Source organism: Heteronotia binoei, chromosome 3 (assembly GCF_032191835.1).
Source record: "Heteronotia binoei isolate CCM8104 ecotype False Entrance Well chromosome 3, APGP_CSIRO_Hbin_v1, whole genome shotgun sequence".
Taxonomy (NCBI): domain Eukaryota; kingdom Metazoa; phylum Chordata; class Lepidosauria; order Squamata; family Gekkonidae; genus Heteronotia; species Heteronotia binoei.
In genome coordinates, this window is record NC_083225.1 from 34396506 (window position 1) to 34468594 (window position 72089).

General features: G+C 41.4%; 1 long non-coding RNA gene across 1 annotated transcript; it reads left to right on the forward strand.

The window, feature by feature from the left end:
• Positions 1-18237: 18237 nt before the first annotated feature.
• LOC132568892 (uncharacterized) lies at positions 18238-52255 on the forward strand. Its single transcript, XR_009555221.1, has 4 exons — positions 18238-18316; positions 50039-50135; positions 51297-51366; positions 52089-52255. It is a non-coding gene; the product is annotated as an uncharacterized LOC132568892 (long non-coding RNA).
• Positions 52256-72089: the final 19834 nt, after the last annotated feature.

Here is a 72089-nt window from a genome sequence, read left to right on the forward strand (position 1 = left end):
TCAGGGTTAAAAGTGAATTTTTCAAAATCTTCAATGATGTGTGTTAATGTAAAACCAGGGTTACAATTAGTAGCTTCAAAAATTTTGGGTATTCCCATAGCAAATAAAATGGTGAAATATTTAGGGGTTAATATTCCTAGGAATATTAAAAAAATATTTGAGTATAATTATAAAAAAATCTGGAGTGGAATTCAAGTTAAAATGAGAGACTGGAGGAAGAGGAAGGAGTCAATTAGTACAAGGAATGCCATGGTTAAAATGTTTCTAGTTCCTAGGTTGACTTATTTATTTTATGTATTGCCTTGGCATATACCAGAATACGTACTGAAGAGATGGCAAGGAGATATAGATAGATTTGTTTTTGCATCAAAGAAACCAAGGACAGCCAATAGGTATAGATATTATGGTATTAAAGATGGGGGATGGGGGATTCCCAATATAATTTACTATTATGATGCATATCAATTAAGGCACTTAATGATTTGGTTGGAGGGAGAGTTAGGAGAAGAGCTGAACGGGATAGAAAAGGAAAATTTAGAGGTAGTAGGAGGAAAGGAAAGTTTATTTGATAGAACGAAAAGGAGGAAGAAGATAGGTGATAAATTATCAACCTTTATAGGGCCCAGTAGGGTATGGGAGAAGTGGAAGAAAGAACTCGCTCCGGAGATATCATCTATTATTAAAATGTGGTACTATGATAAATTTGCTCCATTAAGGGGATCACTGTCAAAGGAAGTAGGAGATAAACTGAAGAGGATTACGATTCAAGAATTGAAAGAGGTTTGGGGTACTGATGGGGTGAAGAAAGAGGAGTATAATATTTTGAATAATATTAATTGGTTGTTAAAAAGTCAAATCTCCTCATTGCTGAAGGAGGAAGAACTTAAAAATATTGGTAAAAGAATTAATACTCCCTTTGAAAAATTGGTGAAAGAGTATAGAGAAGATAAGTCAAAAATAGTCTCAAAATTGTATAAGATTTTATTAGGTACAGGGAAATCCCCGAGAGAATTTTTGAAGGAACATTGGGAAACAGATATTGGAGATAAAATTTTAGATGAAGATTGGGAGAGGATGTTTAGATTACCTCCCTTTGTTACAACATCTAGGTTAGTGCAGGAGCAGGGATTGAAGATGATACAGAAATGGTATTATACACCCATTAAGATGTATTATATTTCTAAATCAGGGAGTAAAAATTGTTGGAGGAAATGTGGAGAAATTGGAACTTTCAGTCACATGTGGTGGGATTGTCCCTTAGTGAAAAAATTCTGGATGCAGGTTGGCATAGAGATGACAAAGATTATGGGATGGAAAATAAGTATATCCAAAGCAATGGCAATTATTAATTTGGATGGTGTGGGATTAAGATCAAAAGAGGATAGTAAATGGATTAATTTGATGTTAGTAGCAGCAAGACAAGTGATAGCAAGGAATTGGAAAGAAGCTGAGGAATTGACAATTAATCACTGGAGGGATAGAATGAATAGTATAATTATTTTGGAGTATTTAACGATGAAGATACGAAGAATGAATGGATTAAAGGTTAGGGAACAGGAGGAGGGATGGTTTAGGAAGATGGTGAGATATTTGGAAAAGTTTAAACAATTTAAGACGATTGGTTGGTTAATAAGAAAATGAATGGATAAGATGTTTAAATAGAGTGACGGAGTTGTATTTGGACGGAATGTTAATAGTTATAAATTTATGGAATATTATAATGTATCTATGGCCTGGGACTCTCACAGAGGTGGATTGGTGGTGAAATACATAACAATAAAAATTTTTATAAAAAAAAAAATGAATATGTTGGTTCTAGATGACATTTAAACATATTTTTGAGCAATGTTTCCTCTAAGCTGAGTTAGTGTGAGCTAGTTCAGTTTTTAGTCTCCAGCTCACACATTTTTGTCTTAGCTCAGGAAAAATGGCCCCACATGAAACTAATTTATGCAGGAGCTCATGACTTCAATGCCAGTAGCTCACAAAGTAGATTTTTTGCTCACATGACCCCACAGCTTAGAGGGAACATTGCTTCTGAGTCTCAGGTGTTCTAAATGCAGTACTGCAGATATTGCTTCGATATTGTGTTCTTTTCTAATCCCACTAAATGGAAAGACGAATAACTGATACTTGAAAGTATTTCCTGGAATTATGGCATATCTCCAGATTACAAAGTCAATTTCTACTGGAGAAAATGGATGCTTTGGAGGGTGGCCTTTGGGAGCATTGTAATCCCCTGAGTTCTGTGTCCTCCCCAGGCTCCACCTCCAAGTCTCCAGGAATACCCCAACCTGGAGCTGGCAACCCTACTCCTGCCTCTGGTCAGTGACAGGTCCTGGCAACCCTAGAGCTATTCTATTACATGATGGTAACCAGAGCTGCTTATTAGGATTTTTGGTAGGGGTGATATATGCAAACCTCCACTCCCAATTGCTAGACATAGAGGAGGACATAATATGCTCTAGTGTGCATATAAGAATTTTCTCTGGTGTGAATTATCTTAAGCTTCCAAATTGCCAAGTTCCTGAAGCATAAAGAGCTACAAATTCTTTTTTGTGGCAAAGGGAATGCAACTGAGAAATACCTGACCACAGAATTACCAGAGGTATGATAGAGCTACTTAGCCTTGTAATTGTGTTTGACCTGAGAAGACAGCAGTAACTAAGTCTTACTAGGTTGGGAATGGCTTCCACTGTTTAAGGGGGAAGCCCATATCTGTTTTGAATTAAGTGACATTATTTAGCAAGCTTTCATCCAAATTTGTCAATTAGAATCTTATCATTTGAATTGAGTCTAGCACTAAAGTCTCTCTCCCCCCCCCCCTTTAGAATCAGGTGTGCTGGAGTATCTAATAAAAGTTCTTCAATAAAAAATTCAGATTAATTACAGCACCTTGCTATATCTGATCATTTTTGCTGGGGAGGGATATATACATTTAGTATTAGAAGAGACCCCATTTTGAAGTGTAGGAGGATAGCCATTGCCCATGGGTTTGAATTTTTTAGATGGACACATTCAATTTAAGTGATGTAGAAATTAGGATTCCTAAACCCCCGTGAAGGGTTTTAGAGGTGGGGTTTGATGCAGTGTGCTGGAAGTGATATAGAGGAGTGAAGCTCAGGAAGTGACATCACTTGACCTTTGACTTGGAAGTGATGTCACTTCCTTGCTCCTGGCTCCACCCCCAAAGTCTCCTGGCTCCACCCCCAAAGTCTCCTGGCTCCACCCCCAAAGTCCCCAGATATTTCTTAAATTGGACTTGGCAACCCTAATCATGATACTGATGCTTGCTTTGGGAAAGCTGGATTTCTTTGCCCAAATGCACTGGTTAAATCACATCAAAATAAAAAAAAAGGTCTAATGATGTAATGGTATGATTTCATCAACATTCTGTTTTGTCTGGCATTTTTATCAATGTGCACATGTGCTGGGGGGGCAGGTCTAAAAGTGTGGCAAACCACACACGAGCCAATTCTGAAATTAATTTTAGAACTTCTTCCAGTTAAAACAAATGTCAGGCGGAGTAAAACATGGGAGCAGAGCCCATCCACTGTATAATAATGAAACGGAATGGATGACATCTGCTCATCCTTACCTCTCTGTTCTTCTGTAGGGAAGCTAGATTTAGAACCTTTGCAAGTTAAAAGGCGGCATATAAATGTCTCCCTCTGGCTACTGCCACCATGCTGAAAAGGGAGTTAGATGTACTGTTTTATTGGTGCTACTAATTTGCTTGTTTTTGTGGTTACTGATTTCAATTGTGTTCTCTGAATATCAATGAGAGGCCCCAAACCCATCCAAAACAATGGACTGTATCCAACTAACCACAGTGAAGTATCTGGAACAGGGTTCCCGAACACAGTCCATTCAGCTGCCTGAAATTCTGCTCCTTGCGCTCATGCATTTCATAGAGGCAAAGAGGGGAGAGGTTGCTATTAAGAAGGTGAATCAGCAAAAGATCCCCCGCCAACAGTTCATTCACTCATCATTTTATTTGTATCCCGCCCTCCCCGCCGAAGCAGGCTCAGGGCGGCTAACAACATTAAATCAATACATTAAGTACAATAATATTCGAAACAATAACTAATTTAACAATTTAATTAAAATTCTAAAATTAATAAAATTAATAAAATCGACATCCTGGTGCTATTAAAACAGATGTTAATTTTTTTTTCCCTTAGCAGTCTCTCTCTTTAATCGGTGTAGGCCATCCTAAAAAGGATGGTCTTGCAGGCCCTGCGGAACTGTTCAAAGTCCCGCAGGGCCCGCATTTCTTCCGGGAGTTGGTTCCATAGGTGTGGAGCCACTACAGAGAAAGCCCAAGTGCGGGTACTCTGTAGTTTTACCTCTTTCGGCCCGGGGATAGTCAGCAGGTTCTTCCCTGCTGACCTCAGTGCTCTCTGGGGTTCATATGGGGAAAGATGGTCCCTCAGGTAGGCAGGTCCTCGGCCATATAGGGCTTTAAAGGTAATAACCAGCACTTTGTAACAAATCCGGTATGTAACTGGCAGCCAGTGCAGTCCACGCAGCCCCGGCTGTATGTGCTCCCACTTTGGGAGCCCCAATAGCAGTCTAGCAGCCGCGTTCTTGTAGTTTATTGTACGTGGCCATCGGCCGTTACAATATAAACGCACATTATGAAAACACAATATAGAATTTACATTCAAAATACCAAGCTTAAAAACTAAGTCTTCCAGTTAAAACTGTATGGCGCTTCTAAAATTTCAAGAATACAATGTTTAAAATAGTTCAATAATAATTATAAAATAGTTCAAGCCGCCCTGAGCCCGCCTCGGTGGGGTAGGGCGGGATATAAATCGAATAAAATAAAAATAAAATAAATATTAGCTATGCTGAACTATAGAGCTCAGTGTGATGCATTACTAGGAGCCACCTTGGATCTAACTTTTCTAGCTGCAAGTGCAAAGAGTGCTACCCTATGCGAGACCAAAGGATTCATATCTGACAACAGTGGAAATGCCCTTCAGTTGTTGGATATAACCTATGAGAGGGGCAATGGCTCAAGAGGTAGAGCATCTGCTTGCTATGCAGAAGGCCAAGGTTCAATCCCTGGTATCTCCGGTTAAAAAGAACCTGGCAAAAGGTGGTGTGAAAGACTTCTCCCAGTCCGAGTAGACAATATTGACTGTGGTGGACCGATGGTCTGATTCAGTATATAGCAGAGTCTTGCGTTCAAGTGTCCTAGGATAATGTAACCTTTTTAATACAAAACTGCCTGAAATGTAAAATGACAAGGCTTTTTTTTGTAGAAAAAGCCCTGCATGAACTCATTTGCATATTAGGCCACACCCCTGGTGTCACTATTGTTCCACACAAAAAAGCCCAGCCAGAACTAATTTGCATATTAGGCCATACCCCTGACACCAAGCCAGCCAGAACTGTGTTCCTGTGCTTTCTTTCTCAAATAATTTTTAAAAAGCCATGTAAAACAGTGTTTGTGAAACAGAATCTCATGACCCCTTTGCTTGTGATCTTCCAAGATATATCTGGATATGGCTGGGCAGTGAAGTGGGACCCACCCAGCTTTTTCACTCAGTCCCACCCCATTTTCTTTTTTATGACAGCCCTCACCCCACATGGCTTTTGCCCATGCAGATCCCATAATCCGCAGCATAGCCTTTTTGGGTAGTCAAAGTCTAGTCTGCTCCCCTCAGATCTCAGAAAGGAAGCAGGGTCAGCCCTGATTAGTACTTGGATGGAGGCCACCAGAGAAGTCCAGGGCTGTTACTTAGAGGCAGTCAATGGCAACCTCATGGGTTTCCCATAAGTCAGATGTGATTTGACAACACTTTCCACCACCCAACGGTGGCTCTCCCTTCTTCATCATGGAAAATCTGTTAGATCTCACCCAGTATGCAGAATTAGATGGACTTTATCCAATACACTATTCTGTTCACTAGAAAAGGTGTGTGTGGGGGGACCACTGGCAAGAATCATCACCAAATGTAAATAATCACAGAAATACAAACCTACGGTCTTTCACATCTATAAAAAATAACTTTCTTAACTTTCTTAAAACAAGGATAGTTGGGTGGAGGGAGAAAACTGGTGCAAATTAAATATTCATTACGAGCATCTGTGTCTCTGGACAGATCATTGACTGAATGAAATATGCTTTTAAAATAAATCTGTTCCATCCATTGTGAATGCATATTAAACAAATCCATTTCCTTCCAAACGTTTGTGTTGATAGCGCTGCTGCGTCTATCACATTTCTATCTCAACTTAGCTCTATGGCAGGGGTCTGCAAAACATGGCTCGAGAGCCAAATGTGGCCCGGTAGGGAATCAACTATTGCTTTAAAAAAAGAAAAGAGAAGAAAATGGAATCTTCAAGTTAAGATATATTAGATGGATATATGGGATGCTAGAGCAGCCAATCTACGAAGGGAATACCATAAAGATTTCTATGGAATGAAAGGGTTTCTTAGAGATGCTTTGCAGTAATTATAGAGGTAAACAATTCCCAGTAATCTAAGCACAAACCATGTGCAGGTTTGACAGTGTGGTGAAATAATTGCATAGGGTGTGCCATGAACTTTTATTACTTACTGGGAGACCCAGTGAAAGCTGCTTCTGAGAGAGAGAGAGGGGTGGGGTGGGAGAGAGGGGGAGTGGGAAAGGGAGAGAGAGAGACTCACAATAACCACTGTTAAGTTGCCTATTTTCAGTAATGCAAATGGGCTTTCTTATATTGACTGCTTGACTTGCTCTGAATTTTGATGTACTTTGACTGAAAGGGATGCTGAACTTGCTCTAACGGTGGCACAGGGGTTTTCCTTCCCTGTTTTATTTTCACAACAATTCTGTGATGCAGATGCAGCTGAGAGAGAATCAAGGTTTGAGTGTTGATTTAGTGGTTTGAATCCAAGATCTCCACAGTCTTAGGCTGTGGTCAGACGAGCAGTTTGGCTTGTTATGGCTGCTGTTCCCTTATAGATTAAATGGGCTCCTTCACATCTGACACCTGTTCTCCAGTCATACCCCATCATATGGTGAGTTGGATGCAAAGCAAACATCTAGTGTGAATAGATGTCTGTACATTTGTCCTATGTTTCCCAGTGTCTAAACCTCCATTGCAAAGTCAAGCCATTTGGGAAGTCTAAACCTTCCCTTCTGTTTCCACCTCCTTTGGTACTTTTTGTTTGTTTATTTGTTTGTTCTTGGATCAGGTAGCTATGAGCTCATAAACACATAATTGCCCCTTGCATTTATCACTGTGGCCATGTAGTCATTTTGGATTGGGAGTCCTGGGGGAGTTGTTTTTGAGTAACCCTCTCTCCTGTTTCTCCATCAGAGTTGCTGTTGGAGAGCATCCCATGATTGACACAAAGGGATTACTCTCATGTAAATCTGCACTTTACGCCCCATGTATTCCAAGAAAGAGAGGTGAAATGAAGGAAGCTGAGACGGGCCAGAGTACTTGGCTGAGGGATTGTGAAGCTGTCAAAAAGGAGTCAGAGCTTCACACACATGCTTATGTGCATGGGAGAAAGAAAGAAAGAAAGAAAGAAAGAAAGAAAGAAAGAAAGAAAGAAAGAAAGAAAGAAAGAAAGAAAGAAAGAAAGAGAAAGAAAGAAAGAAAGAAAGAAAGAAAGAAAGAAAGAAAGAAAGAAAGAAAGAAAGAAAGAAAGAAAGAAAGAAAGAAAGAAAGAAAGAAAGAAAGAAAGAAAGAAAGAAAGAAAGAAAGAAAAGAATTCTGCAAATATTCTGAATGACAAAGTGTGTGGTGACCAAGTGTGTGGTGAAGCCGGTTCAGGGTAGGATGTTTGAACAAAACTTCCTGCAACTGATTAAACCACCACAAATAAAGGCTGCCGTAGTCCAAAATATTATACTACTCTGGCTCTGGAAAGATACTGCAGTACTCAGTTTATCTTTGAACGTACAAAGGACAAGAGAAAAAGAAATCTGTGTTCTGAATGCATAGGACTGGCCTTAGAGCAATTAGAGTGAATTCTATGTCATTGTAGCCGGCTGAGGTCCCTCCTCCCCACAAGCCCCATCATACTAGGTCCCTCCCTCCTAATCTCCAGGTGCTTCTCAATCCAGAGCTGGCCACTTTATTTCTGCCTCTTACCTTACAAATACGCCCCATTTAAACATAAACAAGATCAGGCCTTATGGACTTCGACTGCAATCTGAGATGATAGATAGATAGATAGATAGATAGATAGATAGATAGATAGATAGATAGATAGATAGATAGATAGATAGATAATCTGTGGACTACTGGGGGAAAGAAATGGGGCTTACTTTTGAGTAAATTTACTCACCCTTCTGAAATCTCAACCATCTCTGCAGGCAACCTTGCACCCTACTGAAATCTGAAGGCAGCCATACTTTTAATTAAGATAAAATGTTTTTGATAAAATGATTTTGACATTCACAATTGTTCTACGGAGTTGATTCTCCAGTGTTATTGAATTTCTTCAATACTGCCCCCCCCCCCACTCATACGCATGCCAACATTTCGCCTCCCAATGCTGCTGTCCTCTCCCACTTCGTTATAAGGAACTCAGGAGAGATGATTTGTATGACAGTTCATTAATAACTACTCTCTTTCAGTCAAAGGAGTGGTTTTATCAGGATTAAGGATGGAGAAGACAAAGATGTGATTCCCATTCACCAATTCTCACTTTGTTTAATTCGTAATTGGGCGGGGGTGAAACTGTTTGCAAGCCTCTTCATATATATCACCGTAAACTTGATCTTTGTCTCCTTGATGCCAGCAGGAAAACACGGATTGACGTCACAAAGAAGTAGAAAGGAGCTGCTGTTTGACAGAGCCACACAACAATAAAAGCAGCATGCTTTTTGCTAAACATTATGGTTGCCTAATTAAATCAGCATGAGCATTGCAATTTGAACCTTTGCCATTTTTCTACAGGAGCATATTCTCGAGAGAATTCTAAACAGTGCCTAATCAAAGCCGTTTTTCACTCTGGGGAAGGAAGAGAGAAGTTAATTCCTATCAGTTTGGGAATGCTGCTCTCTTCGGAGCCAGCATCTGTTCGCCATCTGTGGCCAGCGGCCTTAACAAACAGCCTCCAAGCCAACCACAGATCTCAAGGCTCTCCAAAGGTAACTGCGGGGACTAAAAGGAGAGTGGATTTCATCCATCTATGAAACATGGTACCATCTATAATTAATTCAAGTCAGACAGCAATCTCATTTTAAAGACTTGATGTTTGATGTGTCGCTAAACATTCAGGACTCTTTTCACCCAGTTTTTCATAGACTGTTTACTGAAATAATGTGTTTGGCTCGGGGTGGGGGGGGGGGCGGGGACATAGCTGGAGAATGTTATATAGAGGAAGAGTTTATCAGAAACGAACTAAAAACAAAGACCAGCCATCACACAGATGCAGAGTTCATTTATACGTCAACCCTGGAACTTAACTAGTGGGTTTCAAAGGTGCAGAAGTTAAGTCTCCTGAGATCTCTCTGGAGTTCTTCACAGGGTTAAATAGCTGGTAGGGGGAGGAAATGAGAACATTCTGGGATTGTTCTGAGCTGGGGGAAATGACAGCAGGAAGCAATTAGCAGCACTGATAGAGCTGACTACTCTACTCGGGCACAGTGCTCAGAATATATTTTCAAACTGTGTTTCATAACCAGAGCACAGTATCATCTTTTTGAAAAAAAACCAAACATATACACACTGTTCTTTATCCTATTTACCTGCCGTTATGATGAGTGTGGTGTCTATGGCTGTACAAAGAAAAGACAGGTACATGGTACAAATCTCAGGTATGGTTCCCCTCCATGTACAGAAATACACTGCACATTTCTACTGGCTCCGTGTTAATAAGCATTAGTTCCAGAAGGGCAGACATAAGGATGCCAACTTCCAGGTAAGACCTGGGAATCACCTGAATTTACAATTTGTCACCAGACTACAGAGATCAAATCCTTGGGAGAGAGTGGATGCTTTGGAAGGCGGCATAGTCCCCCACTGAGGTCTTTGTCCTCCTCAGGTTCCAGTCCCAGATTTCCAGGGGTTTCTCACCTTAGATTTGGCAACTCTACCTCCCCATCCATAGTAACCAGGTGGCAAGGGAAGACCTAGAATCCTAGTTAGACTTGTTAGTAGTCAACTGTAGCAAAACAAAAGTTCAGTGGCACCTTCGAGGTTAACCGTGTTTATTCCAGCACAAGCTTTTTGTGAGCTCACTTCCTCAGATACAGTGGAAGGGAAGAATATCATTTTCTTCACTTTTATTATTTATTTATTGGTTAGCTTATTTAATAACCTACCATCCTCAAGAATGGGCTCAGAAATTTACACAAGGGGACAGAGGAGAGAGGAGCTGAGCAAAGAGAGGCCCACTATCATAAATCAATTCCTTCCCCCTGCCCTTCGGTAATTTTTGTACAATGAAATTAGCAGATTCATCGCGGAATCAGATTCATGGTGGAATAAACCGCAAAAAGAACAACACTCACCACAATAAAATCTGATGCGTTTTCAAGAGTCTTACATGTGTCCTATAAAAATATAGTGTGTTCTTATAACCTTATACACAGTGATTATACTCTATTCAACATTCTATTTGATAGCACACTATCTTTTTGAGTATGAATTCTTAATAACAAAGAATTCTCTGAAAAACCTCTGCGTGCCGCAACTCTACTCAATAATCAAAGTCTGTTCATAAGGGATCCAGTAACCTGACAGGTGATGTCCTCCTCTTTCAGTGTCCTCTTTCAGGAATTGCTGTAATCTTTCACCCAAATATTTTAAAGAAGCTTTGCAAGAAACTATTAAAGAGCCTCTTTCTGACAGGAACACATCCTTTTCTGTAGATTTCCAGGTTGGGTTTGGTGTTCTTATTAATATTTTACAACAAGCTTTGCAAGAAACTGTTAGGGAGCCTCCTCATTGGGATGTACTCTTCTCATTTCTGTTGAATACAGTTGGAGGGGGAAGGGGAAGAAGGGAGGAGGAGGAGTAGATTGGAGTTATACCCCACACTTCACTACCCTAAGGAGTCTCAGAGCAGCTTACAATCTCCTTTCCCTTCCACTCCCCACAACAGACACCTTGAAAAGTAGGTGGAGCTGAGAGAGCTCTAACAGAAACTGCTCTTGAGAGGAACTGCTCTGTGAGAACTTGTGACTGACTCAAGGTCACTTCAGCAGGTGCATGTGGAGGAGTGGGGAATCAACCCGGCTCTCCCAGATAAGAGTCTGCACACTTAACCACTACAGCAAACTGAGTGTCAGGTGAGATAATTCTGCTTCACCACAATGGTGCTAGCAAGTTACGATCTTTACCTTTTCATGCAGGAATAAATAAGACCTGTATGAGGGGGGAAATTAAGGAGGAGGAAGAAGAAGAAGACTGCAGATTTATATCCCATCCTTCTCTCTGAATCAGAGACTCAGAGCGACTTACAATCTCCTTTATCTTCTCCTCCCACAACAGGCACCCTCTGAGGTGGGTGGAGCTGAGAGGGCTCTCATAGCAGCTGCTCATTCAAGGACATCTCCTGCGATAGTTATGGCTAACCCAAGGCCATTCCAGCATCTCTAAGTGGAAGAGTGAGGAATCAAACCTAGTTCTCCTAGATAAAAGTCCACACACTTAACCACTACACCAAACGGACATAGTGAAGGGGTTTATCCCACTTTGTCCCCAATGATCCCTAACTTTTGGAATCAAGCCTACTTCTATCAGCATAGCCCCCCCTCCCCATTTTTTCTTAGTCACAGTAGAATGTGACTCCAAATAACTGCAGAACCTTGGGGAGAGAAAGACAGAGCAAGATTGTGCTTTCTTGTTTCTTCATCTTGTTAAGAAAACAAGCATTGCATCTAAAGTGATGAATATGTATTAGTCCTCCTGCGTTTGGGACCATTAAAAAGGTTTTTCATGTTGTTAAATGTAATTCATATGTAGTCCTCTCTCCCGGTTGCACACTTTCCATGGGCTTAGCTGTACTTCCTCTCTTTTTTGTCCTAAAAAGTACAGCTGCAAGCAGCTGGTGCAGAAAGGCAGAATGCTCTGTTGATGTTTTAATTAAGTATTGCATACTGTTGTCCCCCCCCCCCACCACCCCCATTGCTAGATGTAGTATGGTCAGGCAATTATCCATCTTTAAAGCAGAATGATAGCAAAAGAAAGGCTAGGATCTAAAGAACTCTGAAACTAGTTCTGTAAACCCAAGGGAGGTTTAGAATTGGTTTGCTCAAACAACAGCACTCCACCACAAAAACTACAAAGCAAACAACTTTTGGAATGGAAGGAACTTTCAGAAGAAGTATGTAAATTGGAAAAGAGGACAAGACAGAAAGCACAGTTCAAAGAAAAGAAACCCCAAAATTGACTGGCTCAGTATATTGACTAGTCCCGTGTGAACCTTTAAAATAGGGTTGCCTGAAGAGTAGCCCTCCAGAATACCCATAACAGATGCAACAATCATAGTAGCCAGGGCTTTTTTTTGGGGGGGGGGGGAGGAGGGCAGTAAATCAATATTAGAAGAGTTTAGTCTAGATTTGGAAAGGCAGTTAGAAATACAAATCAGACTGTCCCTAGATCTCCTCTCACCAGTGCTCTGAACTCACAAGTGGCCTTAATTTAGGCAAAACACGGATTCTCAGACTGATGCCTCACTAGCAGTTGCTCCGCACCCAGGCTTCTGCTTTCCATGGCTCAAGCGACTGATTCCCCACCAGTTGCCGTGTGGGAGCATTTTGATCTGCATCTCCCTCCAATTTCCCTCGAGGCTTCCTGATCTCCAAAAAAACCCCAAAACAAACAAGATCAAGAACCCTTGGGGGAAATTGGAGGGAGCCGCAGGTCAAAATACAGCCACACAGCAACTGGTGGGGAATTGGTCACTTAACCCAATGAAATCAGAAGCCCAGGGATGGAGCAAAAGTGACTATATAACTGGTGTATGTCTCGGACTGCTGTTAACACCCTGAATATAATCACACTGATTTACTTTACAGGGTTACATGGTAAGGATTAGCCAATAATGGGTTAATCCTTTTTTTTTTTGTAGCAGGAACAGGGCTGTTTTTTTGTAGCAGGGGGCCACGCTCCCCCTGATGTGGCCAATCTTCCAAGAGCTTACAGGGCTCTTAGTACAGGTCCTATTGTAAGCTCCAGGAGGATTGGCTACATCACAAGTGTGTGGTCTAATATGCAAAGGAGTTCCTGCTACAAAAAAAGGCCTTGGCTGTAGCCAACAACACTGAGAAGGAAAACTAAATATACTTTCATTAACAGGGGGCAGCAGCAATCCTCCTCTTCTGTTACAGTCTACTGAGCCCTCTGAGATGTTGTTTCTGTGATTTAGGGGATCCTCAGGCACAGCCTCCTGTGAATTAGGTTTGTGGGACTCTCCAGTGGAGGCAAAGGTTCCCTGCCACCAGACCCCACCTTGAGGTGCTCTCTAAAAAGGCAGCATATAAATGTTTTAAATAAATACAGAAAGATTGAGACAGTGCTGGCAAATGCAAAGGCTTTTTTTTTTTTCCTCCCATGGCAGGGTCATCTAGACCCCTAATTCCATGAATATGCAGGGCTTAACTTTTCTCCAATTCATATTAGTTGGGGTCTAAGAGACCAAAAGGCAAAGCCACACATATGGGTCAGGGTTGAAATGGCCAGAACAGCCAATCTCTTTATTTCAGGAGAACATATGCAGTAGGACTATAAAACAGAAGGAAAAGTTTCAGTTTTTAAAAACCTTTTCGGATATGATTTAACATATTATAAGCATCGGATATGATTTAACATATTACAAGTTAGAATCAGGTCTTGTCTTTTAATACAGATCTCAGTTTCTGGTGGCTGTTTTTTATCCTTTCCACTTCTCCCTCGCTGTTATTTTTACTTGTAAAGCTTAATGGTTTATTCTTTACACATATGTTCCAATAATTAGTTCCTTCTGCAACACGGCACAAAAAGAAATGCTATATTCCTTCAGTTCAAAGTGAGAGGCTCCTGGCAAAATCAAAGACCACACATCCAAAACAGAGGGCACATTTGAATGATCCACAAAAAAAACAAAAAATGAAGCAGTTCACTTGTATCTTCACACACTTCTGCCACTGGGACTAGTGATGATGATGATGATGATGATGATGATGATGATATTGGATTTATATCCCACCCTTCAGTCTGAATTTCAGAGTCTCAGAGTGGCTTACAATATCCTTTATCTTTCTTCCCCACAAAAAACACCTTGTGAGGTAGGTGAGGCTGAGAGAGCTCTCACAGAAGCTGCCCTTTCAAGGAAAACCTCTGTGAAAGCTGTGGTTGACCCAAGGCCATTCCAGCAGCTGCAAGTGGAGGAATGGGGAATCAAACCCAATTCTCCAAAATAAGAGTCCACACACAACCACTACACCAAACTGTTCAAACACCAGAAGCTACCTGCACATTAATATTGTCATGTATCATGCCAGAAGCTAGGAATGTGCAGCCAGAAACATACTAATCAAAGTCTGGCCCAAAATCACACCTTTTTTTTTGTTGTTGTTAAAACGCTCTGAATAGCAATCGATTTTTTTTTGGGGGGGGGAGAACTGTGAGCAATTGGAAATATTCCAATCTGATCATTATGTTGATTGTAGTTTACATTTCCCATACAGCAAGAGAGAGAGAATCAATAGACATGACAGGGACACCATCCAACCAGAACAGCTAGCCAACCTTCCTGCCAAACAAGGTTGTCCTGATTGATTTTTCTATTATGCAGGCACTTTCACTTCCTTGCCAATCAATGTGTGGGAAGCATATACAAGAAGGCAGCAAAAATAAACAGGAGTCTTTTGTCCCTTTAAAGATTTACATGAGTAACAGCACTTTTGGGTTACAGTGTTGGACTAGGATCTGCCAGACCCAAGTTCAAAACCTAATTCTGCAATGGAAGCTTATTAGCTGACCTTGGATTACTCTCAGCTAATCCAAGTCACTCTCAGCTACCTCAGAGAGTTGCTGTTCTAAGGATAAAATGGAGGAGTGGAAAATTATGGTGTAAGCCAGGGGTGGCCAACGGTAGCTCTCCAGGTGTTTTTTGCCTACAACTCCCATCAGCCCCAGCCAGCATGACCAATGGCTGGGGCTGATGGGAGTTTTAGGCAAAAAAACATCTGGAGAGCTACCGTTGGCCACCCCTGGTGTAAGCCACTTTGATTTCCCATTGGAAAGAAATGCGGGGTATAACTATCTAAATAAATCACACATATTGTTCCAGCAAAAATTGTCCCAGATTACAGTTCACACTTCATTTGACAATGCAGACTCTAGACTATAAAAGCTTATGCTATATATATAGAGAGAGTGGCAGCCCTTTCTGAGGCCAGTTGATGGAGAGGACACAGAGAAGTGTTGAAGATGTGTCTGTCTTTGAGGTAAGATTGTTTTGGTGATTTGTTCAATGTCCCCAGGTCTGCGGTAGGTGGGAGGCAAGGAAGTCAGGCAATGGGAACTCAGAGGTGGTGACTGATGCATGATAAGCTAGTGGTTTATGGAGCACAGGTATTAACCAATGGGAGAGCTCCATTTGGTCAATACCATTTAGGTTTTATTATTATAAAGGATGTGACTTTGGATCAGAAAACCGGAAAAAGCAGAATCATATCAGTTGTGATATCAGCTGATGATTCTCCATTAGGAAATCATTGGAAGCCATTAACATTTATTTTAATGAATCCATGCATTTCATGTCATTAAATTAGTTGAACAGAATGAGAGATCATACACAGATATGGTGACTCACAAGGCCATAACAAGTTACTGCATCCTATAAAAAATACAAGTATGGAGCTCAGTTTATAGGAATATATTGCAAATATGAGTACCAAAAAAAACCCGGAGCTAAGGAACTGCATTTTGCCCACCACTGTGTCCCACTGCATTCTTACTCAGGAGCCAAGATACTTTAAATTGCCCAGATTTATAGTATTTAGGAAGGAGATTAGAGTTTACTATGCATTTCTAAGTGCTCTTCCATACTTATCTTTGGTTTATCTTGATGCTGGGAAGGATGCCATGCTGACAGAAGGTTATTAATATTAATGTGAAAAAAGTATATAGGTCCACTGAGTTCCATGCACATCTCTACTGAGTTTCATGCACAGTTAAATGAATTACTTAATCTGGATAATCATCGTCAACCACGAAAAAGGAACCTGCTTTACCACATACACCAAAATGATTGAAGCTATTACCTAGTTTGTGCAGTTGTTAGACATTTCTCTTAATTTAGAGCCCAGTTCAGGATGCAGAAAAGCAATAGCCAATTTTAACAAAAAACCAACTAAATCTGATCCTAGCAAACTTCACCTTTTCAAAGCTGACCTCAGCAAAATGGTGTTCACTCACAGATCATTCATTGAGCTTACATTCATCCCTCAAAAACATCCTTCTTAGTCAACAGTTGACTTGTTTGCTTCAAGCCAAGTCCAACTCACTTTCCAGGAGTCCAACTCACTTTCCAGCTCTTTGAAAATAAGTTTTTTCCCACTTATTGTCCCCACCTTTTCTTGGGGAGGGATGGTGGCATGGTACAGCCTGATCTTGGAAGCTAAGAAAGGTCAGTTCTGGTTAGTACTCGGGTGGGAAGGAAGACAATAGAGGAAAGCATTGGCAAACCACCTCTGCTTCTCACTTGTCTTGAAAGCCCCTTGCTGGGGTCACCATAAGTCAACTGCAACTTGATGGTACTTCACACACACATTGTACCTTCCCTTAGCCCCATAGAAGGCTGGTGAGCTGCAACTCAGGATGAACAATTATTGTCCTTTGTGTTTTTTTCCGATGCTGCCATCGTTTACGCTGCTCAGGCTCCCAATTCATTTGTTACTTTTAATGGCACATTTATACATTATAGACCATTTTGGCCCAATCAGTGCACAAACGGGCATCGATTTCGACAGCACAAACTCTATCAAATATTGCTAGTACAGTTGGGAAATCAGATGACTGCTGTTTGATTCCAAACAGGGAGAACTCTTGTCAGAAAATTGGAATTAATGAGCTGAAACAGTACAGTCACAAAATCTAGTAGCCAGCTCTAGATTCAGAAATACCTGGAGATTTGGGGAACAGAGCCTGAGGAGGACAGGGGTTGGAGAGGAGAGAGACTTCAATGGTCTAAAATGTTATAGAGTCCACCTGCCGACGAGACCATTTTCTCCAAGTGAACTGATCTCTGTCACCTGGAGATCAGTTGTTCAGTGTTCCCTCTAAGCTGAGTTAGTGTGAGCTAGTTCACAGCTTTTTAGCCTCTGGTTCGTGCATTTTTGTCTTAGCTCAGGCAGGATGGCCTGCCTCAGAGCAAACTAACTGATGCAGTAGCCAAATTGCTCACTCACAACTTTAATGCCAGTAACTCACAACGTAGAATTTTTTTGCTCACTCCACACTTTAGAGGAACCATTGCTTGTAATAACAGGCAGGGCTTTTTTTGTAGCAGGAACTCCTTTGCTTCACCCCCCCCCCCCCGGTAGCCAATCCTCCTGGAGATTACAGGGCTGTTCTTACAAGGCCTATTGTAAGCTCCAGGAGGACTGGCTACATCAGGCGAGTGCACCTTAATATGTAAAGGAGTTCCTGATATGGAAAAAGCCCTGTCAGGAGATCTCCAGCCACCGCCAGGAGGCTGGAAAACCTACGTGGCAACATGAACTGCAAATTCTGCAGGACTTGTTTAGATCCACATATCACTGTAACCATACAACTACCCATTCCGCAAGTTTATAGGAAAGGCACATCCTGTAGCAGGTAACGTTTACATATCTGTGATTTCACAAATACAGCCTCTTTTAAAATGAAGCTTAGTGTTACAACCTAAAGGATTAATTGGTTAGAAGTTTTACAAGCATCGCTTAGTACTGAGTGTCTCTAATAGCACCCCAGTTTACAAGTGCCTGAGCTACAGTCCTATTAGTTGAGTTGCCAGCTGCATGCAAATTGCCACTAAGTAGTAAAAACAGGCCATATGCAGAACATGGGTGGCATGATTTCCTTTCTAGTTGTTTTAGCACACAACCATCATAGCGGACTAAATACCTCTGGTAAAGTTAAGCCATTTAAAAGGTGGAATCGTGCTGCATCTTTGACAAATTATGGTGTCATTGCTCTGGCATATTTAATCACAGATTAATTTATTTTGCCCTTTAAAACAAATCCTTCCATAACACTCCCACCTGGGACTGATTACAGATTATGTACTCTGCTTCACTTGATATTGGCTAATAGGGTACTTAGCATTTGTGACTGCTTGAGACTTCCAAACTTTCAGGCTCAAACATTTGAACTATTTCTGACAGTAAACATCATTTCTTCTTGTTATTGTTGTTTCTGTTCTATCTGGATCTCAGTGATCCTGTCACACTTGTATTTCATCACTCAGCCAAAAATCCCGTTGAGGGCTGGATCGGTAGAGTTGCCAGATCCAGGCTAGGAGACTCCTGGAGATTTGAGGATATAACTTGGGGAGGACAAGGGCCTTAGTAGGATACAATGTCATGCAATCCACCCTCCAAAGCCAGCTTGCTGCAATGGATAAGGGTGTGGATTCTTATCAGGGAGAACTGGGTTTGATCCTCCGCTTCTCCAAATGCACCTGCTGATGTGACCTTGAGTCAGTCACAAGTTCTTGCAGAGCTGTTCTCTCAACAGCAGTTTCTGTCAGAGCTCTCTCAGCTCCATCTACCTTGTAAGGTGTCTGTTGTGGGGAAGGGAAAGGAGATTGTAAGCCTCTCTGAGACTCCTTTGGGTAGTGAAGGGTGAGGTATAAATCCCTTATTTTTCTTCTGCTGCTGCTGCTCCTCCTCCTCCATTTTCTCCAGAGGAACTGATCTCTGCAGTCTGGAGATGAGATGTAATTCCAGGGGGTCCCCAGGTCCCACCTGTTGGCTGACATCCCTAGGTATATGGGGCATTGTCTAGATTTGAGGGTTTCTTTCTTTCTGGGTGTTAAACCTAAGTCAGTAGTTGCAAAGACATAAAGTGAGAAGCAGTAGAAATAAGTTTTCTTTCTTGGGCTCAAATTGAAAAGCAGGCAGGCCTTATTCAAAGAGACACACACCGAGAGTATACATGTCTTCTGACTACACATGGTAGCATTTAGTTTACCTCTGTGGCTTCTGGACTTCTGAATAACCCAGACTTGAAAATGGCTTGTTGGTCTTTATATAAATGCAGAAAGAGAACTGTATTATAGTTGACATCAGGTCAGGAAGGTCATGTCATTATGAAGGGAATGAATTGTGACATCATGCCACCTGAAATGTTCAACCAACAGAGCTCCTTGTCTCACAGCCTCAATGTCAATTCTTCTTCTTTTGCTTGTTCAAACCATGGTGTACAAGGTTCTGAAAACTAAAAATGAAAATGGTGGAAGGATCATGAACTCTGAATGTTAAACAGAGGGAACTAACACATGTTCAATTGGTCTAACAGCTTTGCTCAGAAGAACAGCACGATGACAGATAATGACTTCACTCCAAATGTCAGTTCTTCTTAAATTTGTTATGACGTTAATTAGTTTATGGTCTACTTTAGACAGTTGCTAATTGTTGATGAAACCTTGCTTCCCTCTGACACATGGTCAGAACTGAAATCTCTGGCTTATATCATGTAGCATTTACAGACTGTTAGCTGGCTAATAGTGAATGTGGGGGTGGAGTGTCCATTTTCCCCTCATAATTATTCTTTTTAAAATGTATAAGGAAGTTAAACAATTTTGTGTTAATGGCATTTTAAAATTGTATTTCAAATAAGAGGGAACAACAACAGTATGATAGACTGGCAATTAAAACATAGAGGAGGAGGAGGAGGAGGAGAAGAAGAAGAAGAAGAAGAAGAAGAAGAAGAAGAAGAAGAAGAAGAAGAAGAAGAAGAAGAAGAAGAAGAAGAGAAGGAGGAGGAGATTGGATTTATAACCCACCCTTCACTCAGAGTGGCTTCCAATCTCTACTTATTTATTTATTTCCCACCCTCCCCTATGGGGCTCAGGGCGGCTTTCCCTTCCCCTCCCTACAACAGACACCTTGTGAGGTAGGTGAGGCTGAGGGAGCTCTTGCAGAACTGTACTTGAGAGAAGAGCTCTGAAGGAGTTATGACTGATCCAAGAACACACCAGCAGGTACATTGGAGGAGTGGGGGAATCAAACTGGTTCTCCCAGATTAGAGTCCATAATTCTAACCACTACACCAAACTGTCTCTCAAGGAAAACAAAACAATAACAACAAAACAAGCCATACCTGAATCAGAATACAATTTATGTGTACATCCCTAGCAATAGAAAGCTCCTCTCACATCCAGCTCTAATTGCATGCTGTTGGATTATTTGGTAAATTAGCAGAGCACTCAAGACTGATAAAGCAGCACAGCTTTCTGGAGTGTGTGTGTGCGTTATAGAAACAAAGTTACACATGGAGCCCTTTATAATTACAAACTAATATGAGTCATTTTATTTAAGGAACTTCATTCCAGAAAGGCTAGAGGAGAGACAGGTTCCTAACCTAGTCTAGCTAGCTAAAATAGATGGAGATACAGGAGCATGTCCTGCTCTCAGGTCCCAAGATGGAGAAGTCTGGCAAAGTGTGGAGAGGTGTGAAACCGGTAGGAGGGAAGTTTTTCCCTAAGGGTAGCAATCTGCACATCAAAGGGATAGCATCAGAGAAAGAAGGAAAGGATGTTTAATGTCCTTGCTTATCTATCTTTCTGCCTCTCTTGTAGTTTTCCTCTGAATGCTGGAGCTAAGCTACAACACATGCAACATCACATATAACATCACATATTAGAGGCCCAGGTATGGCTGTGTAGTTCAGTTTGCATTTAGAAAGTTTAGTGGGACCCCAATGTGCACCATGTTGCTGCTATAGAATGTTGGATACAAGTAAGATATACATTTACATCTGCTGCGTGTACAGAATCGTATTTTGGCATGCAATTCTTGAGGGATCATAGTGCTTTTTTCTAGATTTTAGTGACAAGAGATGATCTGGGACAGTGTACAACTTTCAGTGAATGTTCAAACAACTTCACATTAGAAGCAAAACAATTCTTAAACTTGGGAATCTGTTGAAAAATCATAGGGTGCCAACAGAGCATATGCATATGTTTCAACTGGGTCTCAGTAACAACAAGCTACAGGGAACAACTGGTGGTCTTAAACAGGGATGTGTATCTAAAGATGCATCCAGCCACTTCAGTGTGGGAGGTAAATGGGATGATTTATTTATTTTGCCATCAAGTCACAGCTGACTTACAGCAACCCATAGGGTTTTCAAGGCAAGATACATTCAGTGGTGCTTTGCCATTTCCTGCCTCTGAGAAGCAATTTGGTGTAGTGGTTAAGTGTGTGGACTCTTATCTGGGAGAACCAGGTTTGATTCCCCACTCCTCCACTTACAGCTGCTGGAATGGCCTTGGGTCAGCCATAGCTATCGCAGGAGTTGTCCTTGAAAGGGCAGCTTCTGTGAGAGCCCTCTCAGCCCCACCCACCTCACACGGTGTCTGTTGTGGGGGGAGAAGATATAGGAGATTGCAAGCCGCTCTGCGACTCTGATTCAGAGAGAAGAGTGGGGTATAAATCTCCAGGCTGCTTCTTCTTCTCCTTCTGCAGCAACCATGGACTTTTTTGGTGGTCTCCCATCCAAGTACTAACTGGCGCCAGCCTTGCTTAGTTTCTGAGAGCAGAAAGGTTGGACCAGGCTGGGATATGTGAATGGCAAATGTCAATTACTTTGTATGTATAGCAATGGTCCCAATCCTTTCCAGTATAGACAAAATAAGCTCTGAAATAATTTGCTCACTTCAGTGTCCCAGTGAAGGGATGCCATGACTGTAAAACTAGTTCTCATTCTAACTGCTCCAATGAAACTCTTGCTTCTTTTTTGTGTTAATGAGATTGGGAACAGAATTCCCATCCTAGATTGCTCCTAATGCAAACAGATACTGAGATACATTCATAGCAAACATGAATGAGTCGAGTGCCTTTTATCCTCTGGCACACATCTTCTTAATGAGCAAGGTGTATCACAAAACTATGCCATGCAAAGTAACCAGTGATAGGCAACTATTTTTTTTCAAGCTGGCCCTTTGCTAGATGTGGATTTACAATGCATGTAATCTCTCACTTGCTTTGCTGATACTCCTCTAACCAATCTATCCTCAGATTCTTGTCGATTTTCAGTGCTTTAGAGAATGACCCTGTGGTTGAAACCTCCCATAAAATGGCATCTCTATTTTCAGAGCACCGTAAACCATGATTGACACTGACAACTGATAACTCTGCCAAAGGATCTATTTGTTTCGCAAAGTCAGGTGTTATATTTGTATCTGTCACAATTGCCAAATGTCCAGTGAAGGCCTTTATGTTGTCTCTTTGACATTGGTGCCTATGACCAATGGCACATAAAAGAGTGATATTGAAAGGACTAAACATGTCAAAGCTCCCCCCCCCCTTGATTCTCCAAGCAAATAAACTGAGTGCTCTAGTCAGCGGTGGAATTCAAGCAGGAACTCATTTGCATATTAGGCCACACCCCCTGATATAGCCAATCCTCCAAGAGCTTACAAGGTGGCTACATCAGGGGTGTGTGGCCTAATATGCAAAGGAGCTCCTACTTGAATTCCACCCCTGTCTCTAGTAATATAATTATCTTGAAAAATATCAGCCAGATCAACTGGATACTGCTTCCTAAACGCTGCAAGGCCATACTGTTTTGGGGCTTGACATCTTCAGCTTCTTGCAATTCAGCTCCATGGATATTAGAACGTTTCTTATGACCATAGGTTCAAGCCTGGTCTTTGACTGTTCAACTGTGTACTTTTGATTTAAAAGGCAGACTCTCAGCTGCTTGGCATGTTCAAGTTTAGTTTTAGTTTAATTTATTAAATTTATATCCCGCCCTCCCCGCCAAGGCAGGCTCAGGGCGGCTTACAACATCGGTCATAATAACAATAGTAATAAAATCTAATCTCACATTAGTAATAAAAGCAGTCAGTTAATAAAACAATTTAAAACAGTTGGTGCTAATAACATTTTAATATTATCCAGTTGCCCTGGCGTCAAAATTTCCTGGATTCCTCCTGCTGTTATAGGTCTCAAGGGTCAGTTGAAAGCAAGCCAGAAGAGTATGGTCTTACAGGTCTTGCAGAACTGAGTGAGGTCCAATACTCCCTCTAAGTTGTGGAGTCACGTGAGCAAAAATTCTGCTTTGTGAGCTACGGGCATTAAAGTTGTGAGCTACTGCATAAATTAATTTGCTCTGGGGCCATTTTCCCTGAGTTAAGACAAAAATCTGTCAGCTGAAGGCTAAAAAACTGTGAGCTAGCTCACACTAACTCAGCTTAGAGGGAACACTGGTGAGGTCCCGCAAGGCCCTAACCTCTTCCGGCAACTGATTCCACCAGTAGGGGGCTGCTACTGAGAAGGCGCGATCCCTAGTAGTTGTCAGTCTCGCCTCTCTCAACCCGGGGATCACTAAGAGATGTTGAGTTCCTGATCTTAGTACCCTCTGGGGAACATGTGAGGACAGACGGTCCCTTAGGTAGGCTGGTCCTTAACCATAAAGAGCTTTAAAGGTAATGACCAGCACCTTGTAGCGAATCTGGTATACTATACTATAAAATGGCAGCATTTTATATAGATTATTGGCAACTTTTTATATAGAAAGTGAGGGCTTTGAGAGGGGACTGTTTTTTGAAATAGAGGGACCAAGTTTTCAGCAAAGCATTTCATGTCTCTCCTCAAAACACCCTCCCAAGTTTCAAAGGTATTGGGCCAGGGTGTCCGATTCTATGAGCCCCAAGATAATGTGCCCTTCATTATACCAAAAGGAAGGAAGGCATTTAAAAGGAGTGTGGTCCATTTAAATGTGATTGCCAGAACTCCCTTCCGAGTTCAATTGTGCTTGTCACACCCTCGTCCCCAGCTCCACCCCCAAAGTCTCCTGGCTTCACCCTCAAAGTGGATATTTCTTGAGTCGGACCTGGCAACCCTAGTCAGAATACATACAGGCCTATTATAGGGCTCAGGTTGCCCAATCTTATTGGATCTTGGAAGCTAAGCAGAGACAGCCCCAGTTTGTACTTGGATGGGAGACCATGAAGGAGGTGCAGGGTCACTACAGAGGCAGGCAATGGCAAATCACCTCTGAATATTTCTTGTCTTGAAAACCCTATGAGGTCTCCATAAGTCGGCTGCAACTTGATGGCACTTTCCAACACCACCATTATAAACCATGCCCCGCCCCCCCCCCCAAAAAAAAAAAGAAAAGAAAAGAGAGAGAGAGAGGAGAAAGTGATTGGTTATTAAATTGTGGGATCTCCTATGCATCAAAGAGGTAGCCAGTCATTTTGGTACTATAACATGAAACAAATTCATTTTTAAATGAAGCCAGTTCCTATATATAGGCAAGGTATAGCCCAATCTTATCAGATCTCAGAATCGAAGCAGGGCTGGAACTTGGAAGGGAGACCACCAAGGAAGACTCTACAAAAGAAGCCAATGGCAAATGAGCTTTGCACCTCCTTTGCTTTAAAAGTCCCTTGCTGGTGTTACCATAAGTCAGCTAGACTTGACAGCACTTTACATACACATTATTACAAAGCAATCTAAAGTGCAAATGAAGTTTGTACTGTGCATCGTGATTTCTCCTTGGGGTAAATGGGATCAGGAAAAGAGAGTTTTGGATCTGAAAGCCAAGATATTATGCTTTTGTGCTGTAGTTCATTTAGACAACTTGTACATTCAGCACTTTCCCCAGCTCCTGAAAGAAAACTGGGAGTTCACATTTAAACCTGAACTTTGTTCATACATTAAGATACATTGATACAAAGAGAAAGAAATCAGACTGGGAACATATTACTAAGGGAAAACAAAACCGACTGATGCATGAGAACCAGTCTTAGGAGTCATGAGAATAGAAATAGAAGAGGGAATTTTTATTTGTATATACTTTGTTATATCCCAAAAGGTAAATTAAAGCTATTTAATTGAGGGTGTAGGAGTGCGATTCCATCTCCATCTGCATATTTTCCCTTGAAAACTGAATGCCTTTTTTCTCTTGGCATTCAAAAGAGCTCTGGCAGAATGCCAGTTTCAAAAACTCAACTTAATGTTTCAATACATGTAACTGGATTCCAGAGTTTCATTTGGAGCCGAAAAAACAGTATTGCATTAAGTATACATTGAACAGATTTAAAAATACAGAGGAATTGTTGTATTCAGAACTTTTTCTCACATTATTTGAAAACATGGGGTAATTCTTCAAACATTCCCAGTATATAAAGATGAAAGTAACTTTTAAAAAAAAAATCATCCTAACTGTTCTAAAATCTCAATGGATGCAGTAATAAAAATACATAACAATCAAATACATTAGGCCACTGCAAATAATAGACACTACAAAAATGGCATTTAACAAGAAGAAGCATTGATTTTTATACCCCGCTTTTCACTGCCCAAAGGAGTCTCAAAGTGACTTACAATCGATTTCCTTTCCCCTCCCCAAAACAAGCAGCTTGTGCGGTAGGTGGGGCTGTGGGAGTTCTGAGAGACCTGTGACTGCCCCAAGGTCACCCAACTGACTTCATGTGAGAGGAGTGGGGAATAAAACCCAGTTCTCCAGATTAGAGTCTGTCACTCCTAACCACTGCACCACACTGGCTCTCCACACCACACTGGTTCTCCAGAACAAAACACAGAGCCCTGTTTTTCATGCTGACTGTCCACAAATTCAAACCACAGTGGTGTGAAATAGTACAGCTTTATGCGCTATCCAAAAAAGTAATGAAAGGGCGCTCACTTCTAGATCTGGGACCCCATTCCACTAGGTGTGGGCCACAATGGGGAAAAGTGTGTAAACAACAGTTGGTACTACCTATAGAAATCATTTTGCAGTGTAGAACACGTGCCTAGTTCATATTCTTAACTAGCTGTGCAATTAATGCAGTAACACCTCCACCATCTAGGAGATGATTAACAGAGATATGGACAAATAACTCTCTTGTGCAATGTGCTGGCACATAAGAGGAAAACAAGAAAAAATGTTCATCACTCCATACTGGGAAAAGGTGTGTGAGAAGCAGCACTCAGGCACCTGAAAACTTTTCCTTTTCCATTCCCCTTGAAGCGTTACGTTTTCTGAAACATTGGCAGCCTCCCAAAAGATGAGTTTGATCACCTTCAGCAGAGCAGTACAGAATCAGTAGACCTTTGAAAGGCTTTCACGGTCATTCATTCCGCAGAGGTAATTTGCTTTTTTTTTTTGGCAATACACATGAAGGACTCCATCCTTTTCACTGGTAGTCACACAACAACATATTGCTTGTGCGAGCGGCATTGGACAATTTAAGGCTCCTTACCTCTGATTTCTAAGTGCAACCACAAATCATTCAGTAGTGGGGCTGTTGTTGGTTTCCCCTTCTGCTGGCGGTTTCAAGGTTTTCTTTGTGGGAGGGAAGGGAAAGAGGACAACGAGGGATTATTTATTTCAGATCAGCTAATTTGTAATCAGCCAGTCCTCTCCACACCTCCAATGCTCAGGGTCTTTCAGTTTTCTATACTCAACGTTATTTACAGCCAGGGCTCTTTTTCTAGCAGGAGCTCCTCTGCATATTAGGCCACGCCCTCCTGATGTAGCCAATCCTCCTGGAGCTTACAGTAGGCCCAGTACGAAGAGCCTTCTAAGCTCTTGGAGGATTGGCTACATCAGGGGGCGTGGCCTAATATGCAGAGGAGCGCCTGCTAGAAAAAGAGCCCTGTTTACAGCACACATGAGCATGCTGGCCCTAGACTGTCTGGCCCCTTAGGCAAGGCTAACTTCTGGCTCCCTTCCCTGCACTGATAATGTCACCGAGTCACATGGGGAGCACCCAGTTTGTTGTCCCCAGAAGGCCAGTGCCCTACACAATCACCTGGTTTGCCTAGTGGCAGTGCTGGCCCTGAGAATTTGCCTTACACTGAATCAGACCATCAGTCCATCAAGGTCAGTGTTGTCCGGTCAGACTGGCAGTGATACTCCAGGGTCTCAGGCAGAAGTCTTTCACATTACCTACTGCCTGGTCATTTTGACTGGAGATGCTGGGCATTGAACCAGGGACCTTCTGCATTCAAAGCAGATGCTCTACCACTGACTCAAAGCCTCTCCAGTTAATATTTATCTGTTGTGATGTTCCTGAACATCCCTAAAGGTCTCTTGGCTGCCCATTCTCTAATATCTCTAATATAATATATACATACACACACACATATATTGGCCACTCTGTGACACAGAGTGTTGGACTGGATGGGCCATTGACCTGATCCAACATGGGTTCTCTTATGTTCTTATCTCATGCTTTGTAATTTGTAGACATGGTGCTCACTTTGGCAAATATTATTACATTCTGCAATCTGTCTTTCTCTTTCTGTAGCTGCTAGCACTTTGTGCTAATGAAAAGGGGTATTTTGTTGTTGTTGTTGCAACCAGTTTAAGTGTACCCTCAGTAAATACGAGAAGCCCCAACAAGCCCAATCCTCTTTGTCAAGTCGCATCAGCATTCTCAACTCCAGAATGAACAATACCTTAGAGGCAATTTTTGCTTGCTAAATATTAATTCCATTTTTTTTCACTGCAACAATATTTCTGTGTTGATAACTGGCATTTAGAGAAAATAGTGCTGTTGCTAGATAATAAAATTTACTGGTGCATGAAATAGAGTTTGTTGCATAATAGCTAACTAAAAAAAACCCTAAGTCTAAAAACCTCCCAGTTCCATTGCATGGATGAATTATGTTCTAGCTGAATATATTACATGACAGAATGCAAGCTTCTCGACATGCGTTTTCTCCACTGGTTTGACCCCAGAGCTCAAGTTCTTTTTAAAAAAAAATCAGGAACAGCCTTTGCGAATGCTTTAATGTGTTTGACTCGGACATATTATTTCTCGGAAATGTGCTTGAAAGAGGTTATTCTTTAAAAAAGTGTGAGAAGTGGAAGACTGTTTTATGTGATTGAAGTGATATTTGCTCAGGCAAGAAAGACAGATATATTTTAGCATTATTCTATCGGATGAGGGTGAAATGTATTCTGTATCAGGAGTTCTAAATAAAATCTAAAGACCAGCTGACCTGACACAGCCTAAGGAAAAGCAGTCACACAGAAATTGATCTACACAGACATGGTGGATATGAGAGACGATAGGCTAGTGATTCTTAGGTGGGACCAGATGTCTCCTTAGGGGTGATCTAGAAACCTTAGGAGGAGACATCCACAACATTAGAGGAGCATTCAGGATTTTACGTAGCCCTTTCTCTCCAGCTGACATGAATCCTGACACTCCACCAAGAAGATGTTTTATGCTCTGCACCAATGTTCCCTCTAAACTACTTTGTGAACTACTGGCATTAAAGTTGTGAGCTACTGCATAAATTATTGTGCTCTGGGGTCATCCTTCCTGAGCTAAGACAAAAATGTGTCAGCCAGAGGCTAAAAATCTGTGAGTGAGCTCATGCTAACTCAGCTTTTTTTTTTTTTTTTAGGTAATTTATAGTCCGCCCTTTCCCAAGGATGTGCTCAGGGCAGATAACAACATTCTAAAAACAGGGTAATATGGCAATTAAAACCAGACAGATCACAACAGATTATAAATTATAAAATGGCAGCTCAGTTGGGCACACTGCCCCGCACCCTGCCCTCATGTGAGTTCATATCATCACATATCTATATACTAATAGTTAGGCCTCATTTTGGGCAGGAGCTCACAGAAGCAGAGCTCCAGAAGCTCTACATTTTATTGTGCTCTTTCTTTCTTTCTTTCTTTCTTTCTTTCTTTCTTTCTTTCTTTCTTTCTTTCTTTCTTTCTTTCTTTCTTTCTTTCTTTCTTTCTTTCTTTCTTTCTTTCTTCCTCCCACCCCCAAATACTCGCTTCTGGGTTCCATTGCTCAAAACTCCTGTGAGAATATTGCTGAACTCTAAGATTTGACAAGCTTTCTAATATTTTTTCCCCACAAAAAATGGGAAAATAACCAAAACATATAAAGCAGACAGATGGAAATCTTCATCATACCACTGTGGCCACATAGAATAAAATTATTTTAAAAGTATGATGGAAGTAAGGTTTTATTATGACAATGATAATTAAAGAAGCATTTTAAGGTAGATGCTGAGCGGATATAATTTAGTTCACCTTCTGGTAACAATGCTTCTGTGGGACCAGATGTCTCCTTAGGGGTGATCTAGAAACCTTAGGAGAAGACATCAACAAGTCCAATCCATTAGAGGAGCAATCAGGATTTTAGGTAGCCCTTTCTCTCCAACTCACATGAATCCTGACACTCCACCAAGAAGATGTGTCAGGGGTGTGTGGCATATGCAAATGAGTGATGAAAATGAATTGTGCTAATGAGCTCCAGCACCTCTTTTCCTACAAAATGACCCCTGCTAATAGTGATGTGTGGTCCCCATCTGTGGATACCTAAATCTATGGATTGGGGCCACACCAGTGCTAAACAGATTTTTCTTCAAACTTAGGGGACTCCAGAGGTTTACAGAAAGATCAGAAATCAAAATTAAACTATACAGGAGGCATTAAATTCCTCCAAATTACATTTCTGTTTTCTGTTCACATACTGATAACACTCTTATCAGATCAGAATGGAGCTGCTCCAGCCTGGCCCAGCAGCAGATTCTAGAAGCCACTCAGGGCCCTACCTCAGTGTCAAAGGATGCTGGCAGCAATGTAAGCGAGCTCCTGTAGCTGCCCTCCAGCCAGGCAACCATGATGGGGGATGCTGACAGCTGTGCCATGCCCAACAGCAGCAAAGAAGGATGTTGAGCTCGATAGTATGTGGTGGGATCTGGAACCATGCCAGGCTCCCGCCCACCCAACTGAGCCATAGGGGGGAATCCGTTGTGGGGAATTGACAGTGATGAGGGAGGGATTTCTCACCTCCCACAAATATCACTGGTTCCCATCTCTCTCTCTCTTTCTCCATCCATCCATCCATCCATCCATCCATCCATCCATCCATCCATCCATCTATCTGACTTTTAAAATTTTATTTTTATTTTATCAAATTGACTTATGTCCCGCCCTCCCCACCGAAGCAGGCTCAGGGCGGCTCACAACGAAAGGTCATAAAACCAGTATTAATGAATCATAACAAAAAATATATAAAATACATCATAAGTAAAAACATATAAAACAATATCACAAAACAATGTCAGCTGCTACTTTTATCTAACAGCTAGATATATTGAGGTATTAGTAATGGCAGGTAGCTACCAATTCAGTCGGTGTTAAGTTATATCATTTAGCAATTACTGCTAGATGTCCTATTAAAAGAAAGGCCCCAGGTCACAGTAGAGTGTTTGAGGTGGGGCAAATAGTGTCTATTTCTTATTGGGCTGGATGTTTTAATATCTATTTTTTCTGTTGTCATGGATTTTAATTCAAATTTTTGAGCAGGAACACACAGGAAAGCAGTTTCAGCTGGCTTGGCATCAGGGTGTGTGGCTAATATGCAAATGAGTCCCTGTTGGGCTTTTTCTAAAAAAAACATCCATGGGCATAATCAATTAATTTAATACAGATATACCACTTTTTTGCAGATCAATGAAACATAGATCTGACAGCCAAGAGCTTCATGGAAGAGGTGGCTTTTGTGAAGAGGTTTGAAAAAGACATGACACCAGTATAAGTTGCTGCTGTTGTTGTTCTTCTTCTTCCCTCAATACCATGTAAGCTCTCAAACGTATGTCAAACTTCGGACTTCTTCAATGAGGCAGAATTTTTCGGTTGTTCAAGTCATATGGGAAGGAAGAAGCAAGATATACCTTTGGAACTGCATAGCAGAATGACACAGATAAGTAAAAAAAAAAATGGAAATACGGTAAGTTTGTGTCCAGTATAAGATGTCTGGGAATGCCTACAGCATATTCTATGATGTATAAACATGAGTACAGAAGTAGCACCAACTTAGGGTGCAAGGCTAACCCCTCAACTTTTTGCATCCCTTAAAACTTCCCCTGAATGTCAATCTCCAAAGTTATAACAAAACTGTGTTCTAGGATAAATTTGAATGCAACTGGTTTTGAAACTATGATGGTTGTCAAAAGAGTGTTTCTTTGGATCTTGGAGAAGATAAAGGACTATGCCACAAGTGCTGTGCACTCAAGAGAACTCTCTGCTGGTCACTCAACTCAAACACGGTTGACTTTCTGAACAGGATGGTTTGGCTGTCTGCTCCAGTCGTAGCTAATTTAGAAGCCAATAGCATCCCATTTAGACATGGCAGCATTTTGCTAATGATGAGCGCAATGTGAACATCAGTCACATTTCTATTAGGGAAAGTTCTGAGCAAACACTAAGGGCCCAGGTTCAGAAAATACTTTTTTGCCACTGGCTGTCCCCCCCTCCACCATATGAAGAGACTCTTCTCCCAAGAGAGATGACTGTGACAACAGCTGTTTCCCTTCTCTGCCCTATCAACTGTAATGAAGATGCTGCCACCACCTGTCATTCTGACTTTGTAGCTTGATGTCTCTGACTTTACCTGTCAAGCTCAATTAGCCTTAGGTAATACTCTAGTCAATGTCTTTGGACAGAAGCGTGCAATGCCTTCCTGCCTATCACAGTCCAATACTAACTAGGAGAAGAGATGCTGACAATTTTGAGTTCACGACATCAAGCAGTAGTTATTTGGGGCTCTCTTTGGGATCAGGAACAGATTAGAGAAGACTGCGATAAGGTACATGCTACCCTATGGGAGCTGTAGAAGGAAGGCAACTGCCTCCATGTAAGCCAGCCTCAAATCAAGCACGCACCACTTATTGTATACCACAAATACTTCAATAAAGATTCTATTCATATACAAAAAAAATGACTCTCTTATTTAAAAAAAAAAAGTACTTTCAACATAGGAACATGCAATGCAAGTCACAATGAACAGGGAGTCCCAAAACATAAGTAAAACTTGAAATGTTCAAAAAGGTATTCAGATTCTTCAAATGGGAATCCACAGTTCCTGTAATTTTATTACATCAATCTTCCACAAGATCAGCTTTTATAGCAGTGAGTCGGTACTCCATCTTTCATTTCACCAATTGCTTTATTCGAGCTTTCCACTTCAAGAATAATTTTCAGGCAAAGATGCTTACTAACACACCTGAAAATGCCTTCAGAAGAGTTCCTTCATTTCCTGCTCACCAGCAAAAAAAAAAAAAAATCCTAGTTACTTTACCCTTTAGCTATCAGTGTTGCTCAGATGCTTCAAGGAGATGGCTAGGCTTTTGTACTGGCCCTTCTCCATCTCTTACAACAGAGCTGTAAGGCCCCCATTGGTTCTTTAGCCAGTTGGCACCTCTGGGCCTCCAGTGTGGTCCACAATTTGGGCAGTACTAGAGAAGACTTATTTTAGTTCCACCACATACATACACACACACACAAAACAACAACACCTATCAGTCTGCTCCATAGCCAAAAACTCTATCATTCTACCATAGAATTTTGGCCAATTCCTAGACAGGTCTGATATCATTTCTGGTTTCCCCCCAAAATCAGGACCTGATCTGGGGGGGGGGGAGGGCAGAGGGGGGTGCTTGGCCCAGGCACCGACAGAGGGGGGGGGGCGCCAAATTGGATATGAAGTCCATTGTACTCTATGAGACCATAAGATAGAATGACCCATAAGGGGGCACCATTTTTTTTTAATTTTGCCCCCCCCCCTCAAAAAACATGTAGATCCAGTCCTGCCCAAAGTGACACCACACAGTCAGAATATAGCCTTTTTTTCTTCAGCTGGAAGGCTGGCAATTCTAAGAGTTGCTAATTCTTGCCAGCTTGGGTCTTACCACTCTTTCTTCTTCAGTGGCTCACTTCTCCTTGCTCTCACCTGGGGTGGGCAGTGGAGGTTCCCACTGGCCAGGTAGGTAGTAGCAATCAGTTTGTGTATAACTAGGGAGGATAGATTTTTCAGTGGCTTGGCCACACTAGGTGGTAAACAGCCAGATGAACCTTGTAACAGCAAGTTTATTTAGTTACACTCATATAAACCCATACTAATGTACTTAAGTGCCATCATGTCACAACCAATTTATTAGATAGTCTTTCAGATTATTTAATTATGTCTTGTGATCATGATTATTGGTTTTCCTCCTTGTAGTTAGTCTATTTTGGTTTTAAATTATTTGCAATTTGTTTTGTATTTGCTATCTTGTTTTATCTTGAGCTTAAGACCAGTGGTCAGAGAAGCTAACGAATAAAAGGAAAGGGTGACTCCAGCAAGTGGCTTTCAAACCATGTGGGAAACAGAAATGTTTTGCTGTTGCCTTCTTTTGCAAAAGGCTTGTTTGGATCCCTTGGTTTGGAGGCCTTCTTCCTGCATCAGGCTTTTCACAAAGATGGGGGAGGGAGTTGCATGTTCACTGGGCACACCATTATATCCTATGGCTGAATTTAGATCTCTTCTTGCTTGCTGGCACTCTTTGTCAAACTAGGGCTTGGAGAGGTTACTGGATCTCTGAAATTGGGCAGTGGTGTCGTGAACCAATAATGGTTTTAAAAGTTGAAGAAGATGATCAAAAAGAATCAGTGGGTTCCAATCATGTGAAGCATCCATGATTAATTTTCTTTTCAAACAAGCATCCTCTCCCTCCAAGACTTCCCTCACAATTTGTGCCAACTGGACTGATTGTGCCAGATTTCTGGCAGCTGCCAGGGGAATTCATGACGATTTTGTAAAGGAGGAACTTTGAAGTTGACTGTTTTTATCTTTTTGTATATTTTTTATAATTTTGCAAAGCTCCCTTTTTCAAATATTTTTATTCCACTGTAACAACCATGCCTAAATGTTTGAGTACTTCAGATTTGAAAGGATTGGCTTCTTAAATTGTTTATATTGGTTATGTACCGTAATAATAAATCTGAATCTACCCTATGGAGACTGGTTACAATAGGCTGTAACGGAGAATCAATCTATGGATATTTGGGGCTCTGGGAGGGCTATTTTTTGAGGTAGAGGTACCACATTTTCAGCATAGCATCTGGTCCCTCTCCTCAAAACACCCCCCAAGTTTTGTTTTTTTAAAAAAAAAAATTGGACCAGGGCTTCCAATTCTATGACTCTAAAAGTAGGTGCCCCATCCTCCATTATTCCCAGTGGAGGGAAGGCATTTAAAAGGAGTGCAGTCCCTTTGCATGTGATGGCCAGAGCTTCCTACGTAGTTTTATCATGCTTGTCAAAACCTTGCTCCTAGCTCCACCCCCAAGGTCTCCTGGCTTCACCGCCCCCCAAGTTCCCAGATTTTTCTTGAGTTGGATCTGGCTACCCTAGAAGAGATCAGTCTATGCCATGCTGTCTCCCAAACCCATACTTAGAACAGTATAATTTTGTTTAGGATTGCATTGTGAGTCTTCCAAAATGCAGAAGCAGAAGAGGGCTGTTCTGCATATTTTGTGCTGGCTCCACATGTTACATGCAACAGCCACCCTGGAAGTTACTTTCAATGCCAATATCACATAGGGTGGTTCATTGTTTCTTGGTTCTTCCAGATTGCATGCAGACCAATCTCTCCCTGTGGTCTGAAAGAATCACACGACAAGCCATGATCAATGCCAGATACAGTGAATCTAATTAGTACTCTCATTCTGCAGTCATAGTTACTCTAGTCTACCCCACTGATTTCAATGGCTTTAGATTGGAATACCTCAACAAAAGATTGTGCTACAAGTATGGTCAAGTTGTTTGAAAACGTCATTGTGAAGCTAGGCCTCAAAAGTAATCAATTTCTTCTCTCCTTGAAACCTGTTTACTAACATGTAGAAATGTTCCTCTGTCTAACACTATTGATGCTAATCTGGGAATCCTTCCACAGTTTAACTAACTATTAGCTATGTGTTATTTTTACCCCCTAGAATTTTCTTTCCTTCCAGAACCCCCTTAAGGTACAAATGTCAAAATGATGTTTCTATAATTTAGCTAGCCTTGTTTCCTAGGATTGGAAGTTTCATTCACCATGGCAAATTTAGTAGCTCAGTTGCAAAATCATGATTAACTTTAGGTGGGCATCTGTGTTGGCCTGAAGCAGTAGAACAAATTTTGAGCCCAAATTTTGACTATAAACAAAGGTTTATTCAAGGTATGAGCTGTTTCTACACTTGACAGGTGTTCATCTGCATTGCATACTGCCATCTCTTCTGTCTTACTTTGCATTATCTTAAGTCATCTACACTCATTTTCTTGAATTGGCACCCAAAGCGGTTTCACCCCGGAGTTTCTCCTCACTTTACAAGAGTACTTTTGAACAGGAATTTTCTGCAGGCAGATTCAATGCTCATAAAATCAGAATCAACCCTGAATGTCTGCAAAAAAGGGGCGGTATATAATGACTGTACCCTATGAATACTAAATTCTGCCAAATTTGAGGGCCACCACACCTGGCTGACAGATAACAAAACACTTGATCGTAGTCACCAGCACTTAATTCCATCTTAGTCACCAGCAACACATCCTTAAGAATCTTTTCTAGCTTCTTCATTACTTTGGACTTCTTGATGTTCAGCTGTAATCCTGCTATAGTACTTTTTACTCTAAACTTGATCAGGAGTTGTTTCAAAGCTTCAATAGTTTCTTCCAGCAATGTGGTGTCATCTGTATATCCCAGATCATTAATGTTCCTTCCACCATTTTTTACTCCATTGTCATCTAATTTTAATCCAGTTTTCCTTATGATACATTCTGCATACATCCTTGTCTGATACCCTTGCCAACTGGAAACTATGCTCTGGTACTACTAAATTACCTGGCAAGAGCTAATTTTAGACCTGCTGAAACAGGAGTCCATCACATGACCTACAAAGTACCAATGGCTTGACTCTTAGCACCGCCCCCCTCCCCCGGCAGGCAGTTCCAGCTGGTCATGTAAGCCAAAACAGTGCAGAAGGAGGAAATAATTTTACAAAGTGTTCCCATTTAATTCCATAAATCTTTACATACTGCACAACAAACAAGCAAACAAAAAGGCTCCACTATTCAGCTTATTCAACATTATTATTAGAGCAGTCATATCCATGGAGAAATGAAGTCTGCTGGAACACATGAGGGACATGTAAAGACAACAACTCAGAAGAAGACTAATGGTTGGAAACTGAGAAAGAAATCTGTTCATATGGTGAATGTCAACGGCGCATTCTGAATGTATATAACATTCGTATCGAATTGATTGCATCTGTCAGAAAAGTTTTTTTTAAAAAATCTTTGTCTGGATTTCAAGTGCTCATATAATCAAAAAATATTTATCAAAATTATTTAACTGCTAGCAGTAAAGCCCATTGTGGGAAGACAGACAGCTTGTCCTAGAAAAATATTTGGCAGGGGGGTGATGAATGTGTAGGTGGCAGGAAGGAAGAAAGGAAGAAGATGATGAAGAAGAAGATATTGGATTTATATCCCGGCCTCCACTCCGAAGAGTCTCAGAGTGGCTCACAATCTCCTTTATCTCCCTCCCCCACAACAGACACCCTATGAGGTGGGTGGGGCTGGAGATGGCTCTCACAGCAGCTGCCCTTTCAAGGACAACCTCTGCCAGAGCTATGGCTGACCCAAGGCCATGCTAGCAGGTGCAAGTGGAGGAGTGGGGAATCAAACCCGGTTCTCCCAGATAAGAGTCCGCACACTTAACCACTACACCAAACTAGAAATCATTATAGTAGTTTGGATTTGGTGGGATCAGAGAAAAACTAGAGGGGAAGAAGATGACTGCATGGGTTCAATCTGTTTGGAGGAACACCTTCTGCCTCCCTGAAGATTATGACCTTACTGATGAAAAGGCATACCGATTCCTAGGTCAGATCCAGAACACAGCAGCCTGCCTAGTAGGGTTGCCAGGCTCTAGGTGAGGCCTGAAGATCTCCCACTTTTACAACTGGCTGCTTTGAAGGGTAAACTCTATGGCATTGTACCTTGCTGAAGCTTCTCCCCTTCCCAAACCCTCCCCTCTCCCAGATCCACCCTCAAGGGCTCCAGGTATTTTTGAACACAGACCTGGCAACCCTACCTGAGGGTCATTATTTTCCATATACTGAACTTAGTAGGTGAGCTAGGAAGACTGGCCAACTGATGTGCAGAACAGATAAAACCAAGGCATAAGAACAGGATCACCAGATTCCGAACTCCTGATGCTTTTTTGATTGTCCTGATGCTCATTTAGCTTTCCTGCTTCCTTGAACTCTTAATGCAACAGTCTAAAGTTCTGAAAGGTTTGTTTTCTACACTGGTAGTACTTTCCATTTTTGCAAGCTTTGGAAACTGCAGAAATGAGATGCCTGCACCAGAACCGACTTAATGTGTTCCCTGAGCAGAGTAAGACTTTTCATCAGCCTTGTCTCTTCTATGGTTTAGAGAACCTACACAGCAACCATCCTGAAGGAGATCCCTTAGAGGAATTCCTATGACTGATGTGTGGTTTGCCAAAGATTACATTGCTGTATCTCTTTTCTCTCTTTGTTTGCACTGGGATTAAATCCTCTGCAATTCTCCACTGAATATAGATATTCATTGCACTCCAACTTTTGTATGTTTGTTTGGTTTCTAACCTTCTTTCCAAATTGTTGTTCATAGTTTTGTATCTGATTCCCATCTAAGTTTGCCAGTGGGGAAGTGGTTATACTTAGTCATGCTGTATGCTGTTTATCTCCTAACTTCTTTTAATGCCTCTCATCTGCAGTCCATGATATTAGTTGGGCCTGATGAAAGAAACTGGAGCCTCAGACATGACAGGGTAAGTTAGCCTTAAGTCTTATGATGTTCTTGCCCCTCCCCACTTTATTAGTTATTTTTTCCTTTCACTGATTTTGCTTTCCTCCCTCTCCTTTTCTTATTCTCCCTCTCCCCAAACATTAGACTTGCCAGCCCCCAGGTCCTTGCAGAGGATCCTCCAATTCTGCAGGCCCTCCTTGCTGCCAGCCAGCTAACCAGAAGGGGATGCCCACCCCAACAGCCATGTGCCTTTAAAAGAAGCTTGTAAACTGCTTATGTCTGGGACTGCGTGTGTGTATGCCTTTAAATCTCAGCAGGAGAAAAGCTGGATGGGGGTGGGGTGAGCAAGCAGAACCATGTGGCTCTTCCCAGTGAGTGTGTGAACCATGTGAGAAAGGAAGAGAAGCCAGTACAGTCCCCCGTTTTGTTTTGTTTTTGCATTGTTTTCAGAAGTCATGTGTATGGTAAAATAGAGTTAACTAGAACCTGATTATGGGATGGAGAAAAACTCCACTGCCTAGAATGCTCTGTGAATGTGCCTGTCTGGCATGGGACGTTGGGGAGGGGTTGGCAATTTGACTGGTGTACTGTCCACCTAACGCACCAGCCAGCGCCTTACCATCCCTGATCAAGGCCATAACAGGCTGAGCATTGGAGTACCCAAGGCTTGTGATCCTGGGTGACTTCAATGTCCATGCTGATGATGCAGCCTCTAGTCAGGCAATGGACCTAGTGTCATCCATGGCGACACTGGGACTCTCCCAATTTGTTACATCGCCCACTCACCAGGCAGGGCACATGTTAGACTTGATCTTTGCAGCCGGGGTTATGGTGGATGATATAACTGCGGAGGCGGTGCCATGGTTGGACCACTTTGTCCATAAGGCTCGTGTGGATGCTCCACTCCAAACCCGTTAGGGCAGCGAGCTTATTTTAGTTCACCCACGAAGTCTGATGGACCCCATGCGGTTCCAAACGGCTGTACGGGATCCCTTGCCCCCTGGTGATTCTCTTGATGATCTGGTTGATTCCTGGCATGGCCGGCTCTCCAGAGTCATTGATAAGATTGCACCTCAACGCCCTCTGCGCCCCCACGTTAAACTGGCTCCAAGGTATACCCAAGAGCTGCAACAGCTAAAATGAGGACTTAGATGGTTAGAGAGGCAATGGCGGCGTACTCGGGACAAAGCGACTAGAACATCTTATAGAGAGTTTATGAGGTCCTATGAGATGGCAGTCAAAGCCACAAAGAAGACTTACTTTGCGGCTAAGATTGTGTCTTCAAATTCAAATATGGTTTAAATTGTTAGTTTTAACTGTTGGTTTTAAAAGTAATAGTATATTTAATTAAGAAATATAATTATGATGTAATTGGGGTATTTTATTGTTATGTCGTTGTAATATCTGTATTTTATGCTATGTAAGCTGCCCTGAGCATGCTTAGGTGGGAAGGGCAGGATATAAATTAAAAAAATATATTATTATTATTATTATTATTATTATTATTATTATTATTATTATTATTATTATTATTATTATTATTATTATTATTATTATTATTACCCCCATCCTCCAGGAGTGACTGGAGGGATGCTGACCTCTGTAAGCATGGCTATGGGAGTTGCAGTTGTAATATGTAAAAATTTCCACATGGATATATTGATTTCAGAGCAGACACTGAAAGGAGACAAGTTTTCCTCTTCATTAAACAGAAGCAACTCACATTTGTGCTGGGCAGCATCCATGGGCCTAGTGCTCATGATCCCTGTTTTCCACTCTGTTGTGGTAGCTCTCAGAGAACTTGAGGAATTATTCTGTGATCTTCGGGAGGGACTTTAATATAGTTATGGACCCTCTTAGACAAAAGTGGTAAGGGTTTCAGTACCTGAAGTTGATCTAGGGCTCTTTCTACGTTCAGGTTTGATGCACATTTTGTGAGCACTCAGGCTATTCTGCACTCACCTTTCTCCGGGGCAGGCTTCCATTTCTGGGTGGAACAAACTGGCAATTTAGCAGCAGTTGCTCTGCAGTGGCATTTTGCATGGGGCAAACCTGTGATTTGCCCCGTCGCAATGTAAACCTGAAAATACAGGTTTAAACTGTGGTGGGGCAAATTATGGGTTTGCCCCACGCAAAATGCTGGTACAGAGCAACTGGTGCTAAATCGCCAGTTTGCTCCACCCAGAAACGGAAGCCTGCCCTGGTGAAAAGTGAGTGTGAAATCAGCCTCAATCCATCTGCTACATATCTGCTTCACCTAAATTGTTTCCGCATTAAAAAAAAAAAAAATGTTTCACACCTTTCCAAATGAAGCAATGTTATCTGCAGATTTTTACTTCTGTGTTTGCATTGTTTAATGCACTTCTGGGCTATATTTTTGTCTGGAAATCTGGAAAAGTTCTACAATTAAGCCTTAGAACTGGAGAAAGCTCCAGGCCAAAACAAGTTTTGAGAACTGTGAGGCAACAGCACAGTGAAAGTGCTGTTGGTACACATTCACACAAAACAAATGCAGAAGTTAGAAGAAACTGAGAGGCAAGACAGAACAGAACGGAAGGTGATATGTAATGTAGAAGATAGTTTTGAAATGTGCACAAAGAAAGGATCAAATAACTCGTGTAGAAAGGGCCTAGGTCAGCCCTGCAAGGCCATATGCTTGATACAGGTTTGTACAGTACATGGCACTGAACTACATCCTTCAGACAGGGAACATACACATTCCTCAAACTCACCGAGTCAGCTCTGTTGGACTATTTTCTTGCTAGTGGCTGTCTGCTACGTAAAGTGGTTTCTTGCTCCATTGCTACCTGTGTTATCTCTGATTGCTCCCCTGATTCATTGAGATTCTGAAAATAAAACACATCCCAGCTCCTCGACGAGGCTTTTAAGAAGGAAATAGTTTCCTATTAAAAGCTTCTTAACTGATAATGTTACGCATGAGGTCACCTGGCCCATTTTGTGGGATGCTCTTAAAGCAAACCTAAAGGGCTTTATCATTGCTTACACATCTCTGGGGGCAGGGTGGGGAGCCAGTGTTTTGAAGAACTGAATCAACTAGAAGCTAAACCATAGGATACCACAATCAGTTTTAATTCTGCTTCTACTCCTGAGAACTACAGTAATGTGATGAAACTCAGATATGAAATTAACAAATTGCTTTCCTTGCAAGCTGGATTTATGTTGGCCTGTATTAAGCACAATTATTGGGAGTCAGGAGAAAAAAACTAGCAAATTATTGACTTTCAGAACAAAGTAAATACGTGCCTGTAGCTATATTGAAGTAATCATAGACAGAAAGGACAGGTTCATGTCACTTTGAAATCAATTAATGACCAGTTAAGAAAGTTTTGGTCAGTTCTTTATTCTATAGACAATGCACCTTCTGCTGAGGCTGTTTCAAAGTTTCTTTGCAGGATACACCTTCTAGCTTTGAACAAACAAATGTCAGGCATTTCTGTTAGCTCCTTTAATAGATTCTGACAGTTCAACAATCAAAATGTAAAAAATGGTAAGGTTCATGGCAGGATGAGTATCCCATAGAATGGCATAAGGCCTTCAAGAGTGAAAGGGCACCCCCTCTTGATTCGGATTGCGGGAGATGCACAAGATCCTGGTGTTCTGCCAAAAATTATGTTTGAAGCATGCATCAAAGTTCTGCTCCCTGGTTCATGCTGATGAAAAAAAAACAACCACACACACACCTTGTAATAGCACTTGCAATAGACCTTCAATGTGTGTTACTGATGTTGCTCCATCCAAATCAAGTAGGCTTCATCCCAAGGAGACAGAATGCTCATCATCTACAGGGGTGTTGAACTCATTTGTTATGAGGGGCAGATCTGACATAAATAAAATCTTGAGGGGCCGGGCCATGTTGGGTTGGGCCAAGCCATGTCAGGGCAGGCCATGCATGTACCTATTTAAAATTAAGTAGCAGGAATATAAATTTTATAAAGAACACAGACAAACACAAATATATTTTTAAAAAACTTAAAACATGCTTAAGACGTTAGCACTTATTGGTCTTAAGGATGCTTTCTTTGTTTTTCTCCCATAGGATCCAAGGAACTGGACAAAGGAAGTTCTGGCTCTTTCCTTCCTTCCCAAGGGGACTGGTGGGGAGCCTCAGCCAATAGAAAAAAATAGAGGTTTTACTCTGTAGCTCCTGAGCAATTGAGCAAGCCTTGAAAAGCAAGCTGTTATGCAGAAGGTATCAAGAGAAAGAGGGAGAAGGAAGCAGATGATACCCAGTTGCTTGGGGGCCTGATAGAAGCCCTCTGGGGGCCTGATTTGGCCTCCGAACTGCATGTTTGACACCCCTGATCTAAGATACCTGGCTGATATAGTTGTTGCTGCAGAACAGAAGTGTGATCTTCTGCTGGCCTTGTCAGTCAATGCACAGAAGGCCCCTGATTTGCTGAAATGGGAGGGGTTTTTTATTATTCTGTGATGCAATCCTTTGTCATCCCTTCAGAATGTATCAGCTGGGCAAAGATCCTGTGTCAAGAATCTTGTTCTGGAGCAGTTACTAATGATTTCTGTTCAGATAATTTTTCTGTTATCCATGGCACATGTCAGGCTTGTGCCTCACCTCTATTATTCATGTGTTGAAAAAAATGATTTAAAAATCCTTAATGGGGAAAAAAACTCCACAACATTGCTGTCTAAATGAACATAATAAAAATGGTTGGACTACTTCATAGAAAACAAAATCCCTGAATAATTTGATACGTAAAAAATCAGATTGTTATCCATTCTTCATCTTTTCTATGCTCACTCACTGTACCAACATCTTCTGAAGAGACTGGGACTTTTCAGTTAAGAAAAAAAGAGGATTGAACAGGGACATGACAGAAGCTTATAAAATTAAGCACAGGGCAGAGAGAATGGATACAGAGAATTTTTTTCTGCTTTCTTTCCAAAATACTAGAACATGGGGGCATCCAACTAAGTTGACCAGCAATATATACAGACTTGGACAAAGGAACTACCTTGTTACTCAACAAATGATCAAAATGTGGAATTCGCTATCAGAGATGTACAGATGGTCATAAACTCTGACAGCTTTAAGAGGGGATTGGATACATTCATGTAGGATAGATCTATCAGTGGCTAGTCATGGCAGCCAAAGGGAATCTCTACTTTCAAAGGCAGAAAAATTCTGAATACCAATGCTAGGAGGCAACATCAGGAGAATGCCTCAGCCTCTCTGCCCTATTACTGAGTAACTGGTTGGTTGCTGTGTTAACAAGGATACTGAACTGGATGGACCATTGGTCTGATTCAGCAGTGGTCTTTATGTTCTTACAAAGAAAAACTTAAATATCCTGTAGATAATTCAATTGAATATATATATATATATATATATATATATATATATATATATATATATATATATATAACATCTGTGTGGAGTAAGAAACAAATTAAAGAGCTTTTACTGAGATGAGAAACCATGACCTCTTCTTGAGCGGACAAGCAACAGCCGGCTCGACCTCCAATTTGATAGATTACCTTGTGCAAACAAGATTATAGCTTTTTAAATTGACTTTGAAAGCGTTAGCATACAAAGGATAACTTCTAAAATACTTTCCTTTCAGCATGCTAAGAACTTCTCAACTTAAAATGATGGCGAATTTTAGCAAAACAATCTTACAGGGGACAATTGAGACCCATTTGAATGTTCTATTTGAGATGCCATTTCAAGATCAAGATAAACTTCTAGAGGCAATGTGGTGGCCACTAAAATTAGCTTGGGCATCTGTAAATATTCCAACCATAAAAATATAAAGCCAAATTTGGAAGCTGGGTCAGTCAAAGAGCTTTTGGTTCATAAGACAGAAAATTAAGATCTCAACCATGGTCAACACAGAACGCAATCTATATGAATTCCTACTTTTGGCATAGCTCATAGAAACATGTGTGAACTACATGTTCCTATACTATTGGTGTTATTTGGGCATGCACAGGTGAAATTCTGTATCAATTTTGCCTCCAGGACACATCTGTCTAATATATATGACAAACCTGAACTATTGACCACATCTCACCTTGTAATAGGCCTGTCTCTGTTACTGACTAGACTTACTGTAGTTGTTACTCCTATAAAGGAGTTCAAAACCACTTATTAAAATGTTCACTTATGCAGTCAGGTATTCACAAAACTGAACATGTAACTCCTTGGGGATCTGCACCATAACTGGACTACCCTACCACCCATACTCAGAATGTGAAATTTCTCCTCCATTCATTTCTGTTCCTGAGGCTCCTTCAGATTGACACCTAGAAAGATTATTCCCAGGTCCTACAAAGAGAAACAGCTACACAGGTTGAGGGAAAGGTGGAATGAAGGGAAACAAGGGACTTAAATTGCTCCTCTTCCTCCCTCTTCCACAAGCGCAGCTCTGCTGGAGGCAGGCTATTCCGCAGCAAGGATCCCATAGCCCTGGTAACTATCTTCCAGGGCTCAGAAAGGGTTGAAGGCATGCTTCCAATGTCCAGATGGTTGAACATGTGTCATTGTTTCTCTTCTTTTTATAATGCAGAGACAAAACTTTTGACAAGCAATAAACATGATGCAAAATTTCCGTTTAGGGAAGAATTCCATTCAGGGTTGTCTTTCAGCCACAGTGTTTTGTGTTTAAAAGCTGTGGGGGGGGGAGTCTTTTGGTTTGTCAAGAACAATGAAGACTGAGGCATGTAAGTAAAGCCACACTCTGGCCATGGAACCTGTGGCTATTTTAAAACGGTGGCCTGAATTGAGCAATATGCAATTTCCATTTTGCTGCTTTTTCTCCCCCTTTTAAATCATGCCAACAGCCTTAAATAACATTTCCGAACTGATTTGCTTTAATGGTCAAGAACCCAAAGAGCACTAACAGAAAGTAAGAGAGGTAGGAGGTGAACCAGAAAGGAGAAAGAAAAAAAAAACAAATTAAAAAGAGATTTAATTGAGTGACATGGTACAGGATGAGTAAAGAGGAACAGAACTGGATGGAAGCAAAAAAGGAAAATAACTGTCATAACATTTCACTGCGGAGCAGAGTCTGCAGTGTCTTGGTTTAGCATTTTTCCTTCCTAAGTGACAGTGGGTTTTTATATTACTGCTCCAGAGATTTGACCTGATGAGCAATATAATCCCAATGACTTGTCCTTTGCTTTAATTAGGACCTCAAAACGATAAAATTTCACTTTTAAATATTACTTTTCAAAGCGTGAAATATATTAGGCAGTGCATTTGTCACATATTTCTCCAGAATATTAAATCCTTCTAGGCAGGTGCCAAAAAACCCTAAGAGGGTGCCTTATGCCAAGAGCTCAGTCTTTCTAATCTGTCTAGCAGCAGTTGCCCATGCAGAGGAGAGAGCGGTACCTGGCGATGCCTAGTGTCTGTGTGTACATTGCCGTCAAGTCTCAGCCAATTTATGGCAACTCCAGCAAGCAGCTTTCAAGGCAAGTGGGAAGTAGAGGTGGTTTGCCATTGTCTTCCTCTGCAAAATCTCTTCTGGTGGTCTCTCTTCCCTGCTTAGGTGCTGAGATCTGATGAGGTCAGACTGTACCATGCCTCATTCCCTCTCAACAACATCTGTTGACAAAGAGTTTTTAACTAGAGAAGCTAAGATTCAAGCTTAGATCTACTGTATGCAAACATGCGCTCCGCCATATAGTTGCAGGTAATTTCATGGGTAAAGCAGCCAGCTCCGAGCTGGGCAATTCCAGGAGATTTTTGGGATGGAGGATGGGGTTTGGGGATGAGTGGGAAGGGACTTCCATATGGTATAATGCCATAGAGTCCACCTTCCAAAGCAAGTCATTTTCTCCAGGTGAACTGATTTCTGTCACTTGGAGATCAGTTGTAATTGCAGATCTCTAGCAACAGTTCAACATATCTCTTTTGCAGAAAATCTGTCTCGCAGAAAGTCCAAAAAAATTCCAAAACACAATGAGTCCAAGTGGTCTGTGCTGTCTCATTTTGCAGCATAGACCGGTTAGACTTGTTGTGTTTTGCTGTTTATTGGACATTCTGCAAGACCGATATATTGAACTGTGCTTGAAACAGACTTGTTCCATTTCTGTATTTGGAATTTGTCATGCTTTAAAAGAACCCTGGGCTACAGACTAAACCTTAGAGACTGAGCCTGCCACCAGGAAACAGGCTGTCTCCAGCACAGGATGGAAACTCAACCTGGACAGAGACAGCAGAGCTCCAATACTTTACTGATGTTCCTTGCACCTCCAAACAGGCATCAATGATTAGTGACCTTAGGGACTACCCAACTAATGGACTTACCTAATTCCTGGTCTCTATAGCCCAACCATTTCTTACCTAGCTGTTGTGAATCCCCTGTACCTATCCATAGTATAAGTACCTGGGACATGTGATATGGAAGGCCAGTGCTGCCAGCTAGTGGTCAACAGGTGGCATTGCCTGGTGACTGGAAGATGTGAGCATCATCTGACATCCTTTTCCACTGACTTGCCCTACTAAATCACCTTTCTGTCACATGCCTATTTTGATCCCTGGGACCCCCTGAAGTTATCACAGAGGTTGCACACACTGGAATGCCCCTTGGAGTTCACCTTCAGCCTGGGTTGTACAGGTATGCTTCTCCCTTGCTGCATTGTTATGTGTGTTTGTGACTGATTTTGTACTAGTGTTGCTCTGCCCCTAGGCTTTTGTTTTTCCCCAGCACAAGCGATCAATTTCCCATCAGCTGTTCTGTGGGCACATTTAGACATGGAGCTCCCTCCAGTTTTGACATGGGGCTCCCTCCTGCACAGTTCTGTGATGCTATGGAGAGCTAGTTTGGTGTAGTGGTTAAGTGTGCGGACTCTTATCTGGGAGAACCAGGTTTGATTCCCCACTCCTCCACTTGCACCTGCTAGCATGGCCTTGGGTCAGCCATAGCGCTGGCAGAGGTTGTCCTTGAATGGGCAGCTGCTGTGAGAGCCATCTCCAGCCCCACCCACCTCACAGGGTGTCTGTTGTGGGGGAGGAAGGTAAAGGAGATTGTGAGCCGCTCTGGGACTCTTCGGAGTGGAGGGTGGGATATAAATCCAATTTCTTCTTCTTCTTCTTCTTCTTCTTCTTCTTCTTCTTCTTCTTCTTCTTCTTCTTCTTCTTCTTCTTCTTCTATCTTTTAAGGATTATGATGCTGCACGAAGAACTGGAAGGAGCCCACGTCAAAATGTTCCAGCGGACCAACTGGTGGGAAATCAATCGCTTGCACTGGAGGAAAACAGAATGTTACCGAGGAATCAGTCTCTGCATTTATATTTTTCTTGATTAGTTTATGTCATATATTTCCAATGCTGTTGAAATGTTTAATGTTTTGAAGATCACTGTCTAGGGGGCCCTATTTGGGTGGAAAGGTGGGATAGATATGTTTTAAATAAATAAATGATGATACCAGGAAAAGAAAAAAAAAAAAACAAGTCCAAGGAGACCTATAAAGAGAAAGTTTCCAGACCAGTCCATATAACTGAGGCAAACTAGAAAATGCAAATATATACCAACCACTCCCTAGACATTTGTTAACAGTGTTGTTATTTTTCAACCTTTTAAAAGCAAAGCAAAAAAAAAAATACATTGCTGCAAATAATAATATAGGGGCAGACCATTTGGGCAAAATTGATGGGTTACAGATAATCTGTACTGATTGAAAGGACACTTATTTTACTATAATTTAATTGAATTCCTCATGCACAAAAAAACCCATACAAAACCCATACTTACATTCTTTTCCTGCGAACAGTAAATAGTACACTAATGGAACATTAAAGTGTTATGATTATAGAGCTGGGCAAATGCATTCTGATGAAAAAATACTCTGTTTCCAAGTTTATCTACGAAGCAAAAGTTCTACTCTGATTACTCCTTGTGGGAGTGCTCATTTGCTGGCGCTGGAAAAGAAAGCAGGATATGATCACATGGGACATGAGCAGGAGCATCTAATTTGTTGAGAAGCATAAGAGAGTCAGGGACAAATAAGCAGGCAATTGGAATCTCTCAGGAGGAAGCAGTCAGATCCTGCTGACACAAATGCTACTTGAACATTTGCAATTCTAGCCTTAGCAGAAGTTGAAACAATACACGCACACAAACACATACAAAAATGAAAGCAGGATATTCTCTCAGAACAAACTCACACACTTATTCTCGAGTTGGGAGACAGGTTTCCTCGACAGGTACAAATGGTTGCTCGAGGAGACACCAATTTTCCCTGGTCACTTCTGCTTCTGTGCACACCTTGGTTTGGATTCAACTAAAAGTTTTGCCTATCCTTTTGATGCTCCTCTCCCATGACAGACCTCTGACCACTCCATCTACTCCTAGTGGTCCCCCTTTTCCAAGGAAGACTATTTCAGAGGGCACTTTGGGCTACAGAGAAAGAGGAAGAAGCAAATAATTCGAGGTGTATGGATGGAAATCCTGTCCATGGGAATCTTAGGTGGGATCTAAGCTCCCTTCTTTAATCTAGAGACATATGTATAACCCACCCACCCCCCTTTTTGAAGTTACCTTCATTTTCATAGACCTAAGACTTGTCTCTGCCATGATTTCATTCAGAGAAGCCTGACAAACAAACCACAGTGCCTCCTCTCTCAAATCAGCAATGTGAGGATATTAATACTGATACACAATACAGAACTGGAATGTGAAATGGTTTGAATGTTGTAGCACCATATAAATGTTGCTCCTTCTTCTCGTGGCTGTGTGTTAAACAGTTATGGAATCCATCACAGTACTCAGTCAAAAGAGTTTCCCTTTTCATGTACAAGGGGCAATACTCAACTGATTCCAAAAAAGAGAGAACCAGGCCCATAGCTACAGGGGGGCCTCTGGGGGCCTCACCCCTGACTTCCAGCTGAGGCCCTCACAACTTACAGGGGCCCTGACCCATCTGAGTAGGACAGGAGGGTGAGAGGCAGCTGCAGTGGGTCTTCCTGCTTCTCGCAGCCATCTTTAAAGCTGGCTACAAAAGCACAGAGACCAGCCTTTCAGCCCTTTAATAGCCCAGGCAATTGATAAGAGGGGAGAAAAAGTAAGTCTTTGGAGGGGAAAGAAAGGGCAATGAGGCCAGGGGGTGGTGTGGAGGAGCTGGGGGAACTTTTAAAATGTTGTCACCCAACCCCAACCCCAGTTTCCTCATTTTCCCCTGACTGGAAAAAAATCCTGGCTACAGGCCTGGAGAAAAACCATCTCAATGCATAACAACAGCCAAAGGTTTTTTCTTTTTTTTTTAATTTCAAAAACTTTATTGAAGAAAATTTATGAAGTAACAGGAAGAGAAAAAAAAGAAAAAGAATAAAAGTTAAGAAGATAATTTGTCATGTAAATGTTTAGGTTACAAAGATATATTCAATTGAAGTTCAAGTAGCTAAAGATACAAATAACAAAACTAATTAACCATAAAAATAAAAAATAATGTATACGTTATAGATTGTAAATTGTGAGTTGTACGTTTTACCAGTGCTAGCCAAAAGTTACAATAGAAGTAATGTAAAGTATTAACTACATCCTGCTTGCATTCTGTACTTTAAAAGGGCTGCTATTTAGCTAGCAAAAATGAAAAACAAGAAGGTCGCCTTAAATCACGAGTCATCTTATCAAGGACAAAGTATTCCCACATTTTTGAAGACCAACAATATAATGTTGGTGGGTTTGTAGATCTCCATGTTTTGGCAATTGTGTATTTTGCTGCCATGAGGAATAAATCAATGAGTTCCTGTGTATGAGGAGGTAGGGGGAAGGCTTCCCAAAGAGAAAGCAGAAAAATTTTTGGAGTAAAAGGGATAGAAAAAGAAGTAAGCAATTGGATCTTATCATGAATTTGTCTCCAGAAAGCTTTAATTTGTGAGCACAACCACCAGTTATGAAAATAAGAGCCATTGGCCCCACACTCTTTCCAGCAGAGTGAGTAGGTTGAAGGTTGAGTTGGGGTGAGGTACCATCGGGCTACCATTTTATATGCCTGAAGCTGAATGTTAAGAGAATTTGATGTTAGTGTACAAGATGACCAAATCTGTAGCCACTGGGATTCAGATAAATCATACTGTAAATCTGAGTGCCAAGCTTTTTGATAATGTATCACATCTGTGTTTTTATTAGAGAATAGTAGTTTATAAATTTTGGAGATTAAACCTTTTATTGGTGTTGCATCTGTAAATAGATATTTTTTCAAAAACAGAAAGCGACAGAGGGTGTGTTGACAAACATTTGTGTGTTGACAAAAATTATTTATTTGCAGATATTCAAACCATGGTATGACTATATTATGTTTACTTTCTAGGTCTGATTTACTTTGCAGAAGGCCATTATTGAGAACTCATGAAAACTTGTGATGCCGGCTTGCCTCCAGGTCGAAAAAGAAGATGGAAGCACTGCAGGTAAAAACCAATTTTGTCCAGTGAACTTAGTTAGAGGGATGTTGGAGGCACTAATAAGGGTTGATGTTTCCTCCAAGCTCGATGTGTTGCAGCTAAGAAAAGGTTAGCAGAGGTGTTTGGGGGAGATTTTTTATTTTTTGTCCAGATCTCTTCTTGGAAGGTCCTGGGGTATAAAAAGAAGTCTTCAATTTTTTTCCAGTCAGCTCTGTAGGAAGGTCTATATTGTTTAAATTAGTAAGGATTATTGCATCGTGATATAAGGTGATGTCAGGAGCTGAGAGCCCTCATTCATTGTAGGGTTTACACAGAGTATAAAAAATAATCTGCGGGCGTTTGAAGGCCCAAATAAATTTATTTATTTCAGATTGCCATTTTCTAAGGAGAGAAGGTGGGAGAGAGATAGGAAGCTCTCTGAAATAAAAATCATTTTTGGTAGGATTTGAGATTTAATCACCTGTATTCTTTCAAGAAGGGTAAGATGCTTGTGATTCCACAAGAACAGATCTTTTAGAGATTTAGAGATCGTCATGTGGTTGACAGAGAGCAGTTTAGATAGACATGTGGGGATTTGGACTCCTAGGTATCTCCAAGATAATTTCATCCATTGGTAGGTTTACTGAAGTTGAATGGATTGCCGTGTGTCAGAGGGAAGAAGCAACAAATAAAAAATGGATTTTTGAAAATTAACTTTAAGGCCTGCAATGGCTCCAAAGACAGAGAGATGTGAGTGAATAGCTGGGAGAGATGTGGAATGGTTAGATATGTACAGAACCATGTCATATGCGAATAAGCTTATCTTAAACTGCTGTGAATTAATAGAAATACCAGAAATATTTGGGTCATCTTGGCCAAGGGTTCTACTGCAAGGGCGAACAATAAAAACGAAAGTGGGCATCCTTGGCATGTGCTTCTGGCCAGTGAAAAAAGTTCTGAATTATCATTATTGATTCGTAGAAGAGCTAAAGGTTTGGAATACAGTTTGGTTATGATTTGTTGAAAAGTTGGATCAAAATTCATTTTATCAAGTAAAAGGCGTAGGTATTTTGGCTCCACAATGTTGAAGGCCTTCTCCACATCAAGTGAGAGAAGGCACGTATCTGAAATAGAGTTAAATTTACAGAACTGGATGATAGTAATTGTTTTTCTTATATTATCTGTTAGGTCTCTTTCCAGGATAAAACCAGTTTGATCGAATGAAATGTAGTCGCCGATGACATGATTCAAGCCTTGGGTAAGTATATCTGTAAAAAAATTGTAATCATGATTTCAAAGGGACACCGGGCAATAGGATGATGGTGATAAGGGATCACGATCTTCTTTATGTATGACCACTAATTTAACCAGGTTCCATGTAGGAGGAATTGAGCCAGAGGAACGGATAGAGTTAAAAAGGTCCAATAAGAAAGGAGATATCAAAGAGCTAAAAAAATTAAAGAAATCTGAGGTAAAACCATCAGTACCAGGTGATTTATTAGATTTCATCATGCTAATAGTAGAAATTTCTAATTTATTGAAAGGTTGGTCTAAGTAGTCTTTGTGAATGTCTGTAAGAATTTTAAGAGATTTATTAGAATAAAGAAATTGTTTAATTGATATAGGGGAAGGATTAGTGGATTGGTATAATTTCATGTAGTATTTAATTTTTTAAAAAATAAATTTAGTTGATATGTGAAGTTTTCCATTAAAATAAAGATTTTAACTCCTAGCTCAGCCAAACATCTTTTTACTTTCCAGGCTAATAATCGTAAGGCCCGTGCACCTTTATACCAAAAGGATTGTTTCAAATACATAAGATTTTGCTTTATTTTATTCACTTCTATAGCCTCTAATATTTCCTTCTCTTCCAAAAGCTTCCTATATACCTTTGAACTACATGTTCTCTTCTGTTGGGTTTCTAGTGATTTAATATTGTTTAGTAATGTTGTTTTAATTATTCTCTTTTTTTTCTTACAGGAAGCAGATAAAGAAATTATTTTACCAAGCAAATAAGCTTTGAAAGCACCCCAAATAATTGGAAGAGGGACATTGTCTGTTAAGTTGCGTTCAAAGAATTCCTGAATGCCTGCTCAATTTGCTGCGTGACTTTTGGGTTTTTTAGTAAAAAGTTATTAAACCTTCAAGTGTGGCTTCTATCTTTTTTTCCCCCTAAAAAGACAATTTGCAGATTACTGGGGCATGATCTGACCAACAAGATGATTCTATCAATGCAGAGACCAGAAAGTTTACAAGGGACCTTGAAATAAAAACATAAGTAAATTTGCGACCTGAAGAATATAGAAAGCGCCAAAAGTCCACTAAGCTCATATCATTTATAATTTTCTGAAGGGCCGAATCTGAGATCTGAGTTTGAGCCTGATTTAAAGGAAGGTGACGGGCTGTCTTAGAAGATCTGACCAGATGTTTGTTTAACAGGTAATTAAAATCCGCTCCCACTATTAGAGGGCCAGTTTGGAAGGATTCTAACTTGGTAATGACTTCCTTAATAAAAGTTAATTGGCCAGAATTTGGGGCATAAATGACTGCTAGGGTGACTGGAGTATCATTGAGAATGCCATTTACAAAGATATATCTACCACGGTCATCTTTCTTGATAGCTTGGCATGTAAATCTGTTGGATTTGGAGAGGAGAATGGCCACGCCTCTCACTTTAGAAGAGCGTGGAGCGTCAAAGGCTAAGGGAAAATATTGAGAGTTTAAAAGATAGTTTTTATTATTACAAAGATGCATCTCTTGAAGAAACGCGGAGTCTGTGTGTTGAGATTTCAGATAGCTGTGAATGCGTTTTGCTTTAATTACTTGGTTAACCCCATGACACTTTAAGGAGACAATTTTCAGCAGATCAGCCATGTTTCAGGTAAGAGTAAGGATTTGAAGAAGGATAAGAACAGTAATCGTGGAGAGAAATTCCGAAATAATTGAGACTACTGAGTGAGTAAATACAAAAAAAAACATAGCATGGATATGAAGTTTATCTTGGAGCCCAATCAGGAAAGGAAGAACTAACCCAAAAATAATGATATGAAACTTCCATAAATGCAACAAATCTGGGGACTTACAACAGATGTCCCTCCGACCTATATCATATAAACAAAGTAAAGGTATCTCATCTCTGGCGACCACCCTACAAATAGCCATTGTATTATTAGAAGGAAAATAATATTTGCTAAAAATAGATGAAGCATTCAACGAAAAGAGCTTGATTTCAACAAAAGGTCTGACACTCTTTGCACTGGTTTAGTAATGTTAAGATAAATGTGAACCGTTTGAACTTCAAAATACAATAACAATACAACCCCCCTCCCACCCAATCCCCAACTTTTCCCATGTCACCCTCCCTCCCCCCCTCACTCATAGAAAATAGTACTTCCAATTTCAGCACCTTTAGCATTTCAAATTGACAGTTGAGCAAAAAAAAGGAGAGAAGTGAAAAAATAATAAATCCTAAGGAAAAAAACAATACATTCCAGGACAGGGTAACACTGACCCCTCCCAACCGTCGTCCCATTCTAAGGGGGCAAAATAACTGAGTACTCATGAAACCATGCCCCACTTTCCCTGCTAGCAACAAAACAACATATAATAAACCTTATGCAAAAGCATAGTATTAGTCCAACACAGCCCGCTTGAAAAACATGATCTATTCAGGTAGTCATGGATGAATCCTGTCAAAGGTCTTCCATTGAGGAGGAATAAACCGGGACCTTATTTCCTTTGAGAGGAGAAGAGACATTCAGTTTCCTCTTCTGAGACTTCTTGTCAAGATCCATTGGAGCCTCTAGATCAAGCATTTTCAGCAGTATGTGACCAGCCTCTGGATCTTTGATAGTCCATGATTTGTTGCGGTGGCGTACAAGCATTTTCCCAGATGGAGACTATTTATACCTCACTTCAGCAGCCATAAGCTTTTGAGCAATTGGTTTGAGCAATCTTCTGTTATACAACGCTTCGGCTGGGATGTCTGGGGATATCTGGATTTGCTTTTCCTTGTAGGTAAGGTTGCCCTTTTTATGTGCAAAGTTCAAAATAGTATTTTTAACCCTGGTATCAGCCAGTTTGATTATTATGTCTCTAGGATTGCAGGCTCTGCCGACGAAAGGGGCACCTACTCTGTAGGCTTTTATAATGATTGGCGCTATGCCTTTTTCCAGCTGCAGAACTGACGCTAGCCAAGTGACCATGAATATAGAGAGTTGGGTGCTCCCTTCCTCCCACTCTTCGAACCCGCAACATTTAAGATTGCATTCACATAGTTTATGGTCCATAAATAAATTTTAAAAAATTCTCTTGCCTAAGATGCTAAAGTTTGCAGGCTTTTAATGTTATCTTGTATGGCTGTTTCAGCTGTGAGAGCCACCTCATGTATAGTAGCTTGCATAGAATCAATGCGTTTGGAAAGGGGGTGAAGGATCCCCAAAAATTCCTTTCTCAGGGCAGGAATTGTATCTTGAAATACCTGAGTTGTGAGGGTAGATACGTCAGACGAGGCTGAGTTGAGCGCGGGAGATTCACCAGCAGCCATTTTGGAGGCCAATAGTAATGTCTCTGTGGGATCTGTAGAAGGGCCGGTCATGGTAAGAAATTCCTGAATTTAGAGATTTCCAGCAGTATTAGATCTGGTTTTCTGCCCAGATCTTCCACCCATGCTCTGATTGAATAAGATTAAAAAAAAGCTGCGTTGGTGCGGGAAAATAGGGGCAACCTGGAACAGAGCTCAGCCACTATGCGTCCAACTCCATTGAAGCCAACACCCCGCCTCCCCAACAGCCAAAGCTTTTTATTTAGGCCACTGTTGTTTATTAAAGTATGGGAGCTATTTAGTCAGATCCATGGACATGATCCCCACAACAACTCTTGTACTCTGTGCCATCCCCTTGGATGGCTGGATTGTCTTCACTTGGCCATAGACCTTCCCAATCATTGTCTCTCTGAAATGAGGAAACCAGAGGAAACCAGAAGAAAGTCTTCTCTGTTAACACCAGGAAGAAACTGTAAAGCAGTTCTGTTCTGGGGATAAGTTTTGGGGATAAGTTTGAAAGCACCATATTTCATTAGCTGTTGGGATTCTCAAGGGTTTTATGACATCAGATATGGTTTGACAAGCTGAATTGTTGTTTGATATTTTATTGTGTGCTCTGGATGACAATTTATATGCAAGAGAACAGTATTTTAAATATATACATGAATCTCTGATATCAATTGTAAGAAACAAGTATCTTTTCTATGATCATATACACACAAATAAGACCCATACATATGTTAGCGGAACTGACATATAAGAATCTTTACGTGCTCCACTACACGTAATAATAAATTGTACCATTTATATTGTGATTTTTTTTGTTTCTTTCCAAAGTCAAGGATAAAGATGATCATTCAGAAGCCTCCAGCCTGTGAATCCAGATGAAGGTAATGAACCTTCAGAGAATAAGAAGGCTTTCAGGGTTCACTGTTCATAGCAGCCTGTAACTGCCATCCCCCAAGTTCTTTAACAAAATGGCCTCTGGTTCTTCCTATGAGGCTTGCACTGTATGAAAGCAATAGGAAAACTGGAATGAATGGCCTAGTAGCCCTTGTTTCTTGCTCATGACATTTACGAAGACCGAGCAAGCGGAAGTGTAATTTCCCTTGCTGCTGCTTCTTCTCACTAAGGAAAATAGTTAACTCCATGTCTATTGATGTGAAGTGAGCCTATTGAAGGTTTATTGCTATCATTGCCCTGGGAAATAGTTCCAGCCCTCAGACAAGTAGAAATTTAAATATATGTATTGATAGGTAAGATAAATATATACCTGAGGCTGTGTTGTGAATTAGAAAAAAAAAATGTGAACTACTCATGTTCCATTGCATTAATCAAAAAGGGTGGAAGGGATCCATTCAGGGCTTGACGGCCACATTCATATCTCAAGGAAAGCCATATTAACACCTCTATTACAGCTGTGTGGTACATTTTGGAAAGCTGGGGACCATGGGAAATGGTCTTAGTCACAGAATAACCTTCTTAACTTAACATCATTGGCACATTTAATCAAATGTTCTCACCTTCATCTGCAAGGTCACTAACAAGAAAAAACTTAGGACTGGTGTTTGGGGAACCACATTGGTTACTGCCCACCAATCTGGAATATCATGAACTTTCTCCTAATTTAAATAGTAATTTCCTACAGGGTACTCCATCACTATTAGTCTTTGCACAGTAACTCCTTTCCTTCATTCCCTTTAGCCACCCACAGCCCTATGAATATTTCCTAATGTTCAGGAGATAGAGTTTAAGCACATGATATATGTTCCATCTCTCGTTCCAGAAAGGCAAACTTCATACATTACCATAATTACTACTGATAAGGGTTCCCTATACTTAAAATATTTGAGTTTCGTTTTTCATAGCAGTACCTTAAGCAGTGTTACAAGAATTTTCTTCTTTGATGAAATATTCTCTTGGCGCAATTTATGCACCAACTTGAGAGAGCTTATTATATCGGGCTTTAAAGTGCTATTAAAAAGTAATGGATAGGAACTGTGTGGAATTTTAATCAGTGACAGGTCATGAAGGGTGGGGGGGAGAAGGAAGAAATGCATCTGAGATGAGATGGGGGCCTTCACAACGGACCCCGAGGATTTGTGTTCCCATTACCCATTTTATAGATCTCCCACAAAAAAAAAGGAATGAGTGTATAACCATTTTGGAAATGGCTGGAAATATGTTCCAGAGAATTCATTTGCAACCAAGGAACTCACTGTATAAAGCCCTTGCCGCCTAAGATGGTGAACCTTTGGCTAAGTCAAAGCGCTACTATTTGAATGACACTTCTTTTGCATGTTATAGTCAAACTCACTGAATAAATACTCAGAATTGATAGAAAATTAAATGCCATTAGTTTTGCAACATGCCCGCTTTCCATGCCACACCAGACAACATCTGTATGGGTATGAGCCTGTGGATAGGACAATAAAAAGGTAATGGTAGATCCCTGTGCAAGCACCGGGTCATTATTAACTCATGGGATGATGTCACATCATGGAATTATCTTGGCAGACTTTTATGGGGTGGTTTGCCATTGCTTTCACTAGTCATCTATGCTGCACATCCACCAAGCTGGGTACTCATTTTACCGACATTGGAAGGATGGAAGTCTGAGTTAACCATGAGCCAGCTACCTGAACTCAGCTTCCACCAGGATCAAACTCAGGTCGGAAGCAGAGCTTGGACCACAGTACTATAACTTACCATTTTGCACCATGGGGCTCATGGATAGGACAATATATCACCATAAATCTGAGGGATGGTGAACAGTTCACATTATACCTTTTGATCACATGTCCCTCTCTCCTCTTTCTCATTCCTTGTTTCCCCTCTTCTCTTTCAGTCCTTCTTGTCTGCCCCTCATTTGTGTGGACAACCAGCCATCCTGAGAAACAAACCTCCTTTTCTACTCCTACTTCCTTAAAGGGGTGGGGATGATAACAAACAAAGAAACAAACAGACCAAAGCATGATGGAATGGATGAGAAAACATGGAAGGGTAGAGTTGCCAAGTCCCCCCTGACCAGCAGCAGGGGATGGGGGAGGGGTACCTGCTCCAGGTTGGGATGGGACCTGGGGAGGATAGGAACTTCAATGTGGCACAATGTCATATCTACCCTACAAAGCATCCATTTTCTCCAGGAGAACTGATCTCTATAGCCTATAAATGAACTGTAATTCTGAGTTATCGTCAGGTCCCCCCTCTCCCTGGAGGCTAGCACCCCTATTTTCCTAGTTTATCTGCAAAGCAATAATTATAAGCAGATTCTTTTTTAAAAAATGTTGTTCATCTAAAGGATGTAGCCCTGCTGCGTCTCTGGATTTTCAAATATTTTTGTTAAAATTATTTCCGTTTTTGTTGTGGTCGAAGCCCATTTGCATTGTTTCCTGTTAATTTGCATTTGCAACAGATGTTCCAAAAATGTGTTTTTTTTTTTCAATTTTATTGTGCAGTAACATCATGGCAGAAATCATGCATGTTTGAATTTTTCAAGTCCCAATTTTATCAAGAAAAATAATTTTGACCTCAGCAACTAGCAATCATTCAATGAAAGTTTCGGTATACTGGAAATACAACACATGTCCAGGGAAATGTGTCTCCCACGACTCCTGAGTACTTTATTATAGTGACTCAGTTCAGACCTAAAGCAAAATTATAGTTTAGCTAAAGTTACTATGGTTGGTTTGACTGCCTGAACATGAGCCACTCCACTGTGGTAATTATTTTTGGCATCAAATAACAACTGATTTATGGTGACCCCATGGAGTTTTCAATGTTTTTCATTGGCTCTCTCTGCATAGCAACCCTGGACTTCCTTGGTGATCTCCCATCCAAATACTAACTAGGACTGAACCTGTTTAACCTTCTGAGACCTGACAAGATCTCAGAAGCTAGCCTGGGCTACCCAAGTCAGTTAGGGTCTATCAAACCAAAATGACACCATTTCCCCCCCCCCCCCTTTAGAATAAAAATTGGTTTATTAAATACAGTCAGGGGTCATTTTGTAGAAAAAAAATAGGTGATGGAGCTCACCCAGGGAGTACTATGCATCTGCATCTGCTATTCAATGGACAAGGTAGGTAGGTAGGTGGGAAGGAGGAGGTGAGGCCATCAGAAAGGTTCAGGAGCTGTGCTCCTGTGAGCTCCTGCTGAATTCAAGGCCTGAATACAGTTAGACCGATTCCTCACTAGCCTTTGTCCCAGTCTCATGTTCCTTTTCCCCCATGGCTCTTCTGCCCAATTTTTCACATGCTGCCATGTGGCTGCGACTTACCCCGTCTCTTTCCCAAGCTCCCTCTGCTGTTTCAGGATCCTGGTTTTCAAAGAAGCCTGAAGCCATGGAGGGAACTTGGGAAAGAGGCCCCAAGGCAACAAGTGCAAAATCAGGCAGAAAAGCTGCAGGAAAAAAGAGCATGGGATTGGGACAAAGGCTAGTGAGGAATCAGTCTTAGGGGTTTTTTTCCCCCCTGGAGGAACACAATGGAACAAAGTTCCGGAACTTCTTTGGGGGGAGGGAATTCTCAAAAAATGTTTAAAAGTTCGTGAGGGGCACCTATGTGTTTCTCCTTCATTTTCCTCTTGAGAGGTCTGGTCCTGTTTTTCAAGAAAAAAAAGCCCTGGCCTTAATTATGGTTTAGTGAGCTATAGAAACATCATTGGCTAAATGCTAGTCTCAGTCTCCCCCAATTAGAAAGACGTGTGGCCAGACTGCAAGTGATGAAGGCAGTATTTGTGGAAGCAAACCCAGATTTGAAGGAGCATTTATCAGCCAAATCTTAATTCCGCAAAGTAATCATAGTTAAAATGAACCATGGTTTTGTTACGTTTGAGTCAAACCACTATGATTGGCTAGGGTAGAATGAAATAGGATACAAAGCCATGCTATTGACATTGTTTTATTACCCACTGCTAGCCTCAACTAAGGTTTTATGACATACAGATATGGATACTCGGGCTTAATCTTGGCTCATCCCCTACAGCTGCCTTTGATGCAACTGTAACTGCAAAGACAGCAGGGAGGAGAGGGAAAGGAATGAAGCCTACATTTATCAAGGCAAACCAGGATTCTAATGATCATTTGCAAGCCAAACCCTGTTTTCACAAATTAGCTATAGTTAAAACCAGGGGTCATTTCAAAGGAGGAGTTCCTTAGCATATTAGGCCATACACCCCTGATGTAGCCAATCCTCCAATAGCTTACAGGGCTCTTTTGGAGGATTGGCTACATCAGGGGGTGTGGCCTAATATGCAAGGATGCTCCTGCTATTAAATGACCCCTGATTAAATGACACCTGATTGGAGAGCCAGTTTGGTGTAGTGGTTAAGTGTGCGGACTCTTATCTGGGAGAACCGGGTTTGATTCCCCACTCCTCCACTTGCACCTGCTGGCACGGCCTTGGGTCAGCCATAGCTCTGGCAGAGGTTGTCCTTGAAAGGGCAGCTGCTGGGAGAGCCCTCTCCAGCCCCACCCACCTCCCAGGGTGTCTGTTGTGGGGGAGGAAGGTAAAGGAGATTGTGAGCCGCTCTGAGACTCTTCGGAGTGGAAGGCGGGGTATAAATCCAGTATCTTCATCTTCTTAAAACAAACCATGTTTTTTGCATTATGTTTGAACTGAGGACACTGAGTCAAAGAGGAAAACTTAAACTTCTTTCACAGATAAGTGTTAACAGGGAAGCAGCTCTGGGAGCAACACGTAAGGAATCAGAACTTGGGACTGCAATGATTTTAGTTACAGGAGTTGCACAGTGTTAAGTTATTGTTGATGCCATTGCCATTGCATTGTTTATAAATTGTGCAGCTGCAGCTGATGGTAAGAAGCATCTAAGAATTTGTCTTGCTGGACCAAAGCAAGAGCCCATCTAGTCATCCAATGCTGATTCTAACACTGCCTGGCAGGTACCTCTGGAAATGTCAGGCACAGAGGCAGATTTCAGGTCAGGAAACAGTCCAAAGTCAAGCCAAAGGTGAGATAACCAGAGGGTTGGACATGGATGACAAGTCCATCGGGCATAGCAGAAACATGGTCAGGGTCAGGCAAGAAGTCAGAAATCCAGAAGGCAGTCCAGGGTGGAGACAAGGCACAAGGACAAACCAGACAGAAGCCAAGACCCAGGATCATCCAAAAAGGCACACTATTCATGCTGTTGATAAATTAATATGACTGAAGGGCTCGGATTTGGGGCAGCTCCATACCTTGAGGATAGACCTTACTGAACTTTTCAGTCAGCTGTTTCCAAAAAGACTTCATTGAACACTTTCTAAGCAGGGTGTACTTTCTCTGGTAGCTATCTTGACGGGGATGCCATGGAAAGGAGGAAATTGGGCCAGCCTCTCTCCCTGAAAGCCAGTAGCTCAGATGGCATATAGGACAAAGCTGCTGATTCCAGTATTTGGGCTTCGATCTCCACAGAGCCTGACAGAAAGCTCACCAGGAAAGCACAACAGTATATCTGTTTGAGACACCTTTGTTTCAGAATCTACTATTCTTAAGTACGTATACACAGAGAAGGTTTCATTTAGCCGAGACAGTTGTGGAGTTTATTGAAACTTGCCCTCCATAACACTATCTAATAAGAAACTGAACTGGTGTAAAGGCAATTCCATGGTGTTGGATTTGTCCAAAGGGAAAGTACAATAAAGAGCAATTACCATGCAATGCCTCACTATCCATTCATGGAGGCCCTTGACACGTTATGGGGTGGTTGACACCATCACCTTTGCAGACTGTTGTACAGCCTGGGGCCTGTTGCACTTTTTGGTCTACATCCACTTGAGTCAGTGTAACTATGTAAGACAATTTCCCAAAATATAATGAAGTCTTAAAGTCAGGGCAAAACTAACTCTATGAAACAACAAAATATATATATATTTTTTACTAGCCAGTTACTGGCAGCAGGACACCTTAAATGTTCTGTGCCCATGCTCAGAGCAGTTTCTAAAAAAGGACACTGATTGGGCAGAGAACACTGTTCTCTTCCAGTTCTGTTGGTAGACTGCAAGTAAACAATGGTATAGCCCAGCCAGCAGCAACAACAGCATTGCAAAGGTGCACACATGCCTTTGATTAGCTGCTGGGGAGCCCTCTCACCTCTCCCTCCTTCCTTGATCCAAGAGAGGCTTTGGGGAAGGCGGGAAAAGTCAGGAAATAGTGAGAAAGAAGGTGAGTAGCCTCTCTTTAATCATTTAACCTCCTTTCTCACCGGTGTCCAGAAGTTCCGAATACCACCAAATACTGATTCAGTGGTCGGAGGAGCTGTATTCAGCTCCCGGATAGCTGTAAAAAAGCTGATATACTCAGCACCAAATATATCTGAATCAGCTGAACTGAATGAAGACTCCTAGTGTGCACCTTAACCATGTCCCACAAGCACAAAATCAAGTCAAGTCAAACTTATTGTTACAGTCGACAACCAGCTCACTCAATCATTTTGTGTAAAGCATTTCAATACAATACATAGAATAAGCCCAACAATAACATTCAGTGACTGGGTAACTGTGACTAACAAGCACCAAGTAACTAGGTTCATGCGATGTATCAATGAATGATATAGAACACAGGTACAAAGCTGACCACAGGATGCTAGAACTGAAATACCTAATATTGTGGAATGTATGAAAAGTCCTGTTTTTTTTTTTAATGGGCCATTTTTAAAACAAAACACTGACGTTTGTATAAATAGCCAAACAAGAGACCCATTCCACGATCCCTGAAAAGAGAATGGACAAAAAATGTGGACTGTTACATGATACGAAAAGTCAGGTGCCTGCTGCTCAGTTCTCAGGACTCTGTGTACAGTTCCTTCCCATCTTTAAAACACTGCAGGTGCTCCAATGTGGGAAGCAAAAAGACTACCTCTGTGGGGAGGGTGACTTCTGACTGACTTCTGGTTGTACAGATACTTAAGCAAAGTTATAAGATAAATGAAATTAGCAACCTGTTGTTTAACCACTCAACTTTATCACTCCTAGCTAAGCACCAAAGTGCTCAAAGAGCTGCAGACCAAGATGGGGAAACTCTGCTTCCAAAAATGAGAGAAAGGACACCATTTGTTTGAAGAGATGTCACAATGCTAGTGTGCATGTGTGTGAGAGAGAGGGGGAGAGAGAAAGAAAGAGAGAGATGAGTGTACCCAGCTGCAGAGTGACAATAAGAGCTGATTACAAAATTATTTCTTAAAGTTCCAATTGTTATCAGAATAGTCCTCAACATACAGCAGGAAACAATGTGGGTTATTTGCAGCACAGAATAAGAATGAAGAATAAAAACACCTAGTGCTTGTGATGCTGCATACTCCTCAAACTGATACTCATGATTAAGGGTTGAAGAACAGTCAAGAACAGTCAAAATGCCTTCTCACTTCAGTGTGTAGACTGAAAGGCTCTGCAGAGGAAGGAAATGGCACACTAACTCAGTTTCTCATTTTCCTTGAAAGCCCTTTGCTGAGATCTGCCAGATGTCTGTTGCAACTTGATGGCACATATGAACCCACATACAGGTTGGTGCTAACACGTAACTATTTATACCAGTGAAGCAGCTACACTTTTTCACATTATTATTCTGTACTGCTCCTTGAAATTGTCTTCCCTAAATGCAGTGCCCAACAAAAGTATTTTGCCCAGGTCTTATCTAATAATAATAGTAATAATAATAATAATAATAATAAGAAGAAGAAGAAGAAGAAAAAGAAGAAGAAGAAGAAGAAGAAGAAGAAGAAGAAGAAGAAGAAGAAGATATTGGATTTATATCCCACCCTATACCCTGAATCTCAGAGTCTCAGAGCAGTCACAATCTTCTTTTACCTCCCCCCCACCCACAACAGACAGCCTGTGAGGTAGGTGGGTCTGAGAGAGCTCTTACAGCAGCTGCCCTTTCAAGGACAACTCCTGCGAGAACTATTGCTGACCCAAGGCGATTCCAGCAGCTGCAAGTGGAGGAGTAGGGAATCAAACCCGGTTCTCCCAGATAAGAGTCTGCACACTTAGCCACTACATCAAACTGGCTCTCTAACAGTAATGTTGCTACTTGATATCTATTTAACCAGAGGACGTACTACTTGCCTTGTAAGTTGCTCTGCAGTGGAGCAATGAGCCCACTATAGTTTTCCATTTATGGAGTGGTGATATCACTTTATTCTCAGAAACCAGTTTTTCTCATGCAGTTTGAGAAAGTTTTCTAGTCTATGTCCAGAATTCGGTTAAAACCAGGGTTTTTTTAGAAAAAGCCCAGCAGAAACTCATTTCCATATTAGGCCACACGCCCTGATGTCACCATTGTCTCACATAGGGCTTTCTTTGTAGAAAAGGCCCAGCAGGAACTCATCTGCATATTAGGCCACACCAAGTCAGTCAGAACTGTGTTCCTGTGGGTTCCTGCTCAAAAAAAAAGTCCCAGTTAAAACTGTCCACATTTCCATCTCAAAACTTACAAAGATTAGAGCCTAAATAGGCAGCTCACTGGGGGACATGCAGAATTCTCAGCCTTTTTTTTTTAAAGGCAAATAGCAGTTTTGCAGGGCCTTGACTTAGGGTGTTTTTACATTCAGTTTGATCCAGAGTTTTAGAGTCTTCAAATCGCCTGCCAACGTTCTGCTTTAATTATTTTCCTTTTACATTTGTGGATTTGCTGCGTTCATTTTGCATAGCTAGACTTCAATATTTCCTGCTGAACAGGGTGGTGGAGCTCATCCAGGGATTGTTATGCAGCTGCACTTACTATTCAATGGACAAGGAGGTGGAACTCTCAGAAGGAGGAGGTGGAACTCTCAGAAAGATTCAGGAGCTGTTCTCCTGTGAGCTCCCACTGAATCTGAGGCCTGCTGCTGAAAGCGTTTCATTTTTTTTGGGGGGGGGGTCTCTGATCAGAGGGCAGCCAGAATACCAGTGCTTAGTTAAACGTGTACGATTGCATGGAAATAGTGTCAACACTGCAAAAACAATACACATTTAAACTACAAGATGAGGCAAGCAATGATATGTAAAAAATTCAAGAGCTGTCAGTTCTCATGCAAATTATTGCACCTTGTGGCTTTTGGAGGAGTCTTTTAAAACACATGAAAACTTCTACAATACAAGTTTGAACGCTTGTAGAGAAATGACCGGGTCAAAACTAGTTTTGAGAAAAACGTTGCTGCAGCAGCGCTGGAACTCATCTCACCTAAACAAATGTAGATGCTTCGGGAAGCAACGATGCAAAACAGTTGTGAGAACGTTAGGTAATATAAAAGGTGAGTTTCCAATACAGTGATGAAAGTCACAAACTATCAGTGTAAAAACACCTTAGACCAAAGCCACAATGCTGGTGAGAAAAGGGGTGGAATTCTAGCAGAAGCTCATTTGCATATTAGTCCACACTGATGTAGCCATGGGACTATTTCAATCAATGTAATCCTGAGCAGGGGTGGAATTCTAGCAGGAGCTTCTTTGCATATTAGGCCACCCCCCTGATGTAGCCAATCCTCGAAGAATTTGCAAGGCTCTTTTTTGTAAGCTCTTGGAGGATTGGCTACATCAGGGGGGTGGCCTAATATGCAAAGAAGCTCCTGCTAGAATTCCACCTCTGCTCAGGATTACATTGATTGAAATAGTCCCATGTCCACATGCTTATTCATCCTGGAAAGGTCAAAAGGACAAGAAAAAAGGTCTGCTTTTCCTTCCAGGGGTAATAACAAAAATGTTTTGTGAATTTGTGCACCCAGGGATTTTGAACAGTGACTCTAAATGGCAGCAGATGGGTTCAAACCCTGCTTCAGTTCTCTGCACAGCTATCATCTGACTTCAATAGCTAATGGGAGATCCGATCACTGCTAGAGTTGCCAACCCGCAAGTGAGGCCCAGGGTTCTCTAGGAGTTACAAGTGATCTCAGGATTACAGATATCCATTCTCTGGAGAAAATAGAAGCTTCAGAAGTGGGCCTCTACAGTATGGCATCCCTGTTGAGCTCCCCTTCCTTTCCACAAACTTTGCCTTCTCCAAAATCTACCCCCAAATATCCAAGAATTTCCGAATGTGGAAGTGGCAACCCTATCACTGGTACACATCCAGGCTGTGTAATTTTGAAGACCTATGGACAATCCCATTTTCAGAAGAGAGGGCAGCAATTTCTGCTGTGTGCTCCATCCCACTCCAAACATCACTTGGCTCCTATGTGTTCCTGGTGGTTCCCATAAACAAAGTGGGTTTGGGAGCTTGGGGGAAGAGAGAAATGGGAAATGTCCAATCTGCAAGGTCCACTCCGTGTGTGTATCTCATTGGACACAAACTATAGCATCATGCCTAATTAGGCCACTGCACACAAAGAACTTGGCTGTTTTGAAGGGAGATCACCATCTTGTCCTATATTTACTTAATTAGCTTACATGAAAGCCATTCCAAATGACCCTTGTACAAAGCAATTTTCACGCTCCTATAAGTATCCACAGTGCAAAGAAGTGAAAAATGAGAACCCCTCTAATCTTATTCCATTTCTTTCAAAGTGGCATTTGGATTCTAGTACTCCCCATGTGTGTGTTTGTGTGTGTGTGAGAGAGAGAGACAGACAGACAGACAGGTAGACACAGAATCCTGCAATGACTCATCTAAAGAATTTAGTACAAAGAAGTATTATTTACAAAATCAGTAGGGACTGGAATGTCAAATTGTTTTATACAAAGAAAATTCAGATTCTTTGACAAGAGATGTCTTTGAAACCTGTCCTGATAGAGTATTCAAGGAGATTTCTAAGCTCCTGCATTGTCTCGAGCAACTATGTGATTGCAGCATCCCCCCCCCCCCCTTCGCAGTATTCCTTTTCTGCATACCATCAATGAAATCTATATTTGTACTCAAAGTTATCAGAGCTATATACTAGTGGTGGCGATCTTTTTCAAATTGAAGTCCAAGGTACACTTGAAATTCTGGTTCTCATCCCACTTACTTGAACAGCTTGAACAGATCACTCTGTTTCATTATCTGGGGTGGGGGGAGTCAGAATCATGTGCTACTTTGCAGAGTTGTCGAAGAACTAAATAATAATTTTCCATTAATTTTCCAGGAGGGAAGGTGTTCTCCTTGTATTGTCTTGCCTTGTTACTCCACCCCAGCATCTGGACTACGACTGAGTTGTTACCAGAACTGACTGCCTTGGTGTCAGGGTGTGTGGCCTAATATGCAAATGAGCTCCTGCTGGGCTTTTTCTACAAAAAAGCCGTGCATGAAACAAAGGTGATGTAAGGGGTGTGGCCTGATATGCAAATAAGTTCATGCTGGGCTTTTTCATCGAAAAAGAAGCACTGGCCATTACTAGCAAAATGCATGCAAGGCAACAATTGATTCCTGTCTCATCAAAACTAAAATGTAAGGTTTTTGCACCTCACAAGTTCTCCCTGAGCTGTTCTCTCAAGAGCAGTTCTCTCAGAGCTCTCTCAGCCCCATCTACCCCACAGGGCACCTGTTGTGGGGAGGGAAAGAAGATTGTAAACTATTCTGAGACTCCAAGTGAAGAGTGGGGTATAAATCCAACCTCTTCCTCCTCTTCCGCCCACCTTTTTCTTCTTCTTCTGTCCCTAGGTCTCTTGGTCTGCTGCCCATGGCAGGTGATAACTCAGGCTCCCCTTCCTTCCTTTCACATGACTGATGGCACATGCTTATGTCATAGTGGGTCCAAAGTGAAGAAGAAGATATTGGATTTATATCCCGCCCTCCACTCCGAAGAGCCTCAGAGCGGCTCACAATCTCCTTTATCTTCCTCCCCAACAATAACCACCCTATAAGGTGGGTGGGGCTGAGAGGGCTCTCATAGCAGCTGCCCTTTCAAGGACAACTCCTGGAATAGCTATGGCTGACCCAAGGCCATTCCAGCAGGTGCAAGCAGAGGACTGGGGAATCAAACCCGGTTCTCCCAGATAAGAGTCCGCACACTTAACCACTACACCAAACTGGCTCTCCCAATTTCCCACATTGGGAAACTTGCTGTGGGGGAAAACTGGAAAAGTGGCCATCTGGGGGTTAAATGTGGATCTTGGGTCTAGAAATTTGGAAGACCTATATGATAAATAAGAACTTGTTTCTGTAGCAGAATCTGTTTGTAAAAAAAAAAAAATTAAACTGATGTGCAATGGTTCCTTACTAGAGTATAGGAAATACTTTTACCATCAAATGATTTGAGGATACTTATGTTTATACAATGATACAATTTGTCTCTACCATCTGTGTTTCCCACTGTCAGTAATTACGAAGAATCTTAGAGTCCTGATTAGGCTACCACTTCTAGGTAAGAGGATAACACTCAAATGCGACAAAGTCTGTTATTTTGTTTTGATTAAAGAATGAGTAAAAAAAAAATCCTAAAAGGAGGGCCACAATAAAAAGCAGACACAAAGGCAGAGAGAAGGAAACCTCATCAAGAACGGGAAACAGTTTACTGAAATGAGCCCAGTGAGCTGCTGGTGTAAAAACCCATCTTCACCGAGATGAAATATATACATTTCTTGCTTCTGAATTACCATTTATAAGAAACTTTCTCAGGCTGTTGCCTCATCACCCCCACCCACCCCCTCGTAGCTCTCTCCTATTTAAGGAATGAAAAAAAAGATTGTAGTTCACTTTGAATCACTGTATGTGTACCAAATTTAAGGAGAATTACAATGGTCAGTAATTGGGGCTGAGGGGCTACTTTAAAAATATTATGTGAACTCTGTGTTTAACACTATAAAAATCTAGCCTATTTTAGACATTAAGGGGATAAATGGTATAGAGAACTAAAATGTGAATGAACTTGAATACCATATACTTAGAGCTTTTTTTGTAGCAGGAACTCCTTTGCATATTAGGCCACACACCCCTGATGTAGTCAATCCACCAAGAGCTTACAGTAAGCCCTGTAAGAAGAGCCCTGTAAGCTCTTGGAGGATTGGCTACATCAGGGGGGTGTAGCCTAATATGCAAAGAAGTTCCTGCTACAACCCCCCCCTGCATATACTATTTTTTTATTCACTTGTGCTCTGCTTTTCTTCCCAAAGAGGACCCACCTTGGCTTTCATTGTTCTCCACGCCTCACCAGGCCTCGGATTCAGTGGGAGCTCACACGAGCACAGCTCCTGAACCTTTATGAGAGTTCCACCTCGTCCTTTCCACCATGTCCATTGAATAGTAGGTGCAGCTGTATAACAATCCCTGGATGAGCTCCACCACCAATTTTTCTAAAAAATGACCCCTGATCCTCACAATGACCCTGTGAGATAGATCATGAGAGGAAGGTGTAATGGACTAAAGCAGTTAGCCTGGTGAACAGGGAACAGCTCACTCTGATTGGCTGAGCCACAGCCATGGATACCAAATGTATCAATTTGCAGTGGGGGAAATCTCAGAGTTTAGTTCAGAGTTAGCTCTGAAGGAGTTCAGTTTCAGTACTGAAGGAGTTCAGTTGGGACAATCAACTGAGGAGGAGCTGAGAACAGCCTGTCGGCTGAGTTCCTTGTGACAGAACTGGTTTTGAGTTTCTCTCAGAGAGAGAGAGTTTAATTTTGAAGGAGTGGCAAAACCAGGCTCTTTCTGTAAAGAATCTCTCTGAGTGGTGGCACCTCTGTGCCACTGAAGCAGGGGAAAACTGAAGACTCTGCTGAGGAGATCTGTCAGTACTTTAGGGCAGACTCCTGGTTTAATTAAGAACACAACAACACACTGGGGGAGAAACCAGATTCTTGCGGCTGAGAAGAAATCCCAGGAGAGGGACACTAGCTGGGTGGGACTGAGGGGCTTGTGAGATAGCACTCAAAGGTGTGAGTCCTGTGGTATCACTCTAAGCTCTGGAGCATGCCTATATGCTAGTGAGAGTGTCTGTCTGGGGATATTTCTAGCACAAGTCAGATAGTCCTGTGTGAAAGCCAAAGAGTGTGTGACCTTTTTTTTTATTTTCATGGTTCAGGAAGCCTGAGCATAGGGATTAAAATCCTTCTCTGAAAAGAATGTTTCTCTAGTGCTAAGGAACCACTGCCTGCTTGTTAGTTTTGTATATCTTCTGCCAGTTCTATATTGTATAAAACTTCAGCCTGCCAAAATCTCTGGTGATTAGAGATTGTTTAATTGAACTCCTGCCTGCCAACTGATTTGTTAATACCAACCAATTATTATTTCACTCCCTTCTTTGCCTTTAAAAAAATAATAATCAATAAATATACTTTTTTTGGTTTGAATTTGAAAACGTCTGGTGCATAGTTATTTTCTGACAGGATTTTATATTGTATGTCTGAAGTACGGGGTGAAGGTGACAGGAAAAAATCATAGTGGTCACTTCCCCCAAGCTGACCCTGACCATCCCTCACAGAAGGGCAGGAAGGGTGGCATCAGTGCTTAGATCTCATGGCCCTTTCTTACACTCCCAGGGAAATGCAGATCACCACCTGTGAATAGCAGCAAATTAGCAAACAGTATAGTAAAGAAGTTTACAACAGGTGCAAGAACTGAACATGTATGCAGGCACCTATTTTTGCTGTATAAACACTACTGTTGTTTTTTTTGCATCAGCTACAGCTTACAGTCATGCCTACATAAATGAGTGCCACAGCCTCATTTCGTCTGTACTCATAGCAGCACAATCATAAAAATAACTATAGTTTATTTTCCATCCCTGCAATTTTGGTGGGGCTTTTCTTCTGAATGGGAATCATGAAATCTGTCTTATAGTCTAGCCCTGTTCACAAGTTACAATGAATGTACATGCAATCCATCTATAGCAGGGATATCAAACATGAGTTCCACAGGCCTTACCTGGCCCCCAGAGGGCTCCTATCAAACCCACCAGCAGCTCAGTGTCATCTGCTTCTTCTTTCTTGTTTTCTTCTGAATTAGAACTTCCTTTGCCAGACTTGTTCAATCGCATAGGAGTTACAGAGCAAAGCCTCTACTTCCTCCATTGTCTGAGGCTCCTCCCTTGGGGAGGAAGGAGGGAGGGAGAGCTTACATTGCCAGGCTCTCTCAATCACACGACAGTGCTACTGAGCCAAGCCTCCCTTCTATTGGCTGAGTCCTCCCCCCTGTACATCCCCTGAGGACAGAGGAAAAGAGGGAGAGCTTCTTTTGCCCAGTTCCCTTGATCACCCGTGAGATAAACAAAGAAAGCACCTTTAAGACCAACAAAGTTTTATTCATAGTATGAGCTTTTTGACAATAGAGAGACAGAGTTGTTGGCTTGTTATGCCAGGGCTCTCCTGGGTTTCCCTCCCCCTTTTCACTGTATTCACCGTATCCAGTCTTTCTCAGTAGGAAAGCAACATGAACTATTTAGAAGAAGAATAACAAGCCAGCAAGCCTAAGCAAGTCTGCAAAGATGAAACTGCACTCCGTTTGATTCCCTCCTTAAAGTTGGCAATCCATTCTAATTGTTCTTGACCTCAGCTCCATTAAACAGGGCCAAATCACAGTGTTCTGTATTTATCAAGTGTCTTATTTCAAAGGACAATCTATTCTCAATTGCTTTTCACTTTGCTCATCGTGAAAGGGAATGGCAGCGGAACGTCACCAGGTTCTATAGCACAGTCATTCTGATTAAGCTGAAAGGAGCCATTTCCATAATTCCATTTCTGAAAAAGCACAATTGATCTTAATGTGAAGGAATTGAATGAGGTGGAGAGAAAAGGGAAGAGAAGTTAAAACTAAAGGTTCCCTTCCCATTAGTTTCATCTCAAAGGTATTCTTCATCATTCCAAACCTCTTAGTAAGAAGCTGCAAAGCTATCTGTTGAGTTTCTCTTTTGTTTTGCTGCTGCTTAAGTCTTCATCCATGCTTGTCCTGTCTCTTACATTCAAAAACTAAGATAATATTCTGAAAACTTTAAACAAAGATGTTTTGCAGAGATGCTGAATTGCAAAACTAGTCAAAAAAATCTACAAATCAGCTAAAGAGTAGCCTTCTGTGGAAATGAACCTAATCCTAACCTTTTTTTTTCTTTCAAAAAATATTTCCATAATATCCCAACAGTCATTTATATTCCTCTTTTCTCCAGTGATCCATTTATCATTTTGTACAGTGTCAGTGCATGGGAAGGCCTCAAACCAAGATTGCCATTTCAAATTTCAAGGGGTGACGGAGAGATTTCAGGAGAAAGAATTGAGATTCTCTTGGGGTTTAAAGGCCCTTTCCTAGGGTACATTTGAAATTGTTACTGTAAAATGTTATCAAAAGTTGCTGCTCTTTCTTCTCACTTTTTCCCCTCATGTTGTCTCTTAGAATCTCCCTGACATGTTAAATGGAAGGTATATAAATCCCCACAATCAGTAGCTTGTGCATTTACTAACACTAGCATCTTCTGCAATAATAAAGGGATGTGCGTCTATGTCTGTCTGCCTGCCTGTCTATGGCAGGCACCAGAAAACTGCCTTATATTCTCTTTAAATTCTATTTGAGACAGAACAAGAAAGAGAATGCAGCCTGGCAATGTAGAAACAAAGATTTAGGGTT